General features: G+C 40.4%; 6 protein-coding genes and 1 long non-coding RNA gene across 15 annotated transcripts in view; 6 read left to right on the top strand and 1 right to left on the bottom strand.

Moving 5' to 3' along the window:
- zgc:103586 (uncharacterized protein LOC492517 homolog) overlaps nucleotides 1–371 on the top strand; it is a 6125-nt gene extending 5754 nt beyond the window's left edge. For all 6 annotated transcript variants that reach the window (XM_026353501.1, XM_026353498.1, XM_026353499.1 and 3 more), the window contains one exon: nucleotides 82–371. In XM_026353501.1, the coding sequence (XP_026209286.1) occupies nucleotides 82–198 (117 nt within the window). In that variant the 3' untranslated portion in view covers nucleotides 199–371. The remainder of the gene's footprint in view (nucleotides 1–81) is intronic.
- Nucleotides 372–602: 231 nt separating this feature from the next.
- fis1 (fission, mitochondrial 1) lies at nucleotides 603–2866 on the top strand. Its single transcript, XM_026352394.1, has 5 exons — nucleotides 603–667; nucleotides 1061–1193; nucleotides 1655–1731; nucleotides 1921–2026; nucleotides 2118–2866. Exons 1-5 carry the CDS (start codon nucleotides 623–625, stop codon nucleotides 2219–2221), a joined length of 465 nt encoding a protein of 154 aa, XP_026208179.1. The 5' UTR covers nucleotides 603–622; the 3' UTR covers nucleotides 2222–2866.
- Nucleotides 2867–6278: 3412 nt separating this feature from the next.
- cldn15a (claudin 15a) lies at nucleotides 6279–9351 on the top strand. Its single transcript, XM_026352489.1, has 5 exons — nucleotides 6279–6798; nucleotides 7121–7285; nucleotides 7561–7642; nucleotides 7723–7830; nucleotides 8822–9351. The coding sequence occupies exons 1-5, from the start codon at nucleotides 6582–6584 to the stop codon at nucleotides 8916–8918; spliced, it is 669 nt and encodes a 222-aa protein (XP_026208274.1). The 5' UTR covers nucleotides 6279–6581; the 3' UTR covers nucleotides 8919–9351.
- Nucleotides 9352–10697: 1346 nt separating this feature from the next.
- On the top strand, nucleotides 10698–17214 carry dnajc3b (DnaJ (Hsp40) homolog, subfamily C, member 3b). Its single transcript, XM_026353240.1, has 12 exons — nucleotides 10698–11205; nucleotides 12310–12420; nucleotides 12656–12780; nucleotides 12896–12970; nucleotides 13061–13204; nucleotides 13367–13548; nucleotides 13638–13757; nucleotides 14047–14152; nucleotides 14381–14501; nucleotides 14912–15044; nucleotides 15151–15299; nucleotides 15666–17214. The coding sequence occupies exons 1-12, from the start codon at nucleotides 11118–11120 to the stop codon at nucleotides 15809–15811; spliced, it is 1500 nt and encodes a 499-aa protein (XP_026209025.1). The 5' UTR covers nucleotides 10698–11117; the 3' UTR covers nucleotides 15812–17214.
- A 61-nt stretch (nucleotides 17215–17275) lies between these two features.
- Nucleotides 17276–19182, bottom strand: naa38 (N-alpha-acetyltransferase 38, NatC auxiliary subunit). Its single transcript, XM_026353241.1, has 3 exons — nucleotides 19100–19182; nucleotides 18289–18454; nucleotides 17276–17690 (listed from the first exon to the last, which is right to left on the bottom strand). The coding sequence occupies exons 1-3, from the start codon at nucleotides 19136–19138 to the stop codon at nucleotides 17566–17568; spliced, it is 330 nt and encodes a 109-aa protein (XP_026209026.1). The 5' UTR covers nucleotides 19139–19182; the 3' UTR covers nucleotides 17276–17565.
- Nucleotides 19183–19235: 53 nt separating this feature from the next.
- On the top strand, nucleotides 19236–21804 carry LOC113157664. The gene is made up of 3 exons (XR_003298512.1): nucleotides 19236–19359; nucleotides 20753–20934; nucleotides 21433–21804. It is a non-coding gene; the product is annotated as an uncharacterized LOC113157664 (long non-coding RNA).
- A 2562-nt stretch (nucleotides 21805–24366) lies between these two features.
- chd3 (chromodomain helicase DNA binding protein 3) lies at nucleotides 24367–66956 on the top strand. Of its 4 annotated transcripts, none has more exons than XM_026353508.1 (40): nucleotides 24367–24804; nucleotides 27269–27396; nucleotides 27487–27675; nucleotides 27764–27891; nucleotides 29535–29764; nucleotides 30007–30146; nucleotides 30272–30401; nucleotides 33474–33649; nucleotides 34757–35026; nucleotides 35224–35427; nucleotides 35661–35884; nucleotides 36046–36177; nucleotides 36449–36548; nucleotides 36821–37012; nucleotides 37111–37311; nucleotides 37465–37602; nucleotides 37900–38021; nucleotides 38132–38305; nucleotides 38916–39057; nucleotides 39405–39536; nucleotides 39702–39819; nucleotides 43162–43286; nucleotides 43376–43607; nucleotides 43748–43932; nucleotides 44651–44828; nucleotides 45115–45201; nucleotides 45608–45693; nucleotides 46129–46262; nucleotides 46349–46493; nucleotides 47464–47626; nucleotides 47793–47944; nucleotides 48169–48364; nucleotides 48516–48626; nucleotides 48727–48852; nucleotides 50276–50384; nucleotides 51472–51604; nucleotides 53025–53220; nucleotides 54159–54322; nucleotides 54633–54759; nucleotides 58623–59497. In XM_026353508.1, the coding sequence occupies exons 1-40, from the start codon at nucleotides 24642–24644 to the stop codon at nucleotides 58889–58891; spliced, it is 6351 nt and encodes a 2116-aa protein (XP_026209293.1). In that variant the 5' UTR covers nucleotides 24367–24641; the 3' UTR covers nucleotides 58892–59497. The 4 variants fall into 4 exon arrangements, with proteins under 4 accessions (XP_026209293.1, XP_026209292.1, XP_026209291.1 ...); XM_026353507.1 differs by having other exon boundaries at nucleotides 48513–48626; XM_026353506.1 differs by having other exon boundaries at nucleotides 24368–24804; nucleotides 48510–48626.
- The last annotated feature ends 2791 nt before the right edge of the window (nucleotides 66957–69747 follow it).

Here is a 69747-nt window from a genome sequence, read left to right as displayed (position 1 = left end):
CTCAGCAAAATAAACATGTGTATAATGTTTTTAATAATAATAATAATAATATATGCTGATATTTTCTCTCTCACTCACCAGTTTGGATCAAACTGGATTGTGTATCTGACCAAGCCCGATGGATCTTACAAAGAAACCAGCCTCAGTGAACTGCTGCCTCTGGCCTTTTCTTCAGAACACCTTGCAAAGGACGGCTGAAACCTCAACTGGGTCCTTGGATCACATTAATATCATTGACTTGTTAGTGTACCGAACAAGGCAAAATAAGAAAGAAAATCACTATTTTTAACCACTTTTATTCAATGTTTTCTTATAACTACATTTACTGTTCCCGAAACAAACAATAAAATATGTATTTTGCTGTAACACGAGTTTAATGCTTGTGGGTTTTATTTGTAGTATTTCTATTAGTACACAAAAATTATGGTAAATGAAAAAAAAAAATTAATGATGCTAGGGCGAGAAAATTTCATAGAAAAACATAGTTAAACTTAAGTAAAGTACAAGTCTCAACATTTATTTTAGTTTTTTTATGAGTATTTTAGTAAAATGAAAGATGACGTTACAAGCAGTTGTGCTACGTCAATAAAGGTGGGCGGGCCCTAAAGCTGTTTCCGGAAACATGGAGGCTGTATTGAGTGATGTTGTAGCTCCTGAGGACCTTATAGTAAGTTTTTACTTTATTAAACCTCTTTCTGTCATGACATATACTCATCTGAACATTGAATAGTGACACTACAGTCTTTATAAGTTGTCCAATAAGTTGGTAAATGATAAAACCTTAATGAACTGCGACGTGTGGAGGCGTACTTTGTCGCGTCACGTATCTAGCTAATGCTAATGCTAATGCTAGTGATCATGTTTATGATTTAAAAACTAGTCCCTGTGCTCTGGTTACGTTTATTTACAGACACATATTTAACCTATAATAACTGTAGTTTGACATGTAGTCGTGTGAGTTTCATTCAACAGCAGCTGGAGACTGTATAATGCTTCACAAAGAGACATCAACTGTTTCAGTATGTAGCTCTTGTGTAACATACTGATTGTGTTATGACAGAAATTTGAGAAGAAGTACAACAGTGAGTTGGTGAAAGGAGCTGTCTCCAAAGACACAAAGTTTGAATATGCATGGTGTCTGATCAGGAGTAAATACACTGAGGACATCAGGAAGGGAATTGTGCTCTTGGAGGGTAAGTCAATGCAGTCTATGTTTTTGTTATTACATTATTATTTAAAATACAGTTTCTGTAAATAATATTGACTTTGACCAATTCAACCTGGATTCATTTTGTATTTTGAGGCTGGTACTGATGTTTTAGAGACTAAAAAATATATATATTAGAGGACAGATGTTACAGATGGTATGTACTGTAAATCTGTAAGATTCTTGGAAGTATTTGTGAGTCAACAAATATTAATAATAAAAGTGAGACTTTTATCAAAATGACACTCCTCTTCAAAAGTTTAGGGTCACTTAGGCCTTTGTTTTTTTTAAAGACAGCCATTTTACATCAAATTGATACATTTTACACATAATTAATTGGGTAAATTATATAATAAATATATTCTAAATATATAATACAGCTGAACTGTTATATTAACTTGTATGTTTTGTCTTTTCTTGGCTTTAATTTGTATTTAATTCTTGTAGAGCTCGTTCAGAAAGCATCAAAGGACGACTCCCGGGACTTTTTGTTCTACCTTGCAGTGGCCAACTACAGACTCAAAGTAAGTGACATTTCTGAAACCGTGACAGTTGTAACATTGTTGAATTAGTAGTTTGTGTCTACCTGAAACCCTGTGTTATCATTTTTATAATGAGAAACAGACACACACTTGCTTATTCGTAGACATTAAACTAATAGTAATTATTGATTTTTAATGCAGAGCACTTCCTCTCAACTGTTCTTTTTCTAGGAATATGAAAAAGCCCTAAAGTACATCCGAACTCTTCTAAAGAACGAACCAGGGAACAAGCAGGCTCTGGAGCTGGAAAAACTCATCAACAAGGCTTTAAAGAAAGGTACAAAAGACGTAATTTGAAGGTAAAATTAGTATTTGTCGAGATTGTATGAGCAAATCCACAATGCTAACTTTCCCCCATTGTCATTTAGATGGCTTGGTTGGCATGGCGATTGTTGGTGGAATCGGTCTCGGCGTGGCCGGCTTAGCGGGCCTCATTGGTTTGGCTGTGTCAAAGGGAGCTGCCAAATCCTAACCTGGAAGTGAGACAGCGTGTCTTCATGTTGTTGAACTGACACACTCACTAATGATGTAACATTTGAAAATAAGCATAGCTGCATCACATTAAAGGGTTTTAATGATGCCAGTGAATAAACCTGTTTTCATACTCTTAACAGGGCTGAGATTCAACACGCTGTCTGTTCACACACTATAGCATGGCACTTTCTCATAAATTTTGTAAATAAATTAAACCATTTAATATCATTTTTTTAGTTAGTGTGTGCCTCAGCCTTGACATTTCCATTTTTATTAAAAATGTCTTCACAAAAGTGTGGTTTCCATAACTGCTTTATTATTTTTGAATTGTTCAGGGAAGTGTTACTGGTACAGTAGGTTGTAATGCCAAAAGTTGCTTGGTGAGCTAACAGTGGCTCTTCTGTACTGCTGTCGGAGTGAAGGTCCAGCAGCTGCTGTGGAGATAAAGAGCAAACGTTTGTGTTTTAATTTTGGACATTGTAAATTTAGGTTAAAAGGGGCAACTGACTTTTTGGAAATGAACACACTTTTGTCACGTAAAATGTATTGCCTAACATTAACCTGCTTGAAAGGTTGTATTTTCCATCCTGTTAAATAAAAAAAATAATTTGAATTGAATAAAGATAATCAGAAGCATTGTTAAGTTGTGCAATGAGCGCCGTTTGAGTGTAATGATCTCAGTGTGATCCAAAATAATTTGAATAGGTAGAGTTTAGCACAGCTGACATACATTTAAAGAGATGATACACAACAAGCACAGCCTGAAGTATCACCATACCTCTCAAAAGATATCCCAAAACAATTTTGTAAAATTAAACCGGACAAAATAAGACTTTATAAACTACACATTTAAAGAAGATATTGAGTACACTTCATATTTATTATATATTCAATTGTTAGACACTTTAAACTTTGGGTCTTCATATACGCTGCTTTATGAAACCATAATTTATTTCTGTGCTGATTTCTTCACATGATTGCAAGACATCTGACAAAAAGTACAGAATTTAGACTAAATATAAATAAATTAGTATTTATAAGGTTTGAATTTCAATCATGAAATTCAGTAAAGAGTGAATGAAAGTCAGGAAGTGGGTTTTGAAAATAAACAGCTGTATGCCTGCATAACTGTATAATTAGCACAAAAATGATGGTACTGTATATATCCCTTTATTTTAACTATCAAAGTAGATTTGAAATGTTCAGTTCCTGTAAACATGGTCAATTTGCATCATGTTTTTTTCATTAGAATCTTTTATTGATGGAGCAAAGTCCAGAATATAATCAGGTTTTTATCATAGTCATTTATTGGCACTATTAAATTTACAGTAAGGTGTTAGTGGACACTGTTAAATATTACAGAACTTACTGTATGAGTCTTGAGCACTGTGATTTTTTTCTAAATTCTGTCCTAGTTCACTCTCACTCACTGTCGACCATCCTCACATCTTGACCCCCGGGGAAGATTTGTGTCAAAGGTTTTCTATTTCGACAGACATGCTGATGGAAGCTCTCCGTTGTGTGCAGCAGCCTTGTAGAGTGTTACTAATTAACCTACCTGACATGACCGAAACTCCACAGGAACATATCAGTGAAAACAGTAATCGTCTTCAGTGTGAAGGAGGTGATCGAGTAGGTAAACAAACAGAGAAGGGAGCGTTGAAGCCCCAAAAATAGAAGCTCACATTCAAATGTAGGAGAAAATACAAACTCTTTATCTGTCTAAAGATTTAATTGTCTGTAGACTCTTCCTAAATACAGTTTAAACACACGTTTAACATTACTGAATCTTCTGAACCAGGTCATTCAGATCAGCTTCAGCGGGTTTCAGTTATGAGGGCCAATGTTCATTTAGTGTCTGCTGGCTTTAACACATGGCTGCGGGATATCAATGTGTAATCTCTACAAAGAAAGGGAAAACGCCTGTGACCATGGTGCATTGGTTAAATTACGCCCCGCATACATGTCATAACATGGTAGTTTAAAGTTATTGTATAATCCAGTTAAACAGCAGTTTATTGTCTGTCATTATATATTATAGGCTGTAACGCAGACAGGCTGTAAATTTTGATTTTTGCCACTATCTTCTGTTCAGTTAATGTGTAATATTTTATCCAGATTTCTTTTCTACTGACTACACTTGAGATTTGTATGTATTTAGGCTCAAAGGCCCAAATAAGGAAAAAACTTTTTCGCACCATTTGCTGAAACATAAAACAATCTACATCTTAAGGCCATTAGCACCAAATAAATCTTTATCTATCTTTAAAATACACAACCTGCTTTTGCAGGGTCCAGTTTTTAATGTGTTGCTGGTTAATGCATAAAAATAGCTTTTAAAATCAAGGTTAACTTGTCAGTTAACAGCACATTAAAAATTGGTATCACACATTAAATCATATAGGTATTTACTAAAGTAATTACACAATGTGGATGGTGACACTAACAGTTCAGTGAGCCGCAGTACTGCTTTCAACTTAATGTTAAGATCAGCATGTTAACTTTGTCAAGCATGTGAGCTGCTATTAAGAAAGTATGTTTACAGTACCCCATGTTATATGTTATGGTGCTTATTGTAAATTTTATAAAGTTATCATACTAACTTTCTAAGTGGAGCTGAGGCTGATGGGAGTGTATAGGATGATCATAGTGATTACAGTTCATCCTCTAGGGATCATGACTGTGAACAAAAGCTCACAATAACACGTTGTTGTCATAACATTTCCTCCTGAAAACACATCACTATGATGCCAAAAGAAAAATTGGGGGATCCTTAAATCAATGGGAAACAAGAAATGTCTATGAAAACTGTAATTTTGTTCCTGGAGGAAAACAGTGATTTCCTTGAATTTACATGCATGTTAAAGTTTATTAAACCTGGTTTAAAATGTTTTCTCTCCTTAATAATAAAATGTTTTAATGGGACTATTAGCGGGCTGTAACTAACTGTAACTTTTCTCTGACCCTTCAAATTAAAACCACAGATTTGTTTCCACAATGGATGACGCCACTGTGATATTCGAATAACGCCAACTTATCAGCGACTGATGCTGCTGCCATGTGAGCCGGAACAGTGAGCTTTCCAAACAGCTAAGTCATAAAATTACACTTTTATGACAAGGCAGATGGAGGTATAGATAGATACAGTATAGATGGGACAGGTCAGTAAGTTTAGATGTAACTATAGTTTGACTTTGTTTTGTCACTTACCATACTATATTTTCCATCTTGTCATCGGTATTTGGAAGCATTGCCAATTCCACATATTCCAATTCCTCTCATAGTGTCCATTATCGTAATACATGCATAAACCCCAGTGTCAGCTCTCATATATTGAGATTTATCAGGTATGAAGTTTCCTGTCTTCAACCTTAGTTTAGTTCAGTTGGTTCTTTGCAAACACTTTAGGTCTCACTTACAAGAGACTAATGAGCAGATAGATCAGGATTATTGTCGGTGAACTGTTCCCCTTTTTCTGGAACCTCATTCTTAACCTATATACAAAATTAATTTACTTGTATTTTCCTGTCACTTCTACACACTTGCTGGCTTTGTCTGAAATGCAGGTTAAACTTTATCTTAATATTATCACTGTGGTGAACTCACACGCACTGGATGTTGCAGCTGTCAGCAGGATTATTAATGAAAAACCCACAAACACAGACACAATGGGATTAACTGACTGTCTTTGACTGGTAGCGACTTTGGATCTACAAATTAAACCAGTTCAAATGTTGGGTGTGATGCTTAGGGATTCTGACCTTGTGAATTGTGGCCTTGAGATTTTCAAACCAAAACAATAAAAGTAACAAGGAACAATCGGCTCATCTGAAAATAGTGTTGTGTTATTTCACTTCACTGGAAAATAAATGACACATAAATGACCCGAGATACAATCATTTTCAGGAATCATTCTCAGAAATCAATATAAACCTTTTAATAAATAACTGATAATGTTTGATTTTTCCAATTCCAATAAGATGTGACCAATACAAATACATTTTTAAAGAAGGTACTGTGTTAATATGAGTAACTGAAAACACAGGCTAGTGCAGTGTCATTAGCAGCGACCATTGGACCCTGCAGCTGAGCCGATAAACACCTGTTCAGTTTCAGGGGTGTAAATTAAAAAAAAAGAAAGATGGAGTCTAGGTGTGTGACCGGAAGTGGGAGGAGAGTAAGTGAGCCATATAAATCATTATACACATCTGTTGCACTGGACACATCCCACAGCTACAGACCAGACGGCACAATACTTTACTGATTTTCAAATGCTCTGACTTTTTGAACAAGTTTCATTGACTGTAAAATAGATCTGGATCTATCCCTCTGGTTGACTGCTGGACTAAGGAGACGTCATGGATCCAATTGTGGAAGTAGTGGCTTTGATTCTGAGCTTCATTGGCTGGGTGATGGTGGGGGTCGCCTTGCCGAACCGTTACTGGAGGACCTCCACCGTTGATGGGAACGTCATCACCACCTCCACGATTTATGAAAACCTGTGGATGTCTTGTGCAACTGATTCAACTGGGGTTCATAACTGCAGAGAGTTCCCCTCGCTGCTCGCTTTGAGTGGTATGTTGATAATAATATTTAACATGTGGCCTAATTGCAATAAATTATTGTATTATATTATTTAAACTTCTGATCCACAAAGGATTGATCAAATATCATTTTATAAAAACATATGCAACAAAAGATGCATGTTAAAGGACAATTTCTGCATTTTTTGGGCATTTTTTGCTCTGTTGCACAATAAATGTTGTTAAACTCATAATAGGATATGATATCATATGTTTATATCAAATTCTACAAATTCCCCATAATCTCATGTTTTTATTTTCAAAGTAGATGACAAGTAAGTAGTGGAATTCACTGTTGTCCACTCCGTCCCCAGGCTACATTCAAGCATCTCGTGCCTTGATGATCACATCAATAGTATTGGGCACGTTCGGCCTGGTGGCAGCCTTGATAGGACTACAGTGCTCGAAGGCTGGAGGGGAAAACTACGTTCTCAAAGGGAGGATTGCTGGCACAGCTGGAGTCCTGTTCATTCTTCAAGGTAACACAGTAAAAAAAAGTGTGTTTAAGGAGTGGGTAAATCCATGAGTTTGAGTCCAAAGTCACTTGTGCTGTTTTTGACAAATAGCCTAATACACTACACCTTAAATGGTCAAAGGAAGTTTATCAATATGGTAATAAACCATGGTTGTGTTTTATTACAAATCGATCCTCCATAAAGTTCGTTGTGGTTTCCTGCAAGACTTTGGACCTGTTTGCTGGAAATCTCTGATCTCATGATTAAAGAATACTTTTGTCTGTTTTTCCCATTAAAAGGTGTGTGCACAATGGTCTCAGTGTCCTGGTACGCCTTCAACATTACTCAAGACTTTTTTGACCCCTTCTATCCCGGGATAAGGTAAGGTGGCGGAGGTGGAGAGGAACAACCAGGCCGCTCACATGACTTTTGGCTGACGGCACCTCTGCTGTGTGTTGCAGGTATGAAATAGGAGAAGGACTTTACATTGGCTGGTGCTCCGGTGTGCTCGCCATCGCTGGAGGAGCCTGTCTCACCTGCTCCTGCAAATTTAACACTGAGGAAAAATAGTGAGTTCAATTCTCATTCTCTAAAGAGATAGCTGCCTATGAAATGAACAACAAGAAACTATTTTTGAAGGAAATTTAATAAACAAATTTATGTGGAAAGATGCAAAACCTCTTTTTTTTTTTGTATTATTCTTTAAAAATAATTTACATGGACACATAAATATCCCATAAAAAGCATTTTCAGTAATCTGGTGCTTTGTTGTGGCAAACTTTGTTGTAACCCAGTACACTAAGGGTTTTTGCTGATCTGGAATATAAAAGAGTAGTAACTGATAATTATTTTTACATTTAGTAATTTGGTTTTTATCCAAAGAGATTTACAACTGAAGTTCAAAGCTAACATTTAACAATTAAAGTTCAGAGATAACAATGAAAGCAAAGTACCAGGACCGGAAATGAATCACTTTCTCCAGATGTGAAGCCAGAGAGGAATAATATTTTTTGTTTTTGGTATCCTCTAATCTAAAATCTGATTTCTGTTCAAGTACATTTGTCTGTTACCAAATATGGAACTTAATTAAAAATCTGAGCTACTTGTATTTCAAGTATTTCCGTTTTTAGCTATTTTTTACTCTAACAATCATTGTAAAATTAGGATTTTACTTATAACATTTACAAGCTGATAATAGGAGTCATATGGGCCAAGAACGTCTGGTACTTTTTCCTATTTTCAATTTTCAAAATCTTTTTAAAAATATTTTATTAAATTCATCAAGATTCCAAAATGAACCACAGGAAATAAAAAGTTAGATTAGAAAACATTTGCCCATCTTATGGTGTCTGTGCTTGGAGGCCAGTTAAAGTTGCTGTGCGTGGGATTTTTAAAATGAATGTGGCGCCCCCCAGTGGTAGAATTAAAAACACAGTGCTGAAAAAAAAGTCTTTACAGGAGCTCAACAGAGATAAACTTGATCTAAATGGGTGCACTGTAGCTAATTTACTTGTTTAACCTGTGTCACTGACGTTTCTGTGTAACGTTCTTGTTTTGCAGCCCATTGCCTTATCAGACCAGAGGAACTGTATATTCTGGAGCTGTACCGGCCAGAAGCATGGCTCCTAGCACCTACAGTCGAAACGCCTACGTTTGAGCAAGATTTCAAAACAGAACTTTGTATGTTGATAAAACATTTCAAACTTTCCATCACTTTCCAACACCCTGGAAAAGCTAAGCAAAGCACCACTGAACTGTATATAGGCCTAATCACAAAATCAAGTGCGTATTCTGTAAAATGGTAGCACTGAAGCTGTAAATGTGCAAAGCTCTATTCTGTATCATACATTTACACAGAGTCATTTCACAGAAGAAATTCAGTCATTCGATGATCTGCACACACTTCTAGACATTTGTGAGGAGAAGGTCAAAAGTGTGATGATCCAGATATTTGTCTGTGTTGTTTTGTACAGTTTTATAGATGCAACCTGTGTAATATGGTGGAGGAAATGTTGTCTTTATTTTGATAGTTTTTGTTTGTTTGCTTTTTTTTACAATTACACACAATAAATTGTGTTATGCTAAATGTCTACGTTTTGAAATAGTTCGTCTTGTGCTTTTAAAAAATACTTTCGATTCATCTCAATCTCAGAATTTTTAAACTCTACAGCGTAGCTCAGTTGTAAAAAAGGGATAAAGATGTTGGCCTCCATAACCAAACCACACTGATAAAGTCCAGGTGCATTAATCAGGCAGCAAATGCAACTTAAACCGCTGTGATATGAACAACTACAATGATTCACAATCTTTTTTGTCTGATGCACATTCTCCCTGTCCAATCTCTCACTGTAAATTATAGTCAAGTTTCTCCTTTCCTTTTTTACCTAGTGGTTTAACATGATGTAGTTTGTGAAACCTGCAAAGCCTGCTGCTGTATTCTTTTTACCTCATTATAAGTAATTACGACGTCATACATGCGTAGATTATAAACATTTATCACACGTTGTTTGTTGTGAGGAGCTAATGAAATGCTAAGTTATACTTATAACTTTTAATTTATACATGAAAAACCTTTTCTTGACTTTGATCCGCCCTGAGCAGACACACCCTCATACCATGGTATTTATGTACAGAACTAAACAAATTAATTATTATTTCAGTCATAGAGGACACTTAAATTATCTAAAGGAATTGCCCCTGGGCACAAACAGATAAAAGATGCCTGATACACCGATAGAACCCCAAACTGAAAGAGACACAAAACAACAACAACTGAGGACATCATTTGTTTATTTATAGGGTCAATTTTTGTCCATACCTGGCCACTGGGTGTGTAACTGGTAATGCCCGCTCAGTAATCGATACATGTCGTCTTTGATTTAAAAAACAGTGTGACTCAGTGTCCCTGTTTCAGTGAGCCGCTGTCCCAGGACACCTGAGGTGAAGAGAAAAGAGAACAAAGAGGTTCTTGTTGGATTTAAGAGCTTAGAGCTTTTCAATTTAAATCTTTAAATTAACATGTTGAAATTGTCACAATCATGCCACAAAAACTAAATTAATGAGTATTATTACACCCTTGTAAAGTCCCTAAGCATTTGCCAAAATGCTCTAAATGTATTTTATAATAATTTTTGTAGCTGATTTATTCCCACTGTCAATACAGCTCCATGCACAATTTCTTGTTTGAAGAATATTTCAGTATAATCTAACATACATCAGTTTCTCTGCCATAAATCTGCAGAATGATCAAGTGCAGCCTGTTGTATATTATCAGCATGTATTTACATGCAACCCCCTGTAGTGAGTTATCACTATGACTAACTGTGCTCAGATGCCTTGTTCATCCAGTGATACGAGGGGAGGGACACCGCTGTTAAAATAGTCCCTCCAATGAGAGCAGCCCACGTCTGCGGACCAACGCGGATGTGTGTGATGTGGACCAACCACGGAAATGTAGGCCAGCAAGGGAGGTGACGACGAAACCTGAGGCAGAAACATTTCGTTTACACGGTGTGCAGGCTGTCAGCTGTTCAAATGCTCCATTATCATGCTGCGACAAGTTGTTTCAGGTTTAAGTAGGGTCCGGTTAGTCCACGCTGGTGTGGGAAAGAGCTGTTAATCGGTATTTTTGGGGGAGGAACCTTTCAGCGGCGACTCTTATTTCCACACGGACTACTTTACGACCGGGACCGTAAATACACCGTCGCAGCTGCTTCTCCGGTCTGGCAGAGAGGAAAACGATGAGGATTTAACAACTAATATCGCCGTTTCAATGAAACAGCTCTGTTCTTTCGCTGGTGGTGAAATCAGAGCCGCTGAGTTTGCAGGAGCCGGTGTCGGAGCGTGAATAAAGCCGATGATGGAGTCGTGTCGGCGGACAGGACTGAACGGAGTCCTGTGCTCCCTGTCACTGCTGTGTGTCCTCCTGGACATCCAGCTGGACGGTAAGACTGGAGTTTTATCCAGAAACGAGCTCTTCACGAACCCCAAAAAACACAAATACTGACATTTGTTGCGTGTTAGTGGCTGTAAAAGGATATCCTAATTAAACGTTACCGAGGTAACAGTATATCCGCCCCTCCAAAATAAAAGCAGCAGCCATGTAGGTGGTGAATCCTGTTGTGATAACAACATATTTATTTATAGTGAAAATACAGTTTAAAAAAAGTCGTATAGTTTATACATACACATATGTTTCTCCTTGAGAACAGTGACAAATTCTCATATTTTGAGAATCAGGAACCAGGACGTGTGGCAATGTTTTTTGTTGAATGACTTAATCAGTTCATATTTGAGTATCACTTGTCACGAAACGAAATCAAACCTGAGCAAATTCCTTTATTGTGATGCATATGATGTGTTATATCGCACTAATGGTCTAGGTATTTTGAATGATATATATTTTAAAAAGCTACTTCCGAAGTTTTTAAATTTGAATCCCTTGAAAAGCACTACCCTGTTTTCAAGGGGACTAATAAATGTTCAAGTTAATTAGGAGAATGACAGTATTGTGTTTCTTTGCAATAATAGCAGAATCTCTGAGGGTTCACAAATCCTCTTATAGTGTATGATATAATTTCACCTAATCATGTTATCATATATTTAAAGTACACCACTAAATTAACTTTTCTAGTGGTAGGAGTCAGTTTGAGTGCTCAGTGCCTCTGTTCTTTATTGCTTGTTGAATACTTGAATTAGAATAGACTTCTGAAAGCTGATGAGCAACACCAGGTCATGTTTCAATATCTGCCTTATACAAATGGTTTTTGAATGTGCATTAACACCTCCAGTACAGTTTTAAATGTAACTCATAAATGGATCTACAGTAATGTCTGATGTGTGATCAGACTCATGTTTTGAATTACTGAAAACTGAATTAAAAATGAGGTGGAACTTTTGTGCTTTGTGACATTGTAATTAACCAAATTGAGAATAAAAATGTAAATCTCAAAAAGACAAACACACTCAAAGATTTGCTATATCATGTCAGTCTGCTGTTTGCCAGTGATTTATTTCTAGTCATGCTCAAGCACAGTTTTGTGTTACAGGTGTCTTAGGGGCAACGCATGTTGAGATCGAGCACCATTTGGAGATGGGCCGCAAACTATTGGCAGCTGGTCAGCTGGCTGAAGCCCTGTCGCACTATCACTCTGCTGTGGGTAAGGTTACACGCAAACAGAGCCAAGTAGACACACTGACATTCACTCATTTATATTTCCACCACTGATAGACATTTTCTGTCTGCGCTTTATTTGAATAAAGTCTTTCCTCTCTCACAGTTCACAGGAGAATATTTGTGTTTCTGTTCTGTACAGACCCCTAGTTTTTTATTTTGATGGTTGATGCTTTGACAAAGTACAATTTTAGTTTATATATTTTTTTGAAAATTTCTAGAGGGAGACCCTGACGATTACCTGTCCTACTACAAGCGAGCTGCAGTCTTCCTGGCCATGGGAAAATCCAAATCTGCCCTGCCAGATCTGACCAGAGCCATCCAGCTCAAGCCTGACTTCCTTGCTGTAAGTTCTCCACATTACAAACCACAAAAATAGAAGAATGTTTATTATTCCACATTTTGTCTCCTACAATTTCTCTGCTTGTCAAGTGTTAATCTTAATTTCTGTGCGTTTCCAGGCCAGGTTGCAGAGAGGGAATATCCTTTTGAAGCAGGGCAACACCCAGGAGGCCAGGGAGGACTTTGAAGCTGTGGTAAGTTTTAAATTCCTAAATCTCCTTCTCTGTCTTTTAATATTTAGCCAGAATAATAACATGGTGCTAAAGGTGAAATCTATCTTTCAGCTGCAGCGCTCTCCGGACCACGAAGAAGCCCATGACCAGCTGATGAAAGCAAACGAGCTGGAGGAGCTGCAGGAGGAGGCCCACGCTTCGTACCACCAAGGGGACTACAGCACGGCCATCACCATGCTGGAGAGAGTTATAGAGGTGTGTGCATGTCCGCTCTGCCACGATGCCTACAAATTACAGAAGCCTAATGAAGTCAAGCACTTATTTAGGCAAAATTGCCTTTGAATATGTTTTTTCAAATCAAATACCACCTCATCATTGAATGTCATGTGTAAACATTACACTACACACTATCTCCAGATCGCCCCTTGGGATCCTGAGTCTCGGGAACTTCGTGCAGAATGTTACATCCGAATGGGAGATCCGCAGAAAGCCATCCAGGATCTGACACCTACCACGAGGCTGCGCAACGACAACCGCGCTGCCTTCCTGAAGCTCAGCATGCTGCATTACAGCCTCGGAGAGCACCACGACTCACTCAAGTGAGCTACTGAGTCATGCAAATTAAGTTGATTTCCATGTTTCAGTTTCACCACCTTGTTCTCACTCTTCATTCTTATCTCTACCTCAGTCACATCAGAGAGTGTCTGAAGCTCGACCAGGATGACAAGAAGTGTTTCAGCCACTACAAACAGGTGAAGAAGCTCAGCAAGCAGCTGGACAATGCAGAGGAGCTCATTCAAATGGAGAGGTCAGCACTGAAGGAATGGGAATGCTTCAGAATATGTGTCTCTTTGAAAAATCAAATATCTAGTACTTGGTGTTTCTAAGAATTTGTAGATGCGCAGCTTCATTAGTGGAATCAACTCTGGTGGTTTGAGTCAAAGCAGATGTCGTACCTTATTCTGCATTCAAATCTTATTCGCAGACTTCATGTTGACTCTGAGCCTTGGTCTTTTAATACCTTCTTGACACTAACAAAACAGAAGTATGAAAAACAGTAGCTAACATTTACTATTACTACATCTGCCTACAATTAGGTATCAGGAGGCCATTGATAAGTATGAATCCGTGATTAAGACGGAGCCTAATGTCCCATTCTACACCAACCTGGCCAAAGAGAGGATCTGCTTCTGCCTCGTCAAGGTGAGAGGACAAGAAACTATGGAGTTTTTCTCTGTGAAAGATGCTTCTTAAGAAACTCTTCATTTAGTTAGTTAAATGTTTACTACATAAAAGATTTGCAGTTTTTAAAATGGGGAAATGTTAGATTTAGACCTCAACTGGCATCAGACCTACCAATATCAGTGCTTAACTAGTTCATGGTAAAATCCTGGCTTTTGTCCTAAATCTTGTGCTTCATGCTGATTCTAGATAAAGTCGGCTTGGGAGGCGATAGACGTGTGCTCAGAGGCTCACCAGAGAGACCCCCGCAACGCCAACGTCCTCCGAGACCGAGCAGAGGCATACATCCTCAACCAGGACTATGAAAAAGGTATCAGGAACCAGCCTTCTTGCTGACAATAACCTGCAGTAAACCAGAATGTAGTTTCTGAAGGTTTGGTTTAAAAAGAAGCAGGTTACAATGTCAGGACAAGACGCTAACACACCTGTGTAGAGACAAATATGTAAGCACAAACAAAAGTGTCTATTGCAGAAGGTGCTCAGTGGTTTAATGTTTGGCAAAAGTATTTTAAACATCACTTAATAGATTGGAGTCGTATTATCATGCACATATTATAATTGGTCCCAGTGTTAGATACCTGTAGGTAAGATTAGTGTAAAACAAGGCTGTCCACTCCTGTACCACAGTGTGTACTGAAACAGTTAGTTTTTCAGTAACCTATTTTTTTTTCCAGCCAACTTTATTTACATGTCTTATAATATATGTTTTATCTTTTCCAGCTGTGGAGGACTACCAGGAGGCGAGAGAGTTTGATAGCGACAGTAACGATATCAAAGAGGGACTCGAACGAGCCCAGAAACTGCTCAAACTCTCTCGTAAGAGGGATTACTATAAGATCCTGGGCGTCAACAGGTAACCAGTTCAGATATTTATAGTGTTTACTCTAAATCTGTCGATTGTAGGTCGCTTTGTGGAGCGGATCACACAGACTGACTCTCACAAACTTTGCTTTCCTTAGGAATGCTAACAAGCAGGAGATCATCAAGGCGTACAGGAAGCTGGCACAGCAGTGGCATCCCGACAACTTCCAGTCCAAGGCTGAGAAGAAAGAAGCGGAAAAGAAGTTTATAGACATCGCTTCAGCTAAAGAGGTCCTCACCGACCCAGGTCAGCAGCTGATTATTTCTTGTGTGTCGTGATTATATGAATTCAGCAGAGATTTCAGCAAAATGAGTCAGTTTTAGTGAACCTCAGTGTGGAAGTCAACAAAACCAAAGAACAAACCAAGTACAAAACTAAGATGGAAATCTCAGCTATTGAGTCAAAAACGGTCATGGAGTATTGTCTGTACCCCATTCTCTGTGTATTGCCTGTGTGTTCATAAAAAACTTGTAATGATACTATTAAATTGAAATCAATTTAATCAATTCAGATCTCCTTGTTTGAGATAATCCAAATTGTGCATCATGTATGCAGTGATTTAGCTTTTGCTGTAATAAATTTGTCCCTCTGTGCTTTCCATTGTCATGCCAGAAATGAGGCAGAAGTTTGATGCAGGCGAGGATCCCCTGGATCCAGAAAACCAGCAGGGTGGAGGCGGAGGACAGCAGGGCTGGCCTTTCCACTTCAACCCCTTTGAGTCTGGCGGCAGCTTCCACTTCAAGTTCCAGTACAACTAGAGAAGTCAACCCTGACGGACACGAGGGGGGCGGGGACGTTCTCACAGGGGACGTGGAGGAGTCTTCTTCAGATCTTGTGCTTGAGCTTGGACACAGATTTGTGGGTTACTTGAACTTTAGATTTTGAATGCCATGCCTGCACAGCAGTGCAAAATGAAAACAAACCTGGACTTCTTACCACAATAAACTACAGACCTGTCTGTAGAAAACTGGTGGATTGACTGGTCGCATGTTGAATAACATGAAGTCTTGTGTCAACACTTCAGACTCTTAAGAAACAGAAAGTTTGAATCAGTCATCGTGGAAGTCTGCTCTTATTACTCATCTTTTCTTTGTGCCATTCTTTGAACCTTTACAGGACTCCATGTTTTTTTAAATGCAGTAGCTCCTGCTCGGCCATTACACAGGAAGACTGTCAGTTTGTTGGTTTTATGCTCAGTATTCTTTGAAGAAATGATGTTTGCTAATCTCTATATATTTTTGATCACTTCAGCGTCTCTACACAAGAGAACCAAGATTTTTATATTTAAAGCTACCGTGTTGTTGAGCTTCTAAGAGACTTCGGCACTATTACATGAAACTGGGTGTAAAAAGGTTGAAATCTCATAGATCAGTGTAGCCACTCTGATTGTTTTTACTTTAAATGATAAGATTGGAATAATGTGTGAATGCTGATATCTTCAATAGGCTAAATGTGAAACTGCAAACATGCAACTAAAACCAAAAACCTGGTTACAACTCTTCACTTTTAAAACGTTGTAAAAAAAAGTGACAGTGTAGCCTCTGACAACTGAGTCAAGATTTGGAGCATTTCTCTGTTTCACTCCTTTCAAAGCACATGTTTGGAAACTTGCACTTTTACTCCTTTGTATGGAAAAACCACTCCTGAAACGTTACTGCAGGCTTTTAAAAAGCTCTTCAAAAGCTCCTCCACAAACCAGAGGTGTATGTGCTCAATGTTAAACGAGTTGGGACGTATGTGATTCATAAACAGATTGTTGGAATAATGTTTGACAAACTGAAAACTTCCTTACTGAGTTGCTCATGAAAATCAAAGTGCACCTTCGTTAATGAGGCTCAATTATTTCCGCCATGCAAAACACAACAGTTTGATAATGAGCTCGGATGACGTTCTTTAAAAGAGTAGATTTTTTTTTTTCAAGCTTAAATTTAAGTTATTTTGTCAATAACAGCTTAAGGTAACAGTCACTGTAGGTGCTTTGAGTCATGCCTACTCCTCAGCAGCACAACTCAAATGTGACAGGTTCTTTATATTTAAATCAACTGACAGGGGCGGTTTCGTTTGTGGGTTTCTTTTTAGAGTTTTCTGTTAGTGGCATAAATTTTCTGTTGCCAAACTGAAACAGCTGACATGCTCAAGTGTATTAAATATTTAAACAGTCCGACTTGTGCTAATTTGTTCTATAAAGGCTAATGGTCCATTAGCAGGACAGAAACACAATGTTTCAAATGCAGCGATTTTATTTTACAACACATTGAAACATTATTTCCACACTCACTGAACTACAGCAGCTGCTGTTGTCCTGTACAAACACACACACACACACACTCTGTACTGTACAGATGTCACTGCAATCAAACACTTTCAAGCATAGTAGGAAGTCCAAATGTTACTGATAAAATCCTCCAATCACCATGTCCATGCTTGTTTGGGCTCTGCCGTAGCCCCACACCTGGCTAGATGAGAGTCAGTCACATGAATGCTGAGTTTTGGCCAAACAGGCAGAGAGCTGTCAGTGGTTTGCTCCAAATCCTTGTGCATCATCTAAACTGTCTACTTCCACCTCAATGGAAACCACGTGGTGACCAGGGATCATGGCCAACCCCAAAACTCTGGGTTCCCCCTGGGAGAATGTATCTGGGGGGAAAAAGGATAAAAAGACAATGAAATTATCTGGGTAAGTTTTCTATACAGACTCTTGAATGTAAAATGAATGTTTTCATTACATTATTGCTTTTATTTCTCTATTCACATCTCTTTGTTTTTTGATTAGCCAAAAAGGGAAAATCCTTCTCAAATAAATATTCTAAATGTGAGTATGAATGTGACCTGTCTGTTATCCACAAGATGTCCCCTACTGCAAAATAAGGTGGAAGAGGTGAGAGAACTGAGGACAGTCAATGAAAAAAAGCAGACAACAAATCTAAGACAGATGTTAACTGATGTTATAATGGCCTGTTATCTAGAGTTGAAGTGAACAGTCTATTAATATATTAGTCGATTAATTTACTCGCTTATCTTTATGTTATGAGCTGCTGATCAGACAATGGCTTTTCAAAAAGGTAATTTGGGGCTCTATTAAATATTTTATATTTTCTTATCAAATAAAGAATATACAGTATAAAGGTGGTTTATACTGTATATTATGATGGAAACAGCTAATTGATGTCTTCATTCATTGCAAACTGTGCTGTAAGGCTTCTTAGTCATTTCTATTCTTTTTCACCAACCCTACCTGTGGATTTGAGGAATTCCTGAGCTGAGCCGAGGATGACGTTGCAGTCCCGGTCTGTGCAGAGGAAAAGCCCAACCAGAGTCCGGCCGTCTGTCATGCGGATCCTCATGTTCTTATTCAGGAGTCCCTCGAGTTTCTGCCTGGCCTTGGAGGATGAGGATAATTCCTGGGTGTGGACACAAATGACTGATTCATCAACGTAAACAGTACACATTGATTTTTCCTTTTAAAGAACTAGACATTGCTAAAATTGTCATGGTGGAAACATACAGATTACCAAAGTAACTTTAGAACCTATCATCACATTTAATACATCATGTGTAATACATTGTTGTTAGTTCTCCTGTCTTTTCTTCTTTACTTCCTATTTCCTTACTGTTAATGCTATATTTCTATATGATAGGTTTGATTTTGATTATTGTCTATCAATTTGTTTCTCTGTCATCTGTTTTTTGTTGTAGTCTAGTCCCCCATTAGCAATGTTAAATACATTACTTCGGACTCTGTTAAAACATTTATCGATGCTGAAATTATTCTTTGTATGCTGTTGCAAACAAATCTGCTACGATTGAGCAGCGTTATGTACGAAAATAGTTAAATCTAAGTTAACGACACATAACATTATAGATGAGAGTTGTACAAGCTAGCTAGTTAGTTAGCTACCGGCTAACGTTAAGCTACAGCTGAAGCATTCATAATGAGGAAATATGTGAATAGATTCAACGTATTTTCTGTCAGTTATAATACACTTAATAGTGTGAACAGTTGCATAAAATAGTCATATATGTAGTAACATAAAAACATAACCTACATGAGTCGAAGGACCATTTTCCTCAATCATCGTTGCCATACCGACAAGTTCTTCTTCTCCGCATTTGCCTACGGAAGCTTCTTCCTGACGGACCAGTTAAACCGGAAGTTCGTCATCCGGCGTTTAAAGGGAACGACGTCATAAACAAGTGGAATAATATTCAGAAAATGTCAAATGACGTGAGTTGACGCGTTGTTAGTGTCCTGCATTTAAAAGAAGAGGCACCGAAGAACGGAAAGACACACTCATTTATCACTAAGGTAACTTTTTCATACCTTTGACATAAATTCAGGTACATTTGTTCCGCCCTGTCACATGTTATCCACTTAACCAGAAATGTTAATTTAACAGGAAGTGTATTGTTTTACTGGACGTGTAACAAGATATTCAAAGTCCGGGTAATATGAGAGTGTGATATTTTTATAATTACTAAGATTTGCTGAACAGCGACCACAGGTGGATAAATCACGGTACATTTCATTAAACTTATTAAATTACTTCTTGTTTTACTGCTGTAATATAAATGATTGAAATCTTTGTGTGACAGCAGCTGCTTGGATGTGAGTGAGGATAAACCACCATGGAGCCTTCCTCTACTCCATCAGTAGCTCTCCAGACAAAACTGAGGCTGTAGAGCATTTGCTCCTCATCTTGGCTTCTTCTGTTTGTGTAATGCATCCTGGATGAAATCATACCTGTCAACTTTAAATAACAAAAAGACATAAGTCATACTATAGAATATAGTATATATAGTAGTATATAGTGTATATATAGACCATGTGGAGTGGTCTGCTGGTAAACAGGAAGAGACTGGACAAGCTGACTTGTCCCTCCCTGTATGACACAGTGACATCTCTGAGCAGCTCCTTCAGTGATAGACTGTTTGTTTTGTTTTTCTCTTAGAGTTTAGAAACATAATGTAGTTTAATGCACATAATTGTATAGATTTAGTTATTTTGTATTGTCTTATTTACAGTATGAGCAGTCTGTACTGTTATTTCTGCCCTTTCTGCTGCTGTAACATTGCAAATTTGTCCAGTGAGGGACAAATAAAGGTTTATTTTATTTTATCTTACATAAAACCTACTCAATTACTCATAGACTAATTTCAGGCTTTATCATTTCAACTTGGCCTTTGTAAGAAAAAGATCACTGTGTTATGTCTAGTTTAAAAAGTAACACAGTTTTCATTTTAAAGAAGAGTAACTGGAGGATATTAACTGATACAATACAGTGGTCAGAGACCACACAAGTTGTTATTGTGGTGTATTCGTTTACTGACTTTCCCAATGACTGTATGCAGTATATTTATAATGAGCCCTAAGCCAGGTGATAAAAAATAAATTAAGCATATCTGTTGCTTTTCTTACTGATATTCTGTGGGCCAATTACTCAGACCATGATACGTAAACAAAAACACATATGTCAAACATTGCAAAATAGAAGTAAATATAGATTGTAAAAGATAACATACTGTTATCGTAATTAAAAAAAACAAAATAACATGCACTGACATATACAGTTCAAGGATGTAAAGTGAAAGAAAAATTATATAGAGCGTGGATTGGTTTAACCTGTCATTGGTTTAACCCTCAAACTAAAGCTGCGTTTATTCATTAAATGAACTTATGTTTTGACACTTTCTTTCCTCAGACTCAGACCAGTATAATCCTCAGATCATCAACAGAGGTTCAGTCAGTTCCTGCTCCGTTATGGACATTGGAGTGACTATACCCAACGGTAGTGGTGAACACTAGTGGACGGATAAACGGTGGATGGTGGCACTGTTTTGGATGCAAATCTGCACCTTGATGTGACAGGAGCCAGAGCTGGAGGTGAATAACGCTCTACAACACTCTGCATCCCTTTACTTTTTTAAGACACTGTGGGAGTCAACAATGTCTTTTAGTGACAACTGGACATAGGTTATTTAAACTAGTTATGTATCCAGACTCCTTCAGTAGTTTAATTTAAAATTAATGTTTTTAATCATATTTTTAATTAGTCAATACACAACAACCCGTAATGACAAAGTGAAAACATGTTTTAGACATTTATTAAAAATGAAAAGAACAAAAAACATCTAATTTCTCTCATTTACAAAAGTATTCAGAGTAGTTATGAAGAAGCTCCAGTCTGTTTGAATTTTGTATTTTGTAATTTAAACCACTCTGAGAGCATGAGGCCAAAGATTCTGCATCATACTATGAGAGACAGGAAGACTGGTGAGAATCCAGAGAGGGATGAATGAAGCCGAGTACAGAGATGTTCTTAAAGAAAAGCTGCTCCAAAGTACATGTGACCTGAGGCTGGGATGACGGTTCATCTTTCAGGATGACAGCGACCTGAAGCAAACAGCCAAGACAAAGCCGGCTTTGGGAGAGGTCTCTGACTGTCCTTGAGATTTAAAATCCATAAAACATCCGTGCAGAGACCTGAAGACGACAGTTCACTGACACTTCACTTCCAATCTGATGGAGCCCAAGAGGATCTGCCAGGAAGAATGTGATAAACTACTGAAGTCCAGGTGGGACAAGCTTCCAGAGAATAAACCAAGAAGACAAATCTGTAATCCTGCAGAAGAGACTCCCACAGCACAGCACAGTGCACATATTTGTAGTGTAAACAGAACTTCAGATGTCCGTTTGAACCATGGCTTTTTATGGATTATTGTTGTAGGTTGTAAGAAAGGTTTGGTTGAACCAGAATAAAAGATTAAAAATCAAGTCAAACACTCCTGAAACTCCTTCAGAAGCTGCAGGTCTGGGCAGAAGACACATAATTGAAACCTATTAACTGACTCATGCAAGACTAAGCACAGAGAGATTATGTCACGCTTTCACTTTGCTGGGAAATGTAAAGCTGCTGCATGAATGTTACTTAAGCATTGTCAGCTCTCTGGGTCACATCGTTTGAGACAGCTCTGCTGTGAATAGAGCACAGGAGCCGGTGTCTTTCTCCGTATGTGTCACGCTGCATAAAATCTGGGTTAGCTGGAGCGCAGCACCCAGGGGAGGCGCTTTTCCCTCTCATCCTCGACATGTCTTCCTGCCAAAGGGACACGGTGGGTGTTGGAGGGGAGAGGGAGAGGGACTGTCACAGCACAGTAGTGCAGTGTGTCAGGGCCTGCGGCATATGAGAGTCCTGGCTAGTTTAGTGAGTTGAGTGAATGGCTCTGGGTGGAAGTATGTTAAATACACACACAGGCATCAACTCACCATCCACGCAGTCTGGCAACGTTAGAAACCTCAGTGTCCCCCCCCCCCCCCCCCCCCCCCCCCCCGTCTGTCTTGCATTGCACCGTCTCTCTCTTGGCAGATGAGGCCATTGGATCAGCCACTAACAAATTCCTCTCCTCTCATTTGTGGGCGCGGGGGAAGCCGAGCTGGAGCAGCTCAGGCACCTGTTGCGGCCCCAGAGAGGAGAATACACACAGCAGACGAGGCGTAATTGAAATGCTTGTTTACGTGACGCTGAGCTGATGGAGACACACGTATTCTACTCAGAGAATGCAACTGGTCCAGTCAGCGATGGCAACAGTTTCATTAATAGTAGTTTTTAAGATTTAAAACATATTTATCTTACATTCTTTCAAAAGCATTTGAACTGACTAAATAGGAAGTTTACAGTAAATACTGTTAAGTTCATGCTCATTAAGACCCTCGTTAAGGGTTCCTAAGCAACCGTTTGTGTCCAATTAACTCACAGACAGTTTAATCCTTCATCTGTATTGACTGTTCATTAATACAAGAGTAAGTTAGACTTTCATTTTAGTTTTAATCCATTCTGCACTTCTTATTTTTTAGAGAATAAGATTATTGGTGAATACATGTAATGACCATATTGAATGAAGTAGGTTTTCATGTTTTCTTTTTGAAAGCACATTGTTGCTTAATAATTTTGGGGCTTTACCTGAACAATAGTCATTTTCACAACCAACGGTCTGATCAACAGTGTAAGAAAAACACAGGTGTTGGTAGTAGGATTAACTCCATTGTTGGGATGTGACATATGGCATTGACCAATATCCTGAAAATATATTTAAAAAATAAATGAGATTGTTTTCCTGCTGGGTCAAAGTCTTTATATTTAAAATGATTACTGATCTCTGAAATATATAATTATAAATAATAAAACAAATATGTGTTTATTGTCACCTGGCTGTGCAACCTGCTGTGGCCTCTTAATGAACCTTTGTTAATTAAGTCAGTCATTATGAGAAATATAATCAATGCAGTGGGTCTTTTTGCTTCAACCATCTCAGCAAGTGCAAAACACAAAAAACCAATAGTCGAACTGCACACGTTTAAGCATGAATCTTTATTTCAGTGAAAAAAATGTTCCATAGACTCATCAGGATGCAACGCTGCTCTGTTTTATTTGTACACTTGGCTGTGCCGCACTTTCTCCTGTCTCACCCCTGTTTTTGTTGTGAGGGTTTGACTGCGAAAGGCGAATCAATTTTTTTTTTTTTTTTTTTTGTCAAAACAAAAGTGCCCTGAGCAGCCAGCGAGGGGCTGTCTGGGGTCCAGGGATTCCCATGGCCTTACTGCCATCCAGCTGACAGGGAGACGCAGATCTTACAGTAAGAGCGCAACAAATCTGTTGTGTTTGTTTCAAACCTCTGTCTCGGAGGCGGCTTGTGCGCCGTGAGCTGTTTAATGTGGTGTTTTCTGGAGGGGGGAGCTCAGTTCGCACAGTCCGAGTTGTTTTCATCCCCACCACAAGTAGTTAATTTTTAAGCAATACAATCTGATGTAAGTCTGGGCATGGCTGCGGCAGATTTTCCCAACCCCCCTCTCTCAATCCCTCCCCAGCACTCACACACTCACACACACACACACACACGTACACATACATGCACGCACACGCACGCACGCACGCAACCCCGCTGCTGCTCCAAAATAATTTTTCTACAACGGGGGGGGGGGGGGGGGGGGCTCCGGAGAATATAAGGTGGCCATGTTTGATAGATTTGTGTCGAGCTCTGCAATGCAGAAAGAAGAGTTGTTGCGCGTGTGTGTGTGTGTGTGTGTGTGTGTGTGATCTTTGAAGTGACAGTGACACCAGGCGAGTCCGGTCCGAGTCGTGACTGATCCGGACTTGGAGAGAGGGAGAGAGAGAAAAGAGGGAGGTGGTGGTTCTGGAGGGGGGGGGCAGAAAAGAAACAAACAAGAAACAATGTAACTTACATGCAGTCACACACCCCTTTTTTTCTTGTAACAATGTGTACGTTTAAAAGGAGGGAGGGGGCGCGCAGAGGGAGAAAGAGAGACGGGGAGAGATAGAGAAAGGAGGAGGGGGGTGCGTTCTGAAATAATATAGTCAGCCATTTTTTATGTAAGGGGATTTTTTCTTATTGGGGGGGTTGTTAAAAAATAAATATAAGAGGGCGGCCATCTTTGTTGCTCTGCCTAGTGTAAAATATTCCAAAACGCCCCCCACTTTTTCCTGTGCCGATTTGAATATTAAATAAATATCATATAATCGGGCAAGATTACGCTTTTCTGAATACGAGGACGGATCCAATGACAGGAATATAATGTCCTCTCCTCTCCGGTCTTGTGAGGAAGACGAGGGCATGGTGGTTAATTCCGAGGGAGGAGATTTTGATGAAGAAGACGACGACGGAGACCTAGACGAGAACGCAAGCGACATAAACTCGCCGGCGGCGCCTCGGGAAACTGCAACAGCAGCCGCGCCAGGTACAGTAAAAAGAGAAAACGCTGGCGGACAAGGACGGGAGCGCGCACAGCAAATAAAAAAAAAAAAAAAAAAAAAAAACACCCGTAGCAGCAGGATGAGAAATGTTGGAGGGAGAGGGGCAGTTTGAGAAGTAGCCGAGCCCAGCACTTCGTGTCCCGTCCCGTCCCGGTGCTGCAGCTCCGGTACGGCACCGTGGAGCCCAAGCGAGGTGCTCGGGTGCGCGCATACAAAATAGAAGCAGACTTCTCAGTGCTGATTTTTTATTTTTGTTTTTTTTTTTTTAAAGGAGGAACATGTTCCACCGCTAGAACCCGCTACATGTCATCCAGTCGTGAGTGTTGCTGTAGGTGCCACAGCTGCGAGACGCTAAAATCCAAAAATAAAAAAAAAACAGGACGAGAGCGCGCTTTAGAAGACACCACAACTCCAGTCCAGTTTCTATTTAAAAAAAAAAAAAAATCCACACGAACCCCCTCATCCGGTGTTGTTGTTGTTGTTTCTCGTCACCTCCAGCTCATCCCGACAAAGTTTAATCTAAACTTGTCGCGGCTCGTTTTGCGTCGCAAGCTTCTCACTTCTTCCTCATCAGAAAAAAAAAAAAAAAAAAAAAAGTTGCCGCCTGTTTGTCCCTTAAATCCCCCTGACAGGCCCTAGACATGCACGGTATGTAAATGAGCTCGATGTGCAGGGTAATAAGGTCGCCCTGAAGGGTAAGAAGCTCACAGCCACAAAAACATGGAGTCCCTCCGGCCTCAGGCTAGAAATATATATATATATGTTTGATACGCATCTGGAGGAGATGTGCGCCTCTGCTGTGCAGATAAAAGCAGCCGGATGATAGTGTGGTACGGTGGTGTGAGACACAAACATGCCCCCCTGCCCTATTGTAGCTATGACAGGTCAGGATAGGAAGCCCCTGCTGCAGGCTGCACACAGAGGTGCGACTGTTCAGCTCCCTCCTCCAGCCAGGCCTGTACCTGCTCCCTCACTCATTAGCCGACTGATATTCGCATGAAATGTTTGATTTGACGTGATCTGCGTGCTTTCCCGCTGCAGGAAGCGCGCAGGTCCACCGTCGACCGAAGTGCACACGACGTCCTTCAAGTTTCTGTTGAGAGCGAAGTTGCAGTGAAAGTAGACGCTGCAGGAAAAAAAAAGTGGTGGTTGGTTAACCACAGTGCTACAGTAGAAATCAGGAATAGCACTGCTTCAGCCTGAAGGGCGCAGTTTGCTCATCGTAGCCAGAAGTTGAAATAGCCCGATCGGTGCTGGATGCGGTGCAGATGGGAAAAGAAACACGTGAAAGTCACAGTGCATTTTGGTGGAAATGAGCAAATGTGACATTAGTGGAGATAAGAGACGCGTACGTGTGACTTCCTGCGTGATCATTAGTAGAATCAGCCCTTTGCTTTGTGTTCACACTTAATTAGCTCGACGGTCGAGCCGTCCACTGATAAATTAGTGTCGTGCTTCCTTGTTGAGGACCTCAACCCCCGCTCACGACCCCTCGCAGCGGTCACAGCGGTGGTCCCGGTGCGGGAAGAGCAGAAGTGGCTCCACTTCACTGCACCGGCCCCGCTGGCGGCCTCCGAATCATCGAGCCCTGCGTGCGTGCTCCCGCCGCCCCCGGCGTGTGCTCGGCGGCTGCACGCTGCACGCAGACGCGGGAAACAGGCTCGGAGTGGGAGTGAGGAGGTGGAGGTGGAGGAGGAGGAGGGGGGGGCAACAAAGACAGAGACAATAAAACCCGACAAAATGAAATGTAGTCTGTGTAACCGGCTGGTTTGTTAAGCTGGTGCACACCGCGGTTCATATTTTAGTTCTGCTTTAATGCTTTGCTGCGTTTTCTCTGTCACTCTGTGTCTGTGTCTGGATGTGTTTGTGCTTTTTCACTCCACAACAGGTCAGCTTGCAGGTTCAATTGCTGTTTCTTGATAGTTGTGATGTTCCTCAGGTACCAGGGGGAATAAATGCCCTGATAGTTTCACATGATTTGCTCCCTGAAAGCAGATGCGGTCGTGAATTTTAGATGCACTTTGCATAAACAGGGGGTCTAAAACTATTTGTATTCCCTCAAATGAAAAGTTGTTCACATATAATAACACTAAACTTTGTTATTCCATTTTTGCACGTTATGAAAACACACCAGAGATAGTTGGTTTTCAAATGTGCCACTTTTAGTTTGCAAAGCCATAAACCAATTATCCCTATGCTATGGAACCACCAACAACAGCTGTCAGATCCACTTATGCCACTCTGACAAACTGTATCTAATTTAGCATGTGTCACAACTCAGGCGGGGTCAGAGGTCACTGAAGCCACAGTGGAGATCATACGGCTTTTGTTGTGTGCAATTATGTTCCGCGGGGATTAGCTGGCTTGTTGGGAAGATTATTATTCATCTGTTTCCGATAGCTGTCTTTCTTTTGCACTTCCTTTAACTGTGTGTGTTGTTCTTCCCAGACGAAGAGGCAGAGATATCCGACAGAGAGGTCCCGTGCAGGAAGAAGGGCCGGCCAAAGAAAAAGAAAGACACAAAGAAGAAAGAAAAAGAGGGGAAACCCGTAAAAGCAAAAAAACGCAAGAAGATTGTAAGTTTGTTAAGGCGTCACGCTTTGGATTTTAAATCTGTGCTGTCTTCATTATTTTCCAGTATGTCTCCGTCTTGTTTCCTCTTCCAGGACAGTGATGTAGAGAGAGACTCAGACAGAGAAAGAGAGTACGGTGATAACTCAGACAGTGTAGCCAGCGACTATGGAACCAGTGAGAAAAAGAAAAAGAAGAAACATAAAGAAAGGAAAGAGAAGAAAACCAAGAAGAAGAAAAAAGATGACGGGGACCGAGACAGCAGTCAGGAGGAAACAACAAAGGTAGAAAATGAGCTTCAACTTTGTCCATGAACATAACACATATAAAACTGTCCTGACACATAGCTGATGATCCTTCTCACCTGCTCAGCAACCGATAGAGCAGAAGACCTCAGCCCAGCTGGCAAAGGAGTGGGGTCTGGAGGATGTTGATCATACCTTCACAGAGGAAGACTACAGGGAACTCACCAACTATAAAGCCTTCAGCCAGTTTATGAGGTTCAGTATCTCTCTCTTGTTTTCACGTGGTGCGTTGATGTGGACTCTGACCGACTTTAGCTCTGTGTCAAACACCATTAACAGTGTTTCACATTTGTTCTGTTGGCAGCAATGACGAGGTTAAAACTGTGGTAAAACGTGCATCCACATTATAATTATCAGGTCATCAAAAAACATCTCTCTCCACGCCCATTTCTATATTTTTCTATTGCCACCTGTTAACCAGTTACTGTAGATTACTGTACATCCAACTATACTTGCAGCTACCTACCTCAGACTTATTGTGGATGCACGGGTCACAGATCTTGAGTGCATGATGACAGAAGATGCTGCTTTCTTATAGAGCCTATTACGGTTTTAGTTTCAGTTTCAGTCAGACTTGATTTAAAAAAACGAGGCAGCATTGTTCCATGTAATGATCTTCCCGTTCATCCAGAAACTATTTCAGCGGATTTCATTTTCTGTCGCTTTAATCACACCCATGTGTTATCATAAAAAGACGATCACAAACCCATATATATATATGGCAGAGAAATATGCATTCTCCAGGGGATATCTACCAGGACACATCCCATCTAATCCTGCAGCCCTTTTACAGAACCAATGAGGGATCCTAGAAAGTTGAAAGTAACTGTAATGTCACAGAAGACTCAGTGAGGCTCCCAGTCCACATTAAAATCTGCTGTTTCAGATTTCTCTGCTATATGATTCTCTGGATGGACAGACACAGAAAAACATACTCTAAAATAGTCTCTAGAAATACAGTAGTGCAGTAATTCACTTTTATTGTAGTAAAACTTGTTTAATTGGAGTTTTCGAATGTTGAATGTGTTGTTTACAAGGGTAATGCATGAATGAGACCAGTTCTGAGAGTGACCTTGACCTGTTTGTGATTCTGCTTTTAGCTCTGCTCATTAGCAGCTACTGTTAGCACAGCAGTAGGCTGAATTGGTGATCAAATAGGATCGCTTTGCTGGTTATGATACAGTCGTAGTGATGAAGGTGAAAATAGCTGATGTGTTCAAATACCAAATTTATGCTAGACAAAAAGACTTTTAGGTTGTCCTTGCTAATCAGCTGCTCTGGTGTCCACTACCTTCTCAGGTGTTGTCTTGTTTCTCTTTGTGATGGTTTTATTGTTTCAGCCTCCTCATCTCACAGATCAGTGACTTTCTACACTGGGATCACCATTCAGCAAAACTGTCTATGGTGAAACTCCCAGCAGCATATTAACGCGGGTACAACTGTCACTGAAAACAGGAGGTCAAAAACTATTACTTAGCTCTGTCGTTCTCTGGCAGCTGTGTCTGTATCTCACCAGCTAGTTGTGATACACAGGCAGCAGCTCTGAAAGTGTGTCAGTAGCAGCCTGAGCTTCTGCCTCCGTAGCTGACTCATACCTGCTTTGGCTCTGAAAGTGTGAAGTAATGCCTAAAATTCAATGTGTGTTAGGCAGCAAGTTGGTTAGATCTTCTCAGCTTGTAGCACTCCAGTTGCACTTTCTATTAAATAAACTCTTCATAAATTTAATGGACAATCAACTAAATTTAAATTGGTACTAGTAGAGAAATTAAACTGAAGAGTGGTATTTTATTAAGTTTATTAACATTTCAGTTTTTGCCAAAACATTTTTTTGCTCCCAGGCCAATGATAGCCAAGAAGAACCCTAAGATCCCCATGTCAAAGATGATGACCATCCTGGGGGCCAAGTGGAGGGAGTTCAGCTCTAACAACCCCTTCAAGGGTAACGCTGCTGCTGTTGCAGCCGCTGCTGCAGCTGCTGCCATCGCTGTCGCCGAGCAGGTCTCTGCAGCGACCGCTTCACCGCCACAGCCGCCACCTCTCAGAAAGGCCAAGACGAAAGAGGGCAAAGGTCAGGGGTCAGACTTGATTCCAGTAGAAACTGATTCTAGACCATTAGAAGCTTGTGCAGTTTTAGTAATAAATGACAGAGCAATAGTTTTCTGAACAGCTATTGTTTGTTCATACTGTGGTTGAACAGTGAGTCACAAGCACCTTAGTTAGTCTTACTCTTCTGCTAATACAATATATATATATGCATGATGTTGTTATTTATTATATCAAGTGTTTCTTATAATGTTATGATCTGTTCAGGTCCAGGATATAAGAAGCGCAGTAAAAGTCCTCGGGTCCCAGACAAGAAAAAGGCATCAGCTGTAGCAAAGGCTAAAAAGATGGCGCCCATTCGTATTAAACTTTCGCCTATAGGTGCCAAGAGGAAGAAGAGCTGCTCAGTGAGTATAAAGTTACCATGGTGCTGGAAATAGTGGATGGATAGAGGTGAATAAATTCCCTTTTTGTCTTGTTTACCTGTCTTTCTTTAACTCAAGTCCCCAAACGTTTTCTTTTTCTCTGTCAGAGCGACGATATGGACGAGGATGATTCTGAGCAGGAGGACTCCAGCGTTCATAGCTCCTCGGTTCGCTCTGACAGCTCTGGCCGTGTCAAGAAGAACAAGAGAGGTCGGCCTTCCAAGAAGAAGAAGAAAAGTAAGTAAAACTTTCTCCTTATTGTAAGTGACACTAGTATATGTCTACATCTACAGTGGCAAGAAAAAGTATGTCAACCTTTTGAAATGTTGTGGTTTTCTGCATTAATTTGTCATAAAATGTGACTTGATCTTCATTTAAGTCAAGAGTATTAACAAATATAATGTGCCTAAAATAATAATACCAAAAAACTTCTGTCATGTCTGAACCATAAAAACCTCATAGTGCTAGTGAAACAAGTATGAGTCTTTTTAAGAAAATTAGCTTGTAGGTGCAAAAACCAGTCAAACCTTATGAGTTTGCAGAAGAAGAATACACTTATGTGAACCATGCTTCACCAAAAGAAGCTTTCAGAGGATCTAGGATCAAGAACTGTTGATTTACATGAAGCTGGAAAGAGTTAGTCTTTAAAGTGATGTTCTTTATGACTTCACAAAGAAATTCACCAGTCTACAAATGGAGACACTTTGGGACTGTGTCTACTCTACCAAGAAATGAGCAGTCAGTCAAAATGACCTCAAGAGCACAACAAATACTCATCAGTGAGGTAAAGGAACAACCCTAAGTGTCACAAAGATTTGAAGGCATCATAGGAACTGGCTAACATCTGTGTTCATGAGTCTACAATATGTAAAACACTGAACAGGCAGAGTGTCTATAGCAGGACACCATGAAGGAAGCTGCTGCTTATTAAAAAGAAAGTTGCTGCACATCGGAAGTTTGCCAAAGAACACATTAACACTCCACAGCGGCAAAATGTTTTGTGGACTGATGAAACTATATTGAACTATTTGGAAAGAACACACAGCTCTACATCTGGCATAAAAAGGTCACTGCATATCATCATGAAAACATCACCCCGACTGGAAGGTATAGTGGAGGAAACATCATGATTTGGACCTGCTTTGCTGCATCAGGTCCTGGGCAGCTTGCAGTGATGGGGGGGAAGATGAATATCCAAGTGTATCAAAATTTTTTCAGAATAATGTGATAATGTCTGTACATCAGCTAAAACTCTGTAGAAGGTGGGTGATGCCACAGGACAATGACCAAAGAGTCTAGACCAACAACCAGTTATTAATTCCAAGGATTCAAAAACTTTTTCCATTAGCACTATGAGCTTTTTATAGTTGCTCTCAGTATAGACAGGAAAGAGACTTTTTGTTGCCACTGTATTTCAATAGTCCAATGTTTTTGGACTAATGGGGTCTTGAGAACCATTTTAGATTAAAAAAACGGGCCATTTGTGGATATTTTGGCAGCTTTTGTTTTGATTTTAATATCAGTGAAAAAAGAAATAATTTCTTTTCTCATGACACTTCCTATTGCTGAATTTCTCTCAGCATGCACAAGTGTTCACCAGCCTAGTTGGTCTTTGATTCTTTTTAAGAAAGCTACATGAGGGATGAGACAAAAGATGATGAGGTTTACAGCTCTCCTTCTAGGACACGAGAACCGCTGGTTGCTCTGTGTCTGTGGGCAGTTCCTCAGGTTTCATTTATCACTTCCTGTAACAGAATTTCATTTTACCAACCGGGGCTAAGCTGAAGTAGGAGGAAGGAGCATGCTTGCATTTTGCAGACTCACTCTGTAGCTTATGGTGTGTCTACACCATAAGAGAAAGTCTTTCAGTGTTAGATGGAGTACACACATACACTCTTATTTTAATCAGACCGGCTGTCCACACAGGCTGCGTCAAGTTGTTTTCTTCTTTAATGTATGCAGCGATCTGCCAAAGAATTCCAAAAAATGACTAATGCAGAGGCCAGAAATGTGGACGATTGTTCATGAGAATATTATTATTATTGTCTCTGATGTTTCTTTTTTATGACCTTTAATTACAAAAATACAGCTGCATAAAAAATGCATATAAATCAATCAATAAAAGTCACATTGTAGAAAGTGCATACAATCAATGTTTATACAATGCATGTCTTGTTTGCTACTTTTTCACCAGGCTCTCAGGAGCATACTTTTATATTTTTTCAGTTTTAGGTTACTTTTTTAGTGTGAAGCGCATTTTCAGACATTTGTATTTACAGTGGCAAGAAAAGGTAGGTGAACCTTTTGGAATCTCATCTTTTTCTTTATTGAGAACAACTATAAAAACATCATAGTGCTAGTGGATAAAGTATGTGAACCATTGGAATTAAATACTAGTTGACTCCCCGATGGCAGCAATTACCTCAACCAGGTGCATCCTGTAGCTGTGGATAAGACCTGCACATTGTTCAGGAGGAATTTTACTCCATTCTTCCTGCAGAAATGCTTTAGCTCTGTCATATAGTTTGGACGTCTCGTGTGTGACTTTCTTAAAGTCGCTCCATAGCATCTCTATTGGGTTGAGGTCTGGACTCTATCTTTGCAAGCTGGTCAGACCCCAATGCATCAAAGCGGGCTGAAGTCATGATGTTTCCTCCACCATACTTTATGATTAGGATGATGTTTTCATGGTGTTATGCAGTGATTTCTTTATGCCAGATGTAGTGCTGTGTGTTCTTTCCAAATAGTTCAATCTTAGTTTCATCAAAACATTTTACCAATACTGCTGTGAAGTGTTAATGTTCTCTTTGGCAAACTTCAGGCATTCAGCAATATTCTTTTTAATAAGCAGCAGCTTCTATAGTCCCCCTGCTTGTTCAATGTTTTATGTACTGTAAACTCATGAACACAGATGTTACCTCATTGATGAGTGTTTGTTGAGCTCTTGGGGGTAATTTAGACTAGCCGCTCACTTCTTGGTAGAGTAGCCACAGTCCCAAAGTGTTTTCATTTGTAGATTGTTTTCCAAACACATTTTCTTAACTTATGCTAACACCTGAGGTCATTGTCCAAATTCACATACTTTTTCCAGTTGCAATGTGGGGATTATATGGTTGTTCTCGATAAAGACACACCATACTTTAGGCACGTTATATTTGTTAATACTCAGACTTAGGTCAGATCACATTTTATGACAAATTAATACATAAAACCACGACGTTTCAAAAGGTTCACATACCTTTTCTTGCCACTGTACGTCTTGTAACTTTCGTGTGCTTGTCAGACAGTGTCATCTCCTCTTCCCTCCAGTCCCAGGTGAAGAAGAAGGTGATGGCTATGAGACAGATCATCAGGACTACTGCGAGGTGTGTCAGCAGGGAGGAGAGATCATCCTGTGTGACACTTGTCCTCGAGCTTATCACCTTGTCTGCCTTGAACCAGAGCTGGAGAAGGCCCCCGAGGGCAAGTGGAGCTGTCCTCACTGCGTGAGTACATCTGCACGAGTCTGTTCCTGCTTTCTAGGATGATTTTACTCTGAATCCTTATTTATGTTTATCTTCCAGCAACATGATTTCTTGGCAAACTGGTGTAAATAATGGTTAAAAGCGGTTTATTTTTACTTGCTTGAAGGACCAAATGAATAGAGACTTTGTTGTCACAACACAAGTCAGAATGGAGAGCTGGCTGCACACACAATCCTGCCCAGATAGCACTACACAATACACTGTCTTTATATGATGCAAAATGAGTAGAGCCGATACGCCAACCTTTGAAGCTACAATGTGTAGAATTGTATGGTATTTATTCAAATTATTTTGATGGGCTAACTAGGAGTGTGAAAATAACTCAGTGAAAATTGCTGCAGGCCTTTTCTGTGTCTCCATCACATGAATCTGTGTTAGTAGCAATGTGCAACAAGTATTGAAGATGGTAATTCTCAAAGTCTGCAGAGTGGATTTAATGTGTAGTGGCCAGTTTTGGAAGGTTATGACAGTAAACTAATTTAATAAATGAATTGTTTGCCAGAGCTTTAAAGTCTATCCATTCCTGAATGTAGACCCACTGTTGTGATTTTCCATGCATGAGCAAGCTAGAAATCCCACATTTATATGCAGAACCATTTGGGATCTGTGTGTAATGAGGCACATAAATTAGATTTGTGAAATGGGCTCCAAGGAACCTAATAAACAACATTCACAAACATTTAACTCTGCACAGCAAAGGAAATGTCCATCAGCTGCTACAGCATCCTGTCCTCAAGACCTTTCTTGTCAGCAAGCTGACTTAGCAAACTAGCCTGTGTCAGTTTTAAAATTTCACAGTCGACTTTGACTAAACTTTCGCTGAATGCGTGAGCTTTACTTCTGATGACATTTGATGGGCTTGAAGAAAAAAGTAGACCTCTACCATGGCCTAGTGAGCTGCATCACATTAAAATTCGGAACTAGACTCATGACCTTCCCGTGTCAAGCTGCCTCTTAGTTCCCCTCCTTATATAATTCAGTCAGACTTGAAGCCAAAAAGAAATGTTGGCAGTTGATAATATTTTAAGTTTTATTCCTTTTAAATTCATCTGGCTTTTCCTTTCTCAGGAAAAAGAGGGAATCCAGTGGGAAGCAAAAGACGAAGACTTTGAGGACTTTGAGGAGGACAGCGAGGACAGAGTGATATCAGAAGTCGGGGTCGGCATCCACACTGGGGCGGAGGAGGAGGATGATGACCATATGGAGTTCTGTCGGGTGTGTAAAGACGGAGGTGAACTGTTGTGCTGTGACACCTGCACCTCTTCCTATCACATCCACTGTCTAAACCCACCGCTGCCAGAGATCCCCAACGGAGAGTGGCTGTGTCCGCGATGCATGGTGAGTCTCTGCACATTACAGTTTTGTTTTCTTTAGGATTGAAAATGAGTTCCACTTCATAGAGCTCTGTGACAATCTGTGTGATACATCTTTTCTGCTAGAACATCATTAATTATCCTTAGTTTGGAACTATGATCAACAAAATATCACTCTGAGACCGTATGCATATCTGAATAGTAAGTGTGTTCTCGCTCTAGTGTCCGCCAATCAAAGGACGTGTCCAGAAGATCCTCCACTGGCGTTGGGGAGAACCTCCGCCTCCCATTCCTGTGCCCCCTGCCCCTGACGCTCCGCCTGATGCCCCCCCACCGCCTCCCATGAAGGGCAGAGCTGAGAGGGAGTTCTTTGTAAAGTTCGTTGGGCAGTCATACTGGCACTGTACCTGGATCACTGAGCTGCAGGTGAGAGAGAAAAGCAGTGGGGGGATGAATGTGACGTGCCAAATTCAATAATGATAAGAAGAGTAGAAGTAATTAATAATGTTTTGATGAAAGTAAACTCATGAATATGAATGTTATATTCATATTTGTGATTAGGTATCTCAATATATGGGATAGATATGTTAAAATCCTGTCTTTCTCTATTAAAAGCTTCCAACTAACTTTGTCTCTGTCTTCTTTCCTCTTTCCTCAAGCTGGAGATCTTCCACTCTGTGATGTACAGAAACTACCAGAGGAAGACGGACATGGATGAACCTCCTAGTCTGGATTATGGTTCGGGGGGAGAGGATGAAAACGGGGTGGGAAAGAGTGAGAAGAGGAGGGCCAAGGACCCCCACTACGCCATCCTGGAAGACAAGTACTACAAATATGGCATCAAACCTGAGTGGATGATGATTCACAGAATCATCAACCACAGGTAAGAATCTCTGTTTGACCATGTTGTACCGATGTTTCTGTGTGGGTCAATAGTTATGGTTTTTCTTTATTTTTAAAGTTAAATTATAATGGATTACAAGAAATGATTTTTTTTTTTACGTAAAATGTTCTGTGAAGTCACTGTACTGTTTGTGTCGTCAGTGTGGACAAGAAAGGAATGTACCACTACCTGGTCAAATGGAGAGACCTGACCTACGACCAGTGTACCTGGGAGAGAGACGACCTGGACATCCCTGATTTTGCAATTTACAAGACAAACTATTGGAGACACAGGTGGAACTGCAGGGAACAGGCAGCGTTTACTGTCACTGACATTAATGTAGAAAACAATCCATGTTTGACTGTAACCAGAAAGAACTTATTTCAAGTTTCAAGGATTTATTAAATTACTTGAGAGGATAATAAAATATTGAGATTACTGTAGTTTAATGAATACATCAGTTCATATAGAAAACTCTGCCTATACACACCATTACACACTATCTCGTTTATCTACTTTCATTTTTGGATAATGAATGTATTGTAATTATTTCCTGAACAACAGGGACACAATAATGAAGGAGGATCCAGAAAAACCGAGGAAGATGAGAAATAAGAACCAGGAGGGTGAAGAGGAGTCTCCTGCTGCCTCGCCGGTCACTGATGTGAGTTTACTGTAGCTTTAATTTTATCTTTTTAAGGAGAGATGTTTCATTAGTAGTCACTGGCTGATTTTACCTTACTTATCCTGTCAAACATATGAGGTCTTACTCACCGTACACGAACCAGGCATGTTATGGTTACGTGGCATGTGCATGAACCATGAGGTTACTAGTACACTCTAAATGTTTTATTATTTTAAAATTCAGTAATCTCCTAATAAAATTCAAATGCCTACCACAGTTATTATCTTTGTTCTCTCCTTCTGTTTTTCCAGCCTACGATAAAATATGAGGAGCAGCCAGACTTTGTCTCGTCGACGGGTGGCACGCTACATCTGTACCAGCTGGAGGGTCTGAACTGGCTGCGGTTTTCTTGGGCTCAGGGCACAGACACCATCCTGGCAGACGAGATGGGTCTGGGCAAGACCATCCAGACCATTGTCTTCCTCTACTCACTGTTTAAAGAGGTTTTGGAGCTGCTCATTTCTGTTACTGGCTTGTTGTACAACTTTGTGAACGCTTACATTGGAGCACCATGTGGACTCATCCCATCTTTATTGCTCAGGGTCACACTAAGGGCCCGTTCCTGGTCAGCGCTCCGCTCTCCACCATCATCAACTGGGAGAGGGAGTTTGAGATGTGGGCGCCCGACTTTTATGTGGTCACGTACACGGGAGACAAAGACAGTCGAGCCATCATCAGAGAGAACGAGTTCTCCTTCGACGACACCGCTGTGAAGGGAGGAAAGAAGGCTTTTAAACTGAGGGTGAGGATGAAGGGAGGACAGGAAAGTAAACATGATACTGTTGGATCGAGAAAATGTCAACAAATAGGAAAAGAAATCACTGTAACATAAGAACACAATGACATAACATAAAGTGATAGCTGCTCCTCCTTCTTTTTATTTCTCTTCCTGCAGAGAGAAGCTCCCATTAAGTTCCACGTGCTGCTGACCTCCTACGAGTTGGTGACCATCGACCAGACAGCACTGAAATCCATCGACTGGGCCTGCCTGGTGGTGGACGAGGCTCATCGCCTTAAGAATAACCAGTCCAAGGTACACGAGTGTGGAGTGTGTCAGTTTTAATTTAATATAACTTAGAACTCATCAGTTTTGAAGCAAATAAATGTATAAATAAATATTACTACACTACACTATCACTGTAGTTCAGCTTTTTCATGGAGTCATGGGTACATGTGTTAAGAACATACAGTAAACGCATATCGGTGTAGCAATGCCTTTGTATTCTGTGAGAAATAATAAAGGAAAAATGATAGACATTGTTGTTAAAGGTAATAAAATAGGATCAGATGTTTGAGTGGGAGTTCAGCAATTTTTTCTCTGTGGCTGCAGTTTTTCAGGCGTCTCAATGACTATAAGATTGACCACAAGCTGCTGCTGACAGGAACTCCTCTACAAAACAACCTGGAGGAGCTGTTTCATCTGCTCAACTTCCTCACTCCCAACCGCTTCAAGTAGGGATTCTCACTCACACAGAAGTCTGACGAATTATCGTTTACATTATTACCAGTACTGTCTAATCGGTTTGAGCAGTCCCTCATCCAGTCTCTCTATATCTCTGCAGTAATCTTGAGGGCTTTCTGGAAGAGTTTGCTGACATCTCTAAGGAGGACCAGATCAAGAAGCTCCACGACCTGCTGGGGCCTCACATGCTGCGGAGGCTGAAGGCCGATGTCTTCAAGAACATGCCCGCCAAGACCGAGCTGATTGTCCGAGTGGAGCTGAGCCCTATGCAGAAGTACGATATTGTGCAGGGTTGAGGGGAAACATCCTCCTGTCCTATTTGTGGTCACAAAGCCCTGTGAAGATTCTTAGTAGCCACACACTTTTTTAATTGTAGCATGGTTTTGTTTTTTGTTGGTTAAAACATTGAGACATTTAACTTAGACTTGGCAGAATTTGGTAGATAAGAAGGATCTTTCTTCTTTTTTTATTGTCTAAATAGTTTTTCTATGAAAAATAATGAAATACCTCAGCATGTTTTATCTACAAATTACACAAATACTAATTTTGAATGTTGAAAAGAGCCTAATGGATTATGTGTTATCAAGAGATTGTCATTGTGATTTGGCCATAAATACAGGATTTAATATGAATTAATAAGCCCAAATAACATTTTAGCCAGATAGGGTTAGGGTTATTATACAATATACTGCATGATAAATTTATTTAAGTGGGAACTGAGAAACCTTTTTAGCATCAAAGCAAAGTGAAAACAAACTCTCCAGGATGCTGCTTTCATTTAAAAGTAACAGTAAAGAGGAGAAACCTTATCTCAAAATGTGTCACACGTGGTTTACACTGCATCTGTGCAGAGCTGGGGTTATAGTTTTATCTTTTTTTAACAGGAAATACTACAAACTGATTCTGACCAAGAACTTTGAGGCTCTGAACTCAAAAGGTGGAGGAAACCAGGTCTCCCTGCTCAACATCATGATGGACCTGAAGAAGTGCTGCAACCACCCCTACCTCTTCCCTGTTGCCTCCATGGTGAGAGAAAGTTTATTTACCCTCTGGTTGATGACAGAAAATTAAGTCAGCCAACATTTGAATGTGTTTCACTTTGTTCTTTGATTCACTCATAAGTTACAAAGCAGTGACACCTTGTGGTAGTGTGAGGTATTTGTGTTTTTAAAATGTGAACTCAGTCAAGTGCCTTGAGATTACCTCTGTTGTGATTTGGCGCTTTACAAATAAAATTGAATTGTAAATTAAAAATGTAGTGTGCCATATTGTTAAATTCGCAGTTGTCAGTTATTGTTATTATGAGATATTATCTTTGTATTATACTCAAGTGCTGTTATTCATCTTGTTGGATTGTTGGTTCGTATTTGAAGGAGGCCCAAAAAACACCCAGCGGTGCTTACGAAGGGTCGGCCCTCACGAAGGCTTCTGGGAAACTGATGCTATTGCAGAAGATGCTGAGGAAACTGAAAGAGCAGGGCCATCGAGTACTGGTCTTTTCACAGGTATACACTCTCACAGACACACTCATCCATTAGGAGTAAGCACGGGCAATAACGTACGCACACACAGATGTTATATTAGTCCCATGACACCTCTAGACGGCTCAGGAGCAGACTGTGGTAACAGCTGTGCACTGAATATAATTTCTGTCTCTGCTCTGTTTGTAGATGACTAAAATGCTGGATTTATTAGAGGATTTCCTGGACTATGAAGGTTATAAGTATGAGAGAATTGATGGAGGCATCACAGGAGCGTTGAGACAAGAGGCCATCGACCGCTTCAATGGTGAGATGCTGGATAGTGTGGAGTCATGTAGGTGCTGAATTGACAGAAACATTAGAGATGCAGTAATATCAGCCATATACAGTTGACTAAAGAAGCTGAAATCCAATAGAAATGTATAAAGGAGTGCTAAAGCTTCTTTGCTTTCTGTGTTCAGAAAAATACTTTTTTTTAACTCAATACTTTGATATGTTTTACAGTAGGGGTCGCTGTTATTACAGTAAATACTGTGAGACAACGTAGTTCTATGTTTTAGTATGTAGAGGAGATTACTGTTGTGGAGTATGAAGTAGGAAAGATTAGTAAGACTGTGAGGAGGGCATTGAAGAGGATGAATAGTGGACCTGAGGAGGTTTAGAAGTTTCTAATAGAGTTGGCAGTAGAGTTTGTAAATAGTTTGTTTAAAAAGATCTTAGAGAAGATGCCTGGAGAAGTGTAGTGGTGCAATGTTTTAAGAACAAAGGAGATGTGCAAAGTTGCGGCACCTACAGAGGAATAAAGCTGATGAAGTACAATGAAGTTGTGAGAGAGAGTAGTGGAAGGTAGGCTGAGGGCAGAGGGGTGCATTTGTGAGGTGCAAAATGGTTTCATGCCTAGATAAAGTCCAACAGATGTAGTTTTACAAGTAAAGAGATGGGCAAGCTGCACTGTGGCTTCATAGATCTAGTAAGTGTATGACAGGGTGCCGAGAGAAGAGCCGTGGTTTTGTATGGGGAAGTCTGGAGTGGCAGAGAAGTAGGTTAGAGTAGTGCAGGACATGTATGAGAGCTGTAAGACGGTGGTGAGGTAAGCTGTAGATGTGACAGAGGAGTTCAAGGTGGAGGTGTGGTCATCAAGGATCGGCTCTGAGCCCCTTCTTGTTTGCTCTGGTGATGGACAGACTGACAGATAAGGATAGACAGGAATCTCCATGGACAATGTTGTTCACAGATGACATTGTGATCTGTGGTGAGAGCAGGGAGCAGGTGCAAGCAGGATAGAACGGCTGGGGAAAAGTGTCAGGAGTGTTGTGTGATAAAATAGTATCAGTAAGAATGAAAGGAAAGGTGTTTAGGACTGTGGTGAGAGGAGCAATGCTGTACGGCTTAGAGACAGTGGTACTGAAGAAAGGACAGAAGGCAGAGCTGGAGGAAGCAGAGCTTAAGATGTTGATTTTCTCTTTAGAAACGACAGAGATGGATAGGATCGGAAATGAGTTCATCAGAGGAACAGCCCATGTCAGATGTTTTGGAGATAAAGTCAGAGAAGCCAGATTAAGGTGGTTTGGACATGTTCAGACGAGAGATTGTGAACATATCAGTAAACAGATGCTGAGGTTGGAGCTGCCAGGCAGGAGGTCTAGAGGAAGACCAAATAGGAGATTTATTGATATAGTGAGAGAGGACATGAGGTTAGTTTGTGTGAGAGAAGAGGAGCCAGAGAATAGGGTTAAATGGAGGCAGATGATTCGCTGTGGCGACCCCTGAATAGGAACAGCCGAAAGGAAAAGAAGAAGGAGCTGTATGTAACATACAATGGCAAGAAAAATTATGTAAACGTTTTGAAATTTCGTGGTTTTCTGCATCAGTTTGTCATTAAATGTGATCTGATCTTCATCTAAGTCAAGAGTAATAACAAAAATAATGTCCCTAAAATAATAACACATAAAAACCTCATAGTGCAAGTGGAAACCCTTGAAATAATGACCTTAAAAAAGGCTAATTGGAGTCAGGTGCTAGCAGTCTTGCAAAATAATTTTCTTAACACTTCTTAAGAAAAATTAAGAAATTATTTTGCGGGTGACTAGAGCAACTTTGACCGACAAAACGTTTGTTCAAAAAGAATGCGCTGATGTGAGTCATACCTCGGAGGATCAGAGGATCTACAATCAAGAATTGATTATTTACATAAAGCTAGAAAGGGTTACAAAGTGATGTCAAAGACTATAGAAATTCACGGTTTACAGGTGGACAAACAATCTGCAACGACCCCAGTAGCACAACAAACACTCATCAGTGAGGTAAAGAAACAACATCATTGGAACTGGCTAACTGTGTTCATGAGTCTACAGTAGGTAAAACATTAAACAAGCAATATAGTTCCTTAGTGTGTCAAAAATTCTTCAGGATGTTGTGAGAATGTAGAAGTTGAGTAATGCATCTGGACAATTACCCAAAACACACAACAGAATGACTTCTGAAAAACAAATTTCACAGAGCCCAGACCTCAACCCAATAGAGATGTTATGGAACGACTTGAAGAGAGACACAGATAATGAGGTGTCCAAAGAATATGCTAAAGCAGATCTGCAGGATGAATGGATTCAAATTCCTCATAAACTATGCAAAGGTCTGATGCACAGCTACTGGAAGCACTTGGTTATTGTTGTCAAGGAGGGTTGTAGGTTCACATATTTTTCCATTAGCACTATGAGGTTTTTATGGCTGTTCTCAATAAAGACATGAGATTAAATGGTCTTGCATAAGATCAGATTTTCTTTGTGTTATTATTTTAGGCACATTATATGTGTTAATACTCTTGACGTAGATGAAGATCAGATCACATTTTATGACAAATTAATGCAGAAAACCATTAAATTGCAAAGGGTTTGTATACTGCAATACACAGTTTATTATTGACATGGTGATTTAATATTATTTAGGCATGATACAGGGTTTTGTCTATACTATGTCCACTCCACTCCATATTCACAGTTGTATATTCTCTTTTGTCAAGTGAGTGGAAATTCAGTGTAGATAGAGGAAGGAACTTGAAAACCTGACAATCACTGTACTTTCTGCTTTAGAAGAACTGGGTCAAAATACTTTTAACTGTGACATCAGTCAACACAGTTACTGATGATTGCAAAGGATGATAAACAAGTTGAGTTGCATGTCGAGTTTGTTTTGATGTGAAGTTGACAATATCACTAAATAGTAAATACTTAGATAGTTCCAGCTTTACTCTTTACTCTATAATATCAAAATGGAACAAGCGATTAGAGCACAGAGTTAAATATAGTAGAAGAGTTTGAGGCTGTTGTTCCTTTCATTTAAACGTTTAAGTTTGAGCTCATTCATTTAGGTCACTGTGTGCTGTGATCAGTCTGTGTTATTGGAAACTAAAAATGTAATACTGCACATCATTCCACACCCTGAATTATAACTCCTAAAGCTTCACTAGACCGAAAGGATCATGATACAAAAGTAGAGAGGAGAGGTTTACAAATAAGGCTTCTTGTCTAAACCTTCGTTGACATCAGAGTCACAATTGTTTTTCCATCATTAAGCTAAAATACATTAAGGGTAATAATGGGATTATTTAGCAGTTTTTTCTCTTACACCTTCTCTGTGTCTTTGGTTTTAGCACCCGGTGCCTGTCAGTTTTGTTTCCTGCTCTCCACCAGAGCGGGGGGGTTGGGCATTAACTTGGCTACAGCAGACACCGTCATCATCTTCGACTCTGACTGGAACCCTCACAACGACATACAGGTGATGTTAAACGCAGTCCTTATATGTGGAATAACAAACTACTTTAAAACTTCCTTATACCAGAATTCAAATATTTTGCTCGCACTCAGGCGTTTAGTCGAGCCCATCGAATCGGCCAGGCCAACAAGGTGATGATTTACCGCTTTGTAACGCGCGCCAGTGTGGAGGAGCGCATCACTCAGGTGGCCAAGAGGAAGATGATGCTGACGCACCTGGTGGTCCGACCAGGCCTGGGATCCAAGGCTGGGTCCATGACCAAACAGGAGCTGGATGACATCCTCAAGTTTGGAACAGAAGAGCTTTTCAAAGACGAAGGAGAAGGTGACAACTGATATTATTTACTGAAATTTAATGTCCCCTCAGTTGACAAGTTGTTGACAAGGAACATTTTATTTGCAAATTTTTTGAGGATGAACAAAACAAATCACATCTGCTTTTTTTTTGTCTTTCCCACGCGACAGGTATGAAGATTAATTCAGGGGATAAAGTCGAGGATGAGGGTAACGTGATTCACTACGACAGCACGGCCATCGAGAGGCTGCTGGACCGAAGCCAAGACGCCACAGATGACTCAGACGTCCAGAACATGAACGAGTACCTCAGCTCCTTTAAAGTGGCCCAGTACATGGTCCGAGAGGAGGATAAGGTGAGGAGAACAGGATAGTTGCTGCAACTTTAGACGTTTGTTGTTTTGTGCTGTTTTCCTAAAATGATTGTTTGGTTGATCAGCATGATATAATCTGTATTTGGCTGTGGAGGCATGACAATAAGTGATGAGGAAAGATTCAGAGGGAGTTCAAGATAATTACCATGAAATTAGCCTATAAAGAGATATAATGCTTAGTAAGCTGTTTTTCCAGTAGCAAACATTCACAGTCGCAGCCTGGAGGGTTGAAAAGATGTAGACGACCGGGTAGATAGTGAGAACATGTTAGTGCGTGATTAACTCATAAAACAAATCAAGTGGTGTGTGGTCTCATTCTTTACAGCTCCACAGGATGTTTTGCAAGTAATATCATATTCACTGGCAGTGTAGGGGATAATGATGTTGTTGTTGTGAAATGTATATTGTAGTTGAACAACCACAATTGAAGATCTTTTCACATATATCTATACATAGAACATGGCAAATGTTTTTGTAATAATACTGCAGATGCAAGTGTGTTCTTGGTAAAATACTTTTTTTTTATTTGTGGAAGGACAAGCAAGCAAATTGTTTTCAGTCCATGAAAACATGACCTGTCTAGATAATGCGTGTCTTTTCAGACGGGACACATTCAGATGACTTTGCTTTATGTGGCTAGCTACAATAATCTTAATTTTTCCACGTGTGATTCCACGCGTTTGCTTCTGTGATGCTCCAGATTGAGGAGATCGAGCGGGAGATCATCAAACAGGAAGAGAACGTGGATCCAGACTACTGGGAGAAGCTGTTGCGGCACCATTATGAACAACAACAAGAAGACCTGGCGAGCAAACTGGGTAAAGGCAAGAGGAACCGCAAGCCTGTCAACTACAATGATGCTGCGCAGGAGGACCAAGGTAAGGACGGGGCTTGGGTCTGCTACTGTCTGCATGTGTTGGTCTCAAAAAAGCTCAATTAAGCTGAGGGAACTCCTTTGAGATGTTCCATGGCAATGACACAAGTGTTAGCATCATGTTAACAGCACAGGAAGAGCTTAAGCCTCAATATATTAGATTTATTGGTAAGATTTGTTACTTTAATTTTATGAAGATTTCCAATGATGTGTCTTTTGTTTGAGTTATCGATTGTACAGTCGATGTGAGTGAGCCTGGTCTGCTGACAGACTGCCATGTGCTGTTTCAGAGTGGCATGCTGACATTTCAGATAACCAGTCTGAGTATTCAGTGGGATCCGAGGAGGAGGATGAGGACTTTGATGATCGGCCAGAAGGTGAGAGATAAAAAAATAAAAAGAGAAAGAAAAAAAAAACGCATCAAGCAGAGCAATTCATGATCGATGAATGATGAAACATGTCTCTTGTAACACATGCACTTTCAGGTCTGTGTTGAATTACAGTTTGAAATTGATTTAGTTGCTACAGTTGCCTGGCGGAGTCTAACAAGTCAGATTGCCAAATATGCACAAAAGACAACCACCTCCTACTGAAGTCAGTTAAAGGAAAAAGCTCTGAGGTTTTCAATTCTTGGTGGATGGAGGTTTATTAAGCACAAATTTGAATGAAATGTTGCAAAATGTGAGAAACTTGAAACATTTAAATCACATTTAATCTCTCCCGTTCCACATGTTTCGTTCCTCAGTGTATTCTTACGTTTCCTTTGCCTGCTTTCATCTACAGGGCGAAGGCAGTCACGTCGCCAGTTGAGAAATGAGAAGGACAAACCTCTACCTCCTCTTCTTGCCAGAGTTGGAGGCAACCTCGAGGTCTGTACATCTCTCTGGAGCCAGTTGTGCTTTTGCTTTGGCTTTTTTTTTTTTTATGCGATATTACTGGAATCTGTCAACTTTTCTTCAACGTGAACTTAACCTCTTAGATATTTTTCTAACAATCTAATAATCTTAAAGTGGAGATGGCAGCAGAGCTATTACATCTCCAGCAACTCTGAGCCTTCCAGGCTCATTTATCATCCTGATAATGGTGGACATGATATAATGGCTCCCATTGTTCAGCTTGAATTCAGAGTTTATTTTACCACTATTAAGTGGTAAGACAGAATCAAAAAGGCCTTGGGATGTCTCATCCTGCCATTTTTATGTAAGGTCTTCGTACAGTACATTTTTACAGACCAAAACTGTTTCCAGAGTCCACACACTGTGAGCTTCACTACATGTATAATATAAAGTCATTTCCATTGATAGGTGCTTGGTTTTAACACACGCCAGCGAAAGGCTTTCCTTAATGCAGTGATGCGCTGGGGGATGCCGTCTCAGGATGCTTTCTCCTCTCAGTGGCTGGTCAGAGACCTCAGGGGCAAGACTGAGAAAGAGTTCAAGTAAGTAACATGTTAAAGAAAATATCAAATGTGCCTGTTGGGAGCTTTCTTATATCATACATACATGTCCTCTTGTTCCTTGCTAGAGCATATGTGTCTCTGTTTATGCGTCACTTGTGCGAGCCAGTGGCTGATGGTGCTGAAACGTTTGCGGATGGTGTACCTAGAGAGGGCTTGTGCCGCCAGCCAGTCCTCACCCGTATCGGCGTCATGTCCCTCGTCAAGAAGAAGGTCAGGAACAAGCTGTTCTCCTTCTAGGTCAAGACAAATGTGGTGAATGAAGCGAGTGCTGAGCTAAAAGTTTAGTCCTGGTTTATTGCTACAGCAAACACTCACTGAGCAGCTGCTTTGTCAGAAATAAAACAGAGGAGCTGCTGGTGCGTCTGTTTACACTGCAACCAAACACATTTTAATAACTGAACTGAACGTCTAGTTTGGTTACCTTCCTCTGGAGTTTGAGGTGGTCACATGCAACTATCCCCTCACTGTGGCTGTTGCTTCACAATACACAAGACACCTTGTGTTTTGCCATTTCACAGGTTGAAATATGAGGCAATAGCAGTTTGAAATGTTGAGCTTGCATTACTAGCAGCTGAGTACAACTCTTGGACAGCTGCATGTGTGAGAACAGTACACAGTGAGCCTATCGCAGTGAAATAAAATAAAAAACATGCTGCACTGATTTCTGTGAATCCCATTTGTAAGTAGATATTTGTCATATGACTAGCAGACTCCAAAACTAATTAAACTACAACACAGAAGTAATTATTGAATGTTAATGCATTTAGTGGCTGCTGCTGAAAATGTGCCAACGATGAATAGAATTAAAAACAGGGTGTGATTTCACGCTAAATTCATCAAATTAGATTGCAACAAGATAAAGTTGCTTTAGGTCTTAAATTATATGTTAGGTGTTCAAATGATCATCTGAAAAAGAAATCAATCATGACATGTTGACATCAGTATTCTAATTGCTCTTATTTCTATTTGGCAGTTTATTTTAGTTTATCCAAATATCCTCAATCCAGTTTTTAGCCCTACTTGTTTAAACCTGCACACATCCTGATCTGCTATCTATGCCGAAGGGAATTTGCGATACAAACAAGGCATGTGGGTGGTGAGTTTAAATAAGGTGGTATTAGGTAAAGTAAATATGTGCCAAGTATTTGGTTTTGCTGAGTGGTAGGTGTTTTGTGCTCAGATCCAGGAGTTTGAGCACATCAACGGCCGGTGGAGTCTTCCAGAGCTCAAGCCTGAGGTCAGCTTAGACAAATCGTCCTCCAGGGCCTCCTCTCCGGCAGTGAAGACCGCGACACCCACGCCTGACGCCAGCTACAACAACACACCATGCACCTCCAAGCCAGGTAGCCAAACATCACACACTGGTTATTTGAGGTACACAATCACACATGCACCAGATCCAGTAGAGGGTGCTCTACGTAAAGGGCATCTGATAAAGCTGACGTTGGACATGACCTCCTCTAATGTGTATGTGTTTGTATGTTGTTGATGTGTTTGTTATTTTTATAGCGACCCCAGCTCCAGCAGACACGCTAGAAAAGAACGGAAAAGAGGGAGAGAAGGAAGAGGACAAAGAGGAAGGTGAGGCCCCGTCGGAGAAAGTGAAGGAGAAGGATGAGGGGAAAGAGGTGGACAGCAGCAAGACTGGAGACCTTGAAGAGGTGGGAAGCTGTCCTCAAAACACAAGAAACCCAATAGCTAAAGCATCACTGTAATGTGGTTTTGATTGGCCAGTTAAGTCTTTAATTAGACTGTTGCTGCTAATGCATTTTTAAGTATTTGTTTTTGCAGACCTTGGGTCTGTTTCAATAAAAATGTAATTGCAGTAATAAATAAAACCTGTGTTGACTAACTTATTGTTACCATATTTTGTAACTGTCAATAGCTTTCCTCCTCGACAAAAGAGACATCACAAAGTGCGTCTCCTGGCCAAAAAACTGAAGGCAAAGATGAGAGCCACCTGAAAGAGGAGGAGAAGAAAGAGACGACTGACACATCGTCTGCCACAACAGAGGAGGAGAGAAAAGAGGAGACAAAACAGACATCAAAGCACGACACAGAGGTCAAAGAAGAGAAATCAGGTGAAAGTAAACACAGAAAAGAAACGTGACAAGCCATAAGTTGGTTCAATGAAATCCGACATGCACGAACAGATGAATCATGTTTGTGTGGAGCAATACAGCAGGTTTTTGCCAACTTTGATTGTAATGTTTTCATTTCCTGCAGAAGCAGAGAAGGCGGTAGAAGAGAAGGACAAAGACAAAGAAAAGCGTAAAGAAACATCAACAGCAGCGGAAGCAGCAGATCCCAAGGATAAAACTGAAGCCGCTGACTTGAAGAAAGGTATGTCTCACCTGTGCCTGTGGAGGTGTGCTACCATCAATGCATACAGCAAGTTCAGTTGTTTCTAAAAATAAACTTTTGCTGTGTTTCTCAATAACAGAGGAAGTCAAAGGTGAAAAGGATGCTGGGAAAGAAGTGGTGCCTAAGGAGGTGCCCAAGGGTAATGGGAAGCCTCCGATTGAGCGACCGCGCTTCATGTTCAACATCGCAGACGGTGGTTTTACAGGTTAGTACAGATTTACCTGTGTTGTATGTGGAATTGATTGAACTGGCCTATATGGTTCTTAACTAAATGTATGTTATGACTATTTGAAGAGTAAATCAGTGCATGTGCACTTCAATGAATTCAATTAACCTCTCATGGCCAGGCAGAGGAGAGATTAATCAAATTCGTTGAAATGCACATGCAAGTTTGGCTGCAAAAAACCCTCCCTTAAAACAGTCCAATCCAACTTTATCTATAAAGCACTGAAAAACTACCACAATGGACCAAAGTGCTGTACAAAAACTAACTTTGCAATAAAATAAATAAATAATTAAAACAACAAAATGAAAGGTAGATAAAGAACTGGTAGGTGGCGAAGCAGCTCAGAGAGGTAGGATGGGAAAAGACCACAAAGGCATTTAAAATTTGAATTCTAAAATGAACAGGCAGCTAAAGGAGTGAGGCTAAACCAGCAGAAATATACTCCTGTTTACGGGTGCTAGTTAAAAGTCGTGCTGGAACCATCTGGAGACGGGCAATGGAAAACTTGCTGACTCACAAATACATTACAATAATCCAGCTGAGTGGTAATAAAGGTGTCACTTTGGCCAATTGCATTAAATGAAGGAAGCTTGATTTTGCCTAAGGGTCTATTTTAACTCTAGGTTTGAGATGATTTGCTTGTTGTACTGGTTGATCCTGGTCCTCAAGGGCCACCTTTGTATTTACTGTTTCACACCTGATACAGGAAATGAGCAGTGGGAAGCGCAGAGATAGTTGGAAAACAAGCTGGACAGTGGCCCTCGACAACCAGGCATTAAAATACCTCTGGGGGTTCTAGGTGAAACATACATATTTGTAGAACATGTTTCTGTGAGCTCTCTAGTCATGCAGTGGGTACACAATAGACCTATTCAAGAGAAGTTTTATTTTTGTGCAGTTCTGTGTAGATGTGTGATTTATTGGTGGTTAAAGAAAGAACAAAAGAAAAATAGTTTTTAACAGGACACAAATCTCTAATAAAAGTTGTTAAATCTAATTGATGCAGATGGTCTGGTTATATTTTTTACTTTAATTTTTAAAGAAAGGGCATGACCATGACTAGAAGCTATAAGCTGTGAATTATAAGACTTTTCTCTTAAAAAAATAGTCCCTGAAAGATGGAGAGGAAAAGGTGAAAAGGTGAAAATAACATATAGTATTACATTCACCAAAATGGTTTCTAACCAGTCTAAACAACATAAAGCGTGCAACTAAAAAAAAACAAAAAACTTCCCCTTGCTTTCCAGAGCTTCTGCACAAAAGCACCACTGAGCCAAAATTATCTCAACCTTGATCACAGACCCAGAAAAGCTTTGCATGCTGTAGAAACACCTGCAGCTCCACTAACCGTGGACTCTGAGAGTCAGTCTAATTTCTACCTTGTGCTGGCTTCACCCCACAGAGCTGCACACTCTTTGGCAGAACGAGGAGCGAGCTGCCATCTCCTCGGGGAAGATGAACGAGATCTGGCACCGCAGACACGACTTCTGGCTGCTGGCGGGAATCGTGATGTATCCTTGACAGCAGTTACCCGGGCAGTGACCCCGGTATGTTTATTTTTCTATCAGCCGGCAGAAGCCCAGCGTAATAAGTCCACTAGCCGGCCAGAGCTTAGTAAACAACAAACTCTGACTGCTGGAAGCTGATGTAGTGGGTCATTTAGTTCATGTTGTTCTCTCTATTATTGTAATTAAGGCCGTGCAGCATTCACATAAAACTTTGTTTTTATTATTCTGTAAGCTCTGCAAGCAATGCTGTGGCCCAGTGGAACAAAAACAAAAGGGCAGAAATACTTGTTTTAAGAAGTGGCCTGAAACCTATTTTATGTTAAAGTAACTGCAATTTTGTATTAGATTAAAGAAGATTAAAAATGATGTATAAATCACCCTGAAAAATCTTTAAATGTTCAGCTCAGCATGTTGAGTAAGACACTTATTTTCTTTCCTGATTGGTGTAACATGCAGATTGATAAGCTAAGCTGAGTTCTGGTTATAGATTTACTCTGACACAACAGTCAGTTATAGAAGTGATATCTTATCATCTAAGGAAGCTAATATTTCTGTACCGGACGATTCCTGATTAGCTTAGCTTAGCATAGAGACGCAAAGAAGCATGAAACAGCTCTCCACAAAGTAATGTGGTGAGTGAGGTTGCCAACTTTGGGACCATCGCGCCTTGCGCACATGGATCATATCTGGCAACCCATGCTGTAACCGTACAGAAATGTTTGGGCACATGGATAAACTGTTGTTTGTCAGGAAATACTTATAATAATTACTCCTAAACCCATAGATCCCTGTTTTTAAGTTTGTGTACAGATACAACAGGGTTGAACTTGTTAATTAGCGGCAGAGGTGCTGACAGACAAAGTTTGAGAGTTTGGAGAGAGACAGACTATTGTAGCTGTTTCGACTTGTTTCGAGGCTTCAGTAGCTTTACTGAGCTACTTTCAGTGTCTCATGGCTCCAGCTCTAAACAATGTAACTCTGATCCACAGAAAATATCAAACACAGCTCCCTATTAAGCATGCTACATTTATGAAGATAGCTAGGCTCTGCTTGTTTACTGGTGTTTGATGATCCTTGACCCCTGTGCCAGTCACGGCTATGCTCGGTGGCAGGACATCCAGAATGACCCCCAGTTCGCCATCGTTAACGAGCCTTTCAAGACGCAGGCGAATAAAGGCAACTTCCTGGAGATGAAGAACAAGTTTCTGGCTCGGCGCTTCAAGGTAAGACTTACTTACTTAATGGTTCATTTACAAAAATGCTTTCCTCCTAAACCCAGCTCAACCATTAATTATAGAAACCTGCCAAATGAGCAAAGCTTTGATTTAATTCAGACCACCGACTTTCACTACTCGTTGGCCTGCAGCCACATTGGGATCCCGTGCCCTACTGTTATGCCAGCAGGCTATTTTAGTAACATTTGTCAGTGTCCTCAATCGCCTGACTTGTGTGATGGGTGGAAGACAGATGCCCCTAGACCCACATATTGCCTGGATGGTATTGCTGACCGCTGCACTTCTTGAAGAGCTCTCATCCTGTTTTCGACCCGCTCACATGTTTCAGATCCTGCCCTCAACATCCTCATTTGCTATATCTTTCTCTGTGTATTTTACTGGATTTATTTCTTATCTCTCTTTTTTTGGTATATTTGACGTCAATAATGCATTATAATTTCCCCTTTGTAAATATTAGTTGTAATCGGTTGTGAAACGTTGATAAACTCTGTTGCAACACATTTACACTTTTTCCAGGACACACAGCTGAATTACTGTACTGTATGATTTTATATTTCCCATGAAATTGTTGCATTAATGTTGCTATGTAAACAAGAGCACTCAAACATTGCTGGTAAAAAAACATACATGCAAGTTGAAGGCGGAGGTAGAGGAAAGTTTTAAGACTGAACGTAGAACCTCTTCTCTAAAGAGGGTTTGCACCGATGTAAGTGTTAGCTTGACATACTGTAGTGAGACCAGTGTGACTGAGCACCTGTGTTAAAAGTACTGGATAGAAAACTCTTTATTTCTGTCCTGCCCTACATTTTCCTGTCCTCTCACTTCTTTTGTTAATTCTAGACAATATTTCTGAGTAAAAATAAACCCATAAATCAAAGTGGTAGATAAAGAACATTTTGCCCTCACTTGTTTGGTTCCCCATATACTCACTCTGTCCACATGAATCCCCACTGTTGAACATCGATAAATGTCTAAGTTCCCTATAAGTATTTATTATATCAGGACCAGTACTACAATACATGAAGCAGATTATGTGTGTTAAAAATCTAATCTAAAACTCAGTATGCACATATATAGTGTCCCATAATGGAGGGAATAAAGAGCTGCAAGATATAACATTAGATTGGAGTTGGTGCTGAGAGGGTACACCTTATGAAATTAAAAGTTAACACTTAAAAACACCAAATATTTTGACAATAGACTCATTTTCCCCTTGGCTCAGCTGTGTTAAGGTAAACCGAAGATAGCCTGGGACAAATTCTAACAGTGTAATTTAATGCTGACAAATTAGGATGACTGTCTCACAGTGTGACTGCTACTATGACCTCATTTCATTACATTGGGCATTAATACATTTCTTTCATCATCTTCCTCTTTCTTTCTCCAACTCCACCCCCATTGCCTCCAGCTGTTGGAGCAGGCACTGGTGATCGAGGAGCAACTGAGACGGGCGGCTTACCTGAACATGACCCAGGACCCGAGCCACCCGGCCATGGCGCTCAATGCACGGTTTGCTGAGGTGGAGTGCCTGGCGGAGTCACACCAGCACCTCAGCAAGGAGTCGCTGGCGGGCAACAAGCCAGCCAACGCTGTCCTGCACAAAGGTCGGGGGTTGATGCCAAATATTAGGTCTTAAAGTGTCATTTTAAATAATGTGTCTGTAAGAAAAGGAGGCGTGTGTGTGAACAAAGCAAACAGAGGAGCTGAGACAAACACATTTCAACAAAGGCAGACACATCCAGAGAAAGTGGGAGAGAGTGGGAGAGAGTGGCAGTCAGTCACACAATGAAAGAGAGATAAACATCACCAACACATCTCACAAACACTGTTGTGCAATCTCCGTGTTTCCTGCTGCAGCGACCGTATCACTCTCCCTGGGGCGGACCTCAATAAAGCCAAGCAGATAAGCTTACACGATGTTAAGTGATAGCTCCAAACATTTCCTCACTGTGGCCTGGCAAGTCTGTCCATGTTTACATTGTTCTGTCGAAAGGATAACAGGCTTTGTACACTACTGTTCTTGATCTCGTCTTTTTATTTCCGCATGCAACAGCACTGAAGTTAATGAACGCTCATAAACACTTTTATCAACTGCTAGTTTGTAATCAGTGTAGGGATGTGATGACAGAGTGGTAAGATAATAACGAATAGGAACAGAAATATCTTGTCAAAAAAAGAAATGTGTTTTTTTTTTAATTTAACAAGCTCCAAAGTTTCTGTAGTGCTGAGGTTTAAAAACAGATGGCAAGAAATGTGAGCACATATTCATCAACATTTAAGTAGGAAGAGCCTTTAAACATTTTAGTGCAGAAGCAGCCAATCTCCTTAATGTTTTCTTTAGTTGAAATAACATGAAATGAAATAAGTTCACATGTGGAATAAGGCTCCACTCCTGTGATCTGACCTTCAGAAAGGAACAAAGGAACTTTTTTCATTTATCAATAAAGTTTCAAATTGAGAAAAAGTGGTTTAAAAGAAGGATTGAAAGTGATAAACTAGGTCTGTCCTCAGTCTTTATTGATGTTTGTTGTTGGTATGGCAGTGTTGAACCAGTTGGAGGAGCTGCTGAGTGACATGAAGGCCGACGTGACCCGGCTACCGGCCACGCTGTCCAGAGTTCCCCCGATCACCGCCCGCCTGCAAATGTCCGAGAGGAGCATCCTCAGCCGACTGGCCAGCAAGGGCACTGAGACGCACACGCCCCCGGTCAGCAGCACGCTTTTAAACACGAGCCGACACACAAATTTAAACAGCCACACTCACAGGTTGAAACCTGCTCAGTTTGCGTGTGCTGAATGGAAAAATAATAAATAGTAGATGGCCAGTGAAAATACAGAGCCCATTATCTCATCGCCCACCTGTGCTTTTTTATTCCACAGTTGCTTAGTCAGCAAATGTTTTGTCAGCTTATATAACTTGAAAAGTGTTTTTTTCTCTTATTATTTTCCTTATTATCTTTTTTTATATAAACCCTTATCACTACAATTCCTGAAAAAAAAAACTTTTCTTTTTACAGCCCATACCTCCAGGACCCTACGCTACCCCTCAGAACTACGGAGCCCCTTTCACCCCTGCCCCTCCAAGCGCCCTGCACATGGGGGGTGCCAACTACAGTCAGATGCCGCCTGGATCCTTCATATCAGGTCAGTGTTTAAAGCTCCAGTGACACTGACATCCTCTAAAACTTTCAATAATGGCGTGGTCAATAGGATCCATCATCACACATGTAGTGCAGATGAAAGTTGCTCGAGCCCAAAGACGTTAAGAAATCACAGGTTACATTTGTCGAACTAAACTACAGCAAAGTAGATTCAAACATTATGCCTTAGATTTCTTAAAAATAATATTTTCATGCAGGTGCAGTTGTAAAAAAAGACATTTTGGGATTTAATAGTTCAGAAGTACTTCTCATTGGAGTGGGTGCAACTATGAACTATTTGAGTGTAAAAAAATATTTTTATATTACTATGAAACAACTTGAGGGTTCAGATTAACAAGTATTTCCGCATTATTCTTCACCTTTCATTGTAAATGATGTGTCTGTGAATCTGTGGGTGTGAGGGGAAAAACCAGCGACTATTTAATACTCAGCAATAATGAAAACCGTAGGGTATTAGAGGTGACTTAATTGTAGTATTCAAGGTTAATTTACAGAAGAAGAATACCAGTTTGTTTGATCTGTTTGACACTTGGCAAGCTGGAGATTTAAGCCAGATTTATACTTCTCAGGGGAGGTGTTATTGCAATAGTTGCCTCTAGCGCAGGAACTGATTTACAGCTCAGCAGAGGATTTAACCCCTTGATTGTTGACGACCACAGCAACAGCAGACGAACTGCAGAATAATGCCACATTGTGCTTTGTATGCGTTTCAGGGCAACGAGGGTGACGTTTGAACCAGAACAGTAGTGCATAAAAGTAAGCATGTTTAAAGGGACATTCCACCAATCTTACCCATGAAGTTGAGTTTACTTATTAAGAAGTGCTGATCTTTCACAGTGTGATGCTGAAGGAGAATATAACCCCGATCATGTTATAGTACAATAATGGAGGTTTCCTAGTTCGGAGTCGTTACTGTGTGAGCTAGAGGTGCAGAGAAACCTACGAGCATTTTCCAGATAGTGAGGATCTAACAAAATGCTACTGAGTTGGATTTTGGGAGATGTTGGATCCATTTCGTAACTTCCAGGGCTCAAATTCAGGTAATGCAGCGATTTTTAAAAACCAAACTGTGGAGTTAAGTTACAAGGGGAGGGATTTATGTCAAATCCTTCAGATTTAATTGGATTGCTCCAAAGCAGGCATGGCTTTGCAAATGAAACACATTCACACTGTAGCTGTGCAGGACTGTAGTCCACCCGCTACAGAGGATATTCGTTCATAAGGAGAAGAAGGACAAAGGAGAAGTTACTACATCAGACCTCACGCACAGTCCTCAGCAATGTAAACCAAGTCTGTGATATCCAAATACACACCTCCTACTTAGATATTGCTTTCATAGTTATTACCATGGTCTCGCTCTATCACTTTGGCTGCTCCGACACACACACTAATGGAGAAGTGTGGTCTTCCATGATAAAAGGGTTGGTCCCCAAATCACAGTTCAGATAAATACCAATCATTCAGTCAGTTAAAATATAATTACAGAAAGAGAAAAGTTAGGAAAAAGATAAAGATCAGCAGCTAAAGAAATAGCTGAAGAAGAAGAAGGAGAAGGTTTGTATCCAAAACAACTTTACTATTACACAGAATTTAAGTTTATTTAGTGTTGTTAAGTCTTTCATAAACCTCCTCTGTGTTTTCTTTATCTGTAGCCATATTTCAGTGTAATTTTTTAGAGGCTGCACTAGAGTCACACAGGCTCCACAACACTCTGACAGAGAATCATAAATCTGGCTTTAGAAGTCTGGACTTGATTACTTGGCAACTTGCACTGATGATGGGCAATACCAGTCCAAATGTTGCTCCTATTTAAAGATATCTGAGGAATTCCATCTTTATATGGTTATGTTGTTGTGGAAAAACATTTAGCAAAGGAAATGAAAACAATGTTCAGGCTTCATCAAAATCACTGACTGTGGGAATTTCAGTAATAAATTCTCTGCACTGTAGTTAGTTTAGTGATGAAGTGCGCCGTTGTTTAACTGCAGAATGTGAATATAATCCCTAAATGTTTTAGTGTAAAGACCTAACCTGGTGTCTTCTAAAGCAGCACCTTTTTAAATCCTTTGAATGGACACTTTAACTCCCTGTGCAGCTTAAGTTGTGAAACCTTCAAAATCCAGAAAAGGAATCTGTATCGGAAAAAAAAACAAAACATCTGTCGCAAAGTTTCTGATGTGGCTGCCAGAGAGACACCTGAAATAGACATTACCAAAATCAAACACAAACATGCTGAACTGTTATATTAAGGCATTTTCATCTCTTAACATGTCCAACCTCAATACTCGGCACAGCGGTAACGGCACATTGAGCAACAATAAAGCACAGTCTGTGCTATCAAACCTGTCTGAGGAGAGTTTTCTTTTTCAAGCATGTTTATTTTCTCTTGTGAAGTCCTGTTGTGGCTCTCATTACTTACTGAGTTAAAAGCTTTAGAATCAGAGTCATAAAAACAAGAAATCTATTTTGTTTTGGCCTCTTGTCCAACTCCTTTCGCCTGCAGTCTGTCAGAGCGTACAGGCAGTTTGTGAATTTATTTTCTCATAATTAGTTTGGTAACAGCATATGCTCACCAGACACACTCTCCTCTCTGCATGTCTATTCGTGTTTGGAGATGTTTAGATAGCAGAGATGTGGCAGAGATAACTGGTAAAACCTGATATTCCCCAATAGCTTTGCCCTAAAAAAACCACAAGACCCAGCTCTCTCGGTGCTGTGCCTGCCTCACTCGGTGTATCATGATTTATGTAATTGTAGACTGAGACATCTGTCAGAATCATTGCATTTTAGAGAGCCAGAGCCTATCTCTGAAAATGTCATTATGCTCAGCCTGTCTGAGTCGAGCCGTGCCAAGAAAACATTCGGACTTTCTACCAAGGTATTTTGAGAGGGACAGAAACCGCAGTAGGAGTTTGGTTGTGTAAACGTCGTGTTGTGACTTGTGAACCGATGGAGGGCAGGGCTGGGTGCTGGTTGTGCAGAAATAGTCACGAGTGAGCTGTGTTGCTGCACCGTGGGGTTTTTTTTTTTTGGCTTATGGGGGCCTCGTGGCAAGCAGCTGAGCTGAGCGTGGGCCGAGCTGAGCCCTATGCCATCTGAACATCCCGAACTCTGGCAGGGCACAAGCATGCAGCAAACCATGCCGCATTTGTGGTCTTGATTGGGGTCGCGCTGATTCCTGACCTTTTTAGCTTCAGCCAGGGAGGAAAAAAGTGAGCAGGAGAAATGGAAGCAGTTAAAACAACACAACCTGATTTTGTGACACCCCCCCCCCCCCCAGGAGAAGCTCCCTTACTTGAATACACGCCCAAAAATATGCATGTCTGCCATGGCGCTTTCTAACTGCACAACTACTACTTTAGCTGCACTCTGCGAACTCTGCTACACAATCTAACAATACACCGAATGCTCCAGTGAAGGAGTGTTTTGTGCTGTCTCACACATGGCAGTATCTCAGCATTTGCTCAGTATCTTGCAACTTGTGAAGCATTTGGAAAACCTGTTTCAGCCATCAGTACTGCTGCGAGGAAGCTACACATCTGCACTAAAAGGAATCCCACATTCTAGGCAGAAGTTCATCTTTTAGGAGGGTAGATATTAGAGAGATGGAGTCGAGCACGTGGGTTCGAGCCCTCATGTTCTGCAAGCACCTGCCCTGCTGAAGTGTCCTTGAGCAGGACACTGAACCCCCGGCAGCTCTAGTATCTCCCCACTGACCTCTGACCTCCCTGCAGAGGAGGGAGTCAAGCTAAAAGAGAATTCCCTGCGGGGACCAGTAAAGTGTCACATTATCCTGCTCCCCTCTCCGAGTCTCCACTACAGTCTGCCGCTTGTCTGCCCCCACAGAAGCCGCCGCCGCAGCTGGGGCCACCGGGGGAGCTGCTGGGGGAGCCGCTGGAGGGCCAACCGCTGCCGGTGTTTGCCAGAAGACCAAGGAGCATGATGTGGTGCAGCGGCAGCGAGTGGTGGACCTCTGGAAGGACGGCAAGTCAGAGGGGGCCATCGGGCAGGAGCTGAGGATGCCCAAGTCCACGGTGCACAGCATCATCGTCAAGTACCGGCTCAGCAACACAGTGGAGAACCTGCCGCGCAACGGGCGACCAAAGAAACCTTGAGATCAGAGGCGCAGACTCATTAAAAGGGAAAAAGAAAGGACACTTGGATAAAACATCCTGGAATGTAACAAAAAATCAGCCTGAAAAAGAGAAAGGGTGGAAGCTACAGAGGAGAGATGAAAACCTGAACGCTGGAGATGGAAGACCAAAAAGGAACCAAGGACAGAACACTTTTCACTGCTGGAATGTGAGGAACACAAAGGGAGAAGTAAAGCTCACTGGATGACTTGAATAGGGACGAATGGCAAGACAGCAAAAAAGAGAGGACGTGAAAAGTGAAAAGAAGTGGCGGCACTTTGATGCACAAAAGAAAACAAGCAATCAATCGCAGAGAGAGAGAGAAAGAGAGAGAGAAAGAGAGAGAGAGAGAGAGAGAGAGAGAGAGGGCCAAAATACGAAGGGAGATGTAAAAAACTGGCCCAGAGATCAAGCACTAATGATGTGTGTATGTTGGGGGGGAAGAGGGGGGATGAGGCACAGAGACAGAAAAAAGAGAAATGATCTGTCTGGAACAAACAAATCCTCAAGCAAAGAAAGAAGGCACTACTGAAAAAAAAGCCCCAAATCTGCCTTTGTGAGGAAAAATGTCTGGAGACAAGAAAGAGGTGGGGGGTGGGGGGGTGGGGTAGTCTGTATGTTAATGCAATCACAAGTTTTCAGGAATTTAGATACAAGGGCAGAATCGAAGAGAAATGCAACAAAGGATTTTTTATTTAATTCCAGCTTAAAAAGATTATTCTAGACTCCTTCTCTTTCTGTTTCTCGCTCTGCACAGACAAAAGATTTCCCCACAGATCAATTCTTCATCTGCTGGCTGACTGAACAAGTCTGTCCCCTTGCTCTGACCCTGTACTCCCTCATTCCTCCACAGTCCTCTGCTTCCCTCTCTCCCTCTCTCTCTCACACGCACACACACACACACTCCATATACAGTCTAGACCTCACACACACAACCTGAAAACCTGCAAAGAACTTGTTTAGGTTGGGCTTTCATCTGCTGAGTACAGGCCGATGAAACCTAAACTCGAAACAGAAAGGGACAAACTGGACTAAGATGGGCTTGTAGAAAGCGACAGAAGGAAAAGGACAGGGAAAAAAAGAAATGTTTTCTAATTATAAAACACTAATTCCCATGGACTCTTTTGCCCTAGCATTCCTATGTCCAACCGAGTGTAGAAGCAAGAACCATAGATATAAAAAACTGAGACGTTGCCTTTGTTCAACAATCAGTAGCAATGTTGCTCTGACCTACTCGTATGGGCAGGTATGAGATATGTACTGTATTACAAAGCGTATTTACTGTTGCACATTTTATGGGGGGGTACTTAAAGGGGAATATCACTCTACTTTAGGAGTTACATTTCCTGTTTTTAGCAAAAATCAGTATTTATGAGTGTCTCTACCCTAAAGCTAAAGACTGTAATCTGTCACTGAAAGAAAAAGGGGAAACTCTCTTTGAAGCCCGAAGAGACATTTTTGTTCTTCGAGGTTCTTTATTGTGACAGTGTGATGGATTCCACACTGGAAAATGTCCCCTGTTCCCCAAGAAAATAAAACACTCTGGACTCTCTCATCGTTTTTCCAGCTCAGCGTGTGTGCAGCAGAGCTGTACATGTGTGACATTACAGAGCGGGGAGCAGAATGAACTGCTCCGCAAGACGAAAAGTGAACAATAACTTCTACTTCTTCCAAATGTTTTCTGGGACCTATGAGTAAGTTTAAGCTAAAATTGAGTGGTATTTCCCTTTAGGCTTGAAGATCAGTGTGTGGCAGTGGTGTGGTCCGCAATGAGAACATACTGTGTGTGCATTAGTTGATGTGTGTCAGTGTGTCTTTGTACACGTGCTACTGTCTGTGTGCATGGTATGACTGCCTTTGTAAATCAAAAGTAGATATTGTTTCAAATTTTTTATATCGCTGTCAATATGATTCCTGAGTTCGTTACCAATTCAAAAACAATACTTTTTTTGTACACCATAGTTTGAAGAATATAGAAATCTTTTTTTTTTAACAAAAACTTTTTTCTACTTCACAAAATAAGCTAGTTTGTGTTATCGCAAAAACCTTAGACAAGAACTTTGCCTAAATAAAATGTACAAATAGCCAACTTTAAACTTAAAGCTGCAGATCAATGAATCTGATCACTATCAGTAATGTGAAAGGGGGTTTAACCCAAACAGAGTGATCACTTCACTCTGCAGTAAAGAGCATTTTTATCATCTTTGAGCTAATTTTTGAGGTTTTTCATCTCAACTTTACTTTTTTCATTCAGTCTGACTGCTCCTGTTCACCATGCTTAAAGCTGCAGGCAGCTATTTTTAGTGACAAAGCTATAAGGTCTTGACCAACACAGTAGTGAACATAGTGAATCATGCAGCAGCTGAATGGTCAGATAGTTTACTGAGGAGTTGGTGGAGACCAAAACAGACCTAAAAGGAGAACATAGTGAACATACATTCATTGGAAGGACAAAATAATCCAAATAAGTAACAAAGATTTATTTATTTTTTATTTTTTGGTGGTTACGACACTTTCTGTTTACAGTGATATTCAAAAAAAGGACGTGCATGCAGCACCCAGCCTTAAAAGAAAACATTACAGGCAGAGACATGCACCTCTTTAAAAGTAAAGTCTTTGATGGATGAGTTTTTATCTCTTAACTGAAACATTTCCTTTCTCAGTCGATTGAGAAACTCCAGCAACTTATGGATTTATGAAACTATTTTCAAGTCTCAGTTGGACAGACTATTAATTCTAAAAACAAGCCTGTGCCTTTTTCGTTCCTGAAAAGTTGACAGTTAGGAGACACAAGGTTGCTCCTGATGAAAGGCTCTGGCATGGACACACTCACGCAAAGCTTTTCAGCAAGCAAAAATGCTACGTTTCCTGCCAAGATGGCAGCGCTCACCTAATCAGATAGTAGGCAGGACCTACAGGGGAGAGATTCAGGCTGACACGCTGGCCAGGAATGTTTTTTACTGCTTTTCTGGACCTAAAGTGCCCTATCCATCTATCCATTCTTCCAGATCCCAGAGTTGCCGGACTAGTGGAGGAATAAAATGGTTAAAGTTTTATAAATTATATAGAGATAAATCCAGATTGTTGTGTTTATCATATATTGCTGTATTTTTATTTGTAACCAGACAGTGTTCCTGTAAAACCGCAGTTGTAGACAAGCTAGTGAGAGGAGGAGCAGAGTGGTTGGACAGAGGTGTAGTACTGCAGCGTGAATCTGGCAGTCGAGTGAACTGTGCAGTGTTGGGAATCTGTTATCTGGAGTAATACAACTGCTTTAGTGAATTCCTCCTCCTGTTTTATTTTCATGGCTGCATTACCTTATATGCCCTTTTGGTAGAGCTCAGCTGATACTGGGGTTCTGTGAGGCCAATACAAATAGCAATTTTTAAAGTTATAACTCTTAAGATTTATAACTTGTGCCTGCTGGTTGTAACAGAACACTCCTCAAACAGCTTCTGTATCTGTTTGCAGCGCAGCCAAATGAATTCACGTTGTCTTATTAAAGATATCAGTCAAACATAAAACTGATCTAAAGTATAAAAATAATAACAATGTCTTGTTTTATGGAGACGTTTTGCAGTTTTAAACACAAATACACAGTTTCATTTGCTGCTTCACAATAAATGTTGCAACAGAGTTTCCGTGGAATCCCTTGAGTGTTGACAGTTCATTTTAATACACTGCAGGAATGGCGTGGTTTGGCCCTAGATAACCACTGAATTCAAATACACTAAATGGCTATGACTGGAGACCACTTCACCGGGCATGAACAATGTCAAAGCTTGCTCATGGTACCTTAAGGGAGAACTATGTAAAAGCTGTAAAGTAAGCACTACATTTCATGTTTTTATATTGGCTATTAGAATATATAGGTCTGGATTTTTTTTTTTTCTCCTCATCTCTGCACTCACACATAGTTTTTTTTTATTTGTTCTCTCTCCTACATCTCTGTCTTCTGCCCCTGAATCTTTTTTTTCCCCTCAGTGCACCCGTAATTTCTCTTGCTCTTTCACCCGGTCTTTACCTCGATTTGTTTTGCTTCTTATCAGATTTTGTCTGTGCACTCGACGTTCGTACACTCTTTCTTCTCCCCCCCTCCCCATTGGCCTCCACTGGCGAAATGCCATAACTTTTCCCATAAGTGGTCCCGCTCTGGTTCTGCACACTCACACACAGATGCAGCCCCCCTCCTCAAACTTCCTCAGCTCAGTACACCCCTTATCGTACCTTTGATCTGCACGGGAGTATTATGACAGTTTATCTTTCCCCATGGCACGAGTGAGGAGAAGTGCACTGTTAGTCTATTCCTGGCTTTGTTTTGAAAGGAGTGCTAAACTTGCCCTTCCACTCCCCGAGCAGATTCATGATAGCACACAAATGTGGGAAGCACATATCTTTGTGTTGGCCAGCTGTGCAGTTGTGTAGAACGTTAATTTTCATGCATGTGTGCACTTGTGTGTCTGTGTCCTCATGTGCCTGTGTGTGTCTGCGAGTATGTGTTTACTCGTGTGTGTGTGTGTGTGTGTGTGTGTGTGTTTATACTCATTGCCGACCTCACTTTCTCCACGTTAACAATTATGCATTCTGGGGTTTTATGATTAAAGTAAACATGATACTGTATATGTAATATGATATATTGATGTACTGTACTGTATTATGCAAGTTTGCTCATTAAAAAAGGTAAAATATTATCATGCATGCCTGCACTTGGTTTGTTTTCCTACAAATGGAAAAACAGTGTGATAGGTTTTGAAGTACTTGTAAGATTTTTAATTATTGAGATTCCATGAAGCTGAAATGTTGGTGATGCTCTTGTTGAGTTATCACAAATAAACAAAGCTGGAGGTTGTTGACAAGCACTTTATTGGCACATATTTTTAGTGCTGGTGCTTTTTGAAACCACATTTCCCACAAACAATGTTGCTTTATTTTGCAAAAGAGGATGTTATTTCTTATCCCCTCTCGGTGCAACAGAGTTCTGCTCTTCTTTTGTATAATGACTCAGCTTTTTAGAAGCGAGTTTTCTGCTGACATTACATACAGCTCATCATTTTCACGGCTTTGTCATTGTTATGTTTGAAAATATGCCGATTTTCTAAAAGGAGCACATTCAAATTAAATTATACCTGGATCTTGTGACCCGAATGTCATAATTCCACCTTAAAAAAATGTTAATTGTTGTTTACAAGGTCCTTTTATGACTAGCAGAATTGAAACAAAATCTGTGAGGGCTGTAGTTAGCACTGAGGAGACTGTGGTCATAGCATCTGGGAATTTTACATGTTTACATTTTCTAGGCTACTAGAATAAGTATAAATATGCATTATTTTGACTGCTAATACTTCTACAATCGTGGCTACAGTGCTTAGTAATAGAAAATTATCACATTGTTTATTGTACTGTAACTTATTTAAAATCACATTATTCATTAAAATTATGTTTTTAAAGCACTGAAAAGAATAAACAATGATTCACAAATAACCTCTACTAAATTTCAGTAGGAAGAACAGCACCCTCTCTCTGTTTCATATGCATTTAGCATATAGATTACCCCCCGCAGTGATTCCTGGAAAATGACAACTAGATGTTGTAGGTCAAAGGTCACTGTGACCTCATGTTTGTCTCATTCTGACATCTAATTAAAGCTTTAGAGGAGATTCTTCCAATTTAGCACAAGAGTCCACCACGAGTGAAGCATGAACTGATCAGCATATGAGTCTGAAACTGTAAGCTGCAACTCGACTGGTTGGTTGGAGGCAGTTTCTTCAATTTCATTTGAGGGTGTCTTCAGCTGTACAGATTACAAAGCCCTTTGAGGCAAATTTATGCCTGGTGATACTGAGCTATATAAATAAAATGTAATTTGATTAGTTTCAGTCATATTAATCATAGAGAATCTTCTGTTCTCTCTCTCAAAGATAAGTTACATGTTGAACCAGCTGAACTGAACTCTGGCGTCTCTCCCTTTCCCCCGTAGTCCTCAACGGGCCTCCTATGTCTGTAAAGAAGGAGCGGGAAGCAGACCTGCTGGTCAACCGATGGGAGCAGCGCAGCGGAGAGGTCATCTGTATTGACGACTAGACTACACGCACGTGCACACTCTCACGCACACTGAAACCCATCTGCAGCAAATGTATCTACGATTCCTCTCCAAGACAGTTGAGTCTCTGCAGTAACCGCATTTTAAACAGCACCATTGAACAACACATCCAGTATTAAAACCGACTGAGGGTGAACTTATTGACCTGTTAGTGATTGTAGTTCCTTCACACACACTTCTACACTCTCTGCTGACTGGTACTCCCCAGAAACTATAATCACACACACACACACACACACGTGCATACAGTACATACAATCCACATTGTCTCATAACTTCTCGTGACCTTTTCTTGTCTGCCTCAAACCATTATACTCCTCAAAATACGGCCTCTTCACACAGGCCTCCTCCTCCTGTAGGGATGCTTCTAACCTCACTAACACACCCGCTTACACACACACACACACACACACACACACACAGAACACACCTCAATCCTAAACTTTTAGATCTCTCAATAGACCATGTAATCTTCCTCCTCTACTCCTTAAACTCTCGACAGGAAGCTGCATGTGAAACTAAAATAATTTCTGCCACTGCACTCCATCCCCTGAAGCATGCTCTAAACACAATAACGCTGTCTCGTGGAAAGGAAAAGAAAAAAATGAAATCAAGCTGTGCCTAAAAGTCATTTTAAGACTGTTTCTAATTCTCCAAGAGAGGCTGAAAATCCGATTTCTCAGTCCCAGCAGCTCCAAGCACAGCTCAAGTTTTATTCAGCCTTATTATTGTTATTATTAATATTTTATTTTTTGCTTTTTTTGATGGTACATGTTCAAATAAAACCCTAACAGGGAAGTATGCTAATGACAATAACATTCAGGACTTGTTCAACCACGTAAAGTATTTGCTGACATACCACCCGACTTCCACGGCTCTAGTTTATGTACAGACTTTGAGGTATTTTGGGGGTTTGTTCCAGAAAAGGTATTGCGACAACGCTATTTTTCAGAAGCCCCCTATGAATGTTTATAACCTTTCATAAGCAAGTCAGTGTTATTAAAACCCATCAGCACTCCTCTTGACGCCTCCTCCATCCTTACCCTCCCCCCTCTCAGTCTAATTTCTTTCCAGTTTTGATTTCTTTCCACAAAACCCTGTGATATACTTTGCATATTTAAACAGCTCATTCGTGTTCTCTTGTGTTTTTACTCTTGCGATTATCAGTAGTGTTGTCGTCGATGTTGCTGTTGTTCTCGCTGTTGCTATTTGAGAAAGAGCTTCTACCAAAAGAGACATTTTTTGTAACAAGAAATTATGAAAAAAAAACAGTATGATACAGTATGTGCGACACACGATGCACCTCTTTGCCATGTTTGTCCTATAATTAACAAGACACCGCAAACGAAGAAGTTGAGCTAACTTCAGAAGTAGATATATTACAAGAAAAGTCATTTTTCTTGCTTACATTTTAGATTTGGGGCTTGCAAATGATATATATATATAGTAAATAGTATCCCTCAATGCTTGTACGGGCAAAAAGAAAATGTATACTCTATAAAAAATACATGGTTATTATCTGGAAAATCAGAGGCTGGAAATCCATTTTATACACTGCACCATTAAAAAACGCCTTAATAGCTGATCAAATGTAAAGTCATGAAATTGAATTAAGAACCTGATGTCAACCTGTATCCCAGTCAAAGTCTGCTTTATGTTTTAAAAAGGTAGATAAGAGTTCATTTATCCTATAAGCGCAGGGCATTTTACACAGATCTTCCCAAAAAACAGTGAGTCCGTTTTACAGATTATGTTTCATACAGAATCGTTTTGCAAACCCTGAACTAAAATGTTGCATCAAAACTAAGCACTTCGTTCTTTTTTTCCACTCTTACTTTGTCTTCTTTCCAGATTCTTGTGTTAATTTCTGGGTATTTTGTGTCACTGTGTATGTAGTAATTCCGATCAAAGGATGACTGGCAGTGAAAACATGTCTATGATGATACATCTCCTTTTTTTTTTTTTCTTTCTTTTTTTGTTTGTAATAAAACTGAATGAAATTATGACGTGTGTGAATTATTCAAGATGGTGTGTTGCAATTCACACACATCATTGTCATCATTTTTCCTGCCACACTGGCGTCATGGCTTTAGTGATGTTAATGTCAGTGGCTTCCCTCAACTTGCAATCGTTCCGACAGTAGCAGCTTTATTTTGCAACCTTTGTGTCTGTGCGGGGGATCCTGGGTTCAAACGGTGAACGGCCAGATTCAATTGTGTCCACAGAATACGCGAATAAGAACAGTGATAAGTTAAATATTGTGCACAAATATCACTTAATATGTTTTTGTTATTTAATTTCAATGCTATTATGTTTTATTGCAGCTTAGTGGACAATGGCCATTTGGCTTTTCCTTTTTCCTCTATGTAAGAAGTACTATTTTGTTTTCGCTATACATCATAGAAATTTGGATTTAAAATCAAAAGATGGACAAAAGATAATAATTTCAGATGCTCCTGTGTGTGTGTGTATATATATATATATATATATATATATATATATATATATATATATATATATATACATATAGAGCTGTGATGGAGAAAAAACAAGCCATTTTTAATATGAGAAAAAAGGGGGAAATCAATTAAAGGCAATTCAACAAATTAGGAATATTCTGTAAAAAAAGGAAACCACTGGTGTACAGAGCAACAGAAACGGAGCAGGTCAGCCAAGGAAGAAACAACAACAGCGGATCATAGAAGAATTTTGCAGATTGTGAAGAAACCCAAAAACAACAAGTGTTTTGTTGTTGTTGTGAAGGAAATGCAGCTTTACTTGCTGCAACTTCAACTGTTTTCACGGCCTGCCCGGCACTGACAGGCTTTTTTTTTTTCCTGAAATAAGATGTAACAGCAGACGCGTCATTCTGTGATTCATTGTGGACAAATGAGCGATAGAGAGGAGAGAAGCTGGTTGCGTCTGTCAGCAGTGAAGTAACATTACCTTTGGTGATCTTTGTTATGAGGTTGTTCCTCTTGTCTACTGTCATGTTCTGGATAAAACGTGTATGGCTGGATTTCAAAAATTGACATTTCGAATGATGAACGAGGAAAACTATATGAAATTGTGAAGCTACAGTTTGTTTGTCTAGGCTCAGGGGCTGGTGAAAGAATGGGGCCATGCTCAGCCCCAGTATGTTACAGCTGTAGCCGGCGTCGCCGAAAGGGGGGGAAAGGACTAGCTATTAAACTTCTGATGCTTGATCAGATCCCTAGTGTAAATAAAACTTGAAGATTGTCTGCAGACTGTGAAATGTAACATTTGTTTACTTAAAATGCCGTAGGCTGAGGAGTTGTTCCTTCAATACACCAGCAAAGCTCATCAGTCATCAAGTCAAAGTGATGTGTTACACGACCATGGAAAGAGGAAAAACACAGTGAAAGTGAACTATTTTTAGCCGTCACTGATAAATGGAGGTAAATAAAGCCTGACATCTAGCTAAACTAACACAGACTAGAGAGCAGCGTTCCTCAAAGAGTGAAATGAATGGCAGTCTCCTCTGATGGCTGTGCATTGCTGTATAGACGGAGGAAGATGTTGACGTGGGAGGCTGCTCACAGACATGTAGCAACAACCTTGAGGAGCAGACGGTTCGTGATTCATGATGACTGAAGGTGAAAAGTCCTCCCGCTCTGTTATTGATGCCACACGGTTCACTATTTACTGTTATCTCAGCTTTGTGATTTCTAGTGGAAGAGTCTGGAGATTATGTCAACTCCCATTATGTGCACACTGACAGGTTCATTTTAGATAAAACATTGAGTGTCTCGGGTGAACGCTCTTCTGTACAGTTCACTCATTTGACGCTCGTGTTTCAGGTGTTTGAGCGGAAGAGTCGGTGCAGAGCGGTGTTGTTCATGATGACCTTGAACACTCAGCTAAATAATGACTTGTTCACTCTTCTGATGTTATAATAGTTCAGTTTAAGCCACGTTCACTAGATAGTCCCAGATTTTTCTGTCTGCCTTTTGGATGTCAGAGAGATGAATATCTGTGAGTTTGAACTCATTTTACTCAACTGAAAGAGACATTTAATCAAATTTTGTACTCACGCCTTCATATTTGCACCTTTAATTCTCGGACACACACACAAGCTGTTTTATTAGAGTTTTTATTAAACCCATTTTTTGAGTGTAAGTTCTCAAACAAAACAAAAACAAAAGCATACCCAACATTTATGATGACTGAGTTGAGAAGAAATAAGCAATGAACTTACAGGCAATGCATACATCATCATTTTACAGAGAACTTCTTCACATGACTTCACAAGATTTTCCGAGGTGGTAATAAACTTTGACATTTAGAGAAAAAAGGAACTGGGCAGGGAAGTGTGTGTGTGTGTATGTGTGTGTGTGTGTGTGTGTGTGTGTGCCGCGGGGAGCGACGAGGCATGTTTTTCCTCAAAGACCTTCAGCTATGTGGTTCAGGTTCAGATTCAGGAAGTGAAAATTTAGATGGCTGCTGGTGTGGGTGTCTGTGCGCAGAGGACACTCATGGGATTCAGTGTGTGTGTGTTGGTCTGATTGGTGCTGATGGGGAAATGTGAGGTTCGCGGGAATGTGGGGGCGGCGTGGTGGATGAGTGAGACACAAAAGGGAAGAGGAAAACAGTAAGGAAATCAAACAGGATATATGTCTAATGTCTACACTTTTTTTTTTCCATTTCAAAACATGAACATTTGGCTGCAATTTAAAAACTCTATGTTCGCTGCAGTAAAGTGCTGAAGAGAAACCAA

The sequence above is a fragment of the Anabas testudineus genome, chromosome 18 (assembly GCF_900324465.2).
Source record: "Anabas testudineus chromosome 18, fAnaTes1.2, whole genome shotgun sequence".
NCBI lineage: Eukaryota > Metazoa > Chordata > Actinopteri > Anabantiformes > Anabantidae > Anabas > Anabas testudineus.
Note: the sequence above shows the minus strand (reverse complement) of the source record. Positions and strands in the feature narration are given on the sequence as shown.

Bases quoted from the DNA above. Each gene is read 5' to 3' on its own strand.
- fis1 (XM_026352394.1), top strand. From the start codon at position 623: ATGGAGGCTGTATTGAGTGATGTTGTAGCTCCTGAGGACCTTATA. The intron at 668-1,060 runs GTAAGTTTTTAC...GTGTTATGACAG, and splicing joins TAGCTCCTGAGGACCTTATA to AAATTTGAGAAGAAGTACAA. The intron at 1,194-1,654 runs GTAAGTCAATGC...TAATTCTTGTAG, and splicing joins GGGAATTGTGCTCTTGGAGG to AGCTCGTTCAGAAAGCATCA.
- cldn15a (XM_026352489.1), top strand. From the start codon at position 6,582: ATGGATCCAATTGTGGAAGTAGTGGCTTTGATTCTGAGCTTCATTGGC. The intron at 6,799-7,120 runs GTATGTTGATAA...CTCCGTCCCCAG, and splicing joins CTCGCTGCTCGCTTTGAGTG to GCTACATTCAAGCATCTCGT. The intron at 7,643-7,722 runs GTAAGGTGGCGG...TGTGTGTTGCAG, and splicing joins CCCTTCTATCCCGGGATAAG to GTATGAAATAGGAGAAGGAC.
- dnajc3b (XM_026353240.1), top strand. From the start codon at position 11,118: ATGATGGAGTCGTGTCGGCGGACAGGACTGAACGGAGTCCTGTGCTCC. The intron at 13,205-13,366 runs GTGTGTGCATGT...CACTATCTCCAG, and splicing joins TGCTGGAGAGAGTTATAGAG to ATCGCCCCTTGGGATCCTGA. The intron at 15,300-15,665 runs GTCAGCAGCTGA...TTGTCATGCCAG, and splicing joins AGAGGTCCTCACCGACCCAG to AAATGAGGCAGAAGTTTGAT.
- naa38 (XM_026353241.1), bottom strand. From the start codon at position 19,138: ATGGCAACGATGATTGAGGAAAATGGTCCTTCGACTCAT. The intron at 18,455-19,099 runs GTAGGTTATGTT...GTCCACACCCAG, and splicing joins AAAATGGTCCTTCGACTCAT to GAATTATCCTCATCCTCCAA. The intron at 17,691-18,288 runs GTAGGGTTGGTG...TTTTCCCCCCAG, and splicing joins GGAATTCCTCAAATCCACAG to ATACATTCTCCCAGGGGGAA.
- chd3 (XM_026353506.1), top strand. From the start codon at position 24,642: ATGTCCTCTCCTCTCCGGTCTTGTGAGGAAGACGAGGGCATGGTGGTT. The intron at 35,885-36,045 runs GTAAGAATCTCT...TTGTGTCGTCAG, and splicing joins CACAGAATCATCAACCACAG to TGTGGACAAGAAAGGAATGT. The intron at 47,627-47,792 runs GTAGCCAAACAT...TTATTTTTATAG, and splicing joins ACCATGCACCTCCAAGCCAG to CGACCCCAGCTCCAGCAGAC.